Genomic DNA, 72089 nt, shown 5'->3' with positions numbered 1-72089 from the left:
TTAGGATCCGTGTATTTTTCTATATATAGCATGCCAATACATATACTATACACAGTAATACTACCAATAAAATGAAATGAATCAACTTTCCAAGGCCTGGAATCAATTGGATTATATTCAGACATTTTTTTCTTACAATCAAATGGTAGGAATTTCCTAATATTTAAGGCAAAACCTACATCCAGACTGCATACAATATTAATGGCATTTCCATTTTTAACCCTCTTTAGCTATTATGACCCATATCCGCCTGTCCTCTCTCCATAGGCACTGTGTTAAGTAGTAAAGAACATCCCAATCGTCGGCCCATAGAGCCGCCCCCCAAAAGCTAGAACAGTGGTTCTTACCAGGTGGTACTTTGCAATCACCTTAAACTCACGTGCATCTAGGTGAGTGTGAGCTAGGTTGTTATTAATTGTACATTGCCGAGATGCTATGGATTGCCACCTAGATTCTGCCTCAGGGCTGGGGCACTCATCTCCCAGCTCCAGGGAGGGTTACTTCTTCAGGACTCAGGAGAGTCCCTGCCCAGAAATTGTTCTTGGTAGAATGAAGCTGCCCGCTTGGTTTATGCTTCTTCCTGGGGCAGCTCACATTCAGTGACTGGTGTGGACAGAATAAAAAGGCTGGCCCGTGCCTCGGTGGGGGATGACTCCGAAGGCCCACCCCAGCTCCAGGGTGCCCCACAATTTGGCTAAAGCCTCTGTTCAAACTGCATCACAGTTCAAAGTTTCCCTTTATCCAATCTTGCTTTCCTTATTTCCTCCCAGATGTTATGTCTGAGAATATCTCCTGTAAACTTCCTGTACACAAATCTCCATTTCAACGTTTGTTTCCTAGGGGACCTGACCTGAGACGTTCACCTATGAGAAAGAATTCAAAATACATGTCACATCGTTGTAAACCAGCGTTGTCTAGGATAGGCTTTACGGAAAAGGCAAACCCTTAAGTCCACACAGAATTACAATTTGGGAGAAGCCAACTTAAAGCTTGCTGGATAACGAACCACCAGGAAGCCTCAGGTCAGAAGCATAGATGGGCAAAGTAGATTGGGGAACCATTGCTCATGTTGGCCTCACCAGAGCAGAATGGCTTTGTTGGGAAATAGAAACACGAGGTTTAATAGACCCGTGAGGCTGGTTGGGAAAAAAAACTTGGCTTGAAATTGGTCTTAAGAAAACAGGGACCTTGTGCTGATTTTCAACGAGTGATTGATAAAGGTAAAGCTGCTTTTGGATAAATCTAGCAACAAGGTACAAGACTAATTGCAGGTGAGATTGACAGCTTGAAGACCAGTATGGCAGATGGGGCCACCATCCCAGGGAAAGGCACCACTTGCCCAGACTGCAAATAGCTCACAGAGTGTTCATAAGATGAGAACCATCTTTCCTATCTGAAGGGCCGTCATGAGAAAAAGGAATCCGCCTTGTTCAGCGGGGCAACACCGAGGAAGCAAACATCAGTGAAATGCAAGGAAACACGTTAAACCAGAGAGCTATCCAACAGTGAATCGGACTTCTCTTTGGCAGAGGTGAGCTCATATCCCTGAAGATTTTTCAGAAGAGGCTGGTGGCTTACTCATTAAAGATAAGAGAAAGCCAGCAATGAGTAGAAGGTTAAACAAGAGTCCTTCCATCTTCCTTTTAAGTCCTCTGTAAAAATTCAAAGAAAAGCTTAACTCCACCAAGAAAAAACTGGCTACATTTTAGTGATTTATGGAGATGAGGGGTGAAGAAATATTTTCAATTGCCTTCAAGTTTTCAAACACAGAGGGTAAAATGCAATTGGTAAAATTGACCCCAATGTGAAAGTGTAATGATTGGCCCTTTTTTTAAACAATAAAGTAGGAAGTCTGATTCTACTTCCACTTGAAGTAGAAAGGATGCCTACGGTGCCTTACATCAACCACAAGATGGGAGCAACACGGTGGGGTTACATGCCTCACTTCCATCCAGAGCTCACTCCCGATTTTCAGAATGGAGCTTCCAACTGCCAACTGGCTCACAGAGGCTCCCTTTTCCTTCACAGCTCCTGCCCTATTAGAGGCGAAAAGGGATTCTGGGCAGCAGCAATCCAAGACTTCAAAGTCTCCTACTACTCCTTTCACCTCATTGCCACCTGAGCGGGGATGGAGAGTATCCAGAACTTCCATCATGAAAATGTGGGTATCTTCCTGCTTAGCTAGACAGCTTTCCTCTTAGCTGCTGGTTACAAGTGGGCTCACTCATCCTAGGTCTTTTAAAGAAGCCATTCATTTGCTGAGAGCTTCTCTGATGACTCAGATTTATTCTGGAGTTTGTCTCTTTGAAGATGTATCTTTATCCAGTTAGAAAAGGACTGCGTGGTATTTTATTATATTTATTATAATAAAGAGATTTTGCTTTCTCAAGTTTGATTTTATTATACTGATATGCCCCCTCTTCCCCAGCCACTTCTCTGAGGACTGGATTTCTTGGTTTCCCACTTAAGAAGTTGATATTTTTGGTTCATACTCAAAGGAGAATAAAAGCAGAAGGAATTTGGTTCACGCCTTCTTCACACTGTGCACCTCCAGCTTTTGCCATGTGTGACATTAGTTCCCAGAATGCCAATCCAGTTTACAGAATCCCTCACAATCACATGAGAGCACAGGTCATCTGGTCTACTACACATCAAAAGAGTTAAAAGGCACATGGGCACCATGGTGTGTTTTGGGGTTTCCTGCCTCAAGTTCGTGTGTCTGAGACCAGTTTTGCCCCTGTTGCGGTACTAACCACAGAGTTAGAAAGAGGAAATGTATTTTCAATGGAGAACTTCACATCGAAGAGGAGAGCACTCTTTCAGCAAAAACAGAATATGATCGCAAATGTTTTTCAACGAGTTGAGAAAGAAACGCCAAGAGACAATTTTAGAAATGCTTCAAGACAAGAGCAAGCTCTCCAAAATTGTCATTAGAGTCAACCTGGGTGGAACACCAATGGTGAGGTTTTCATCTCCGTTTGATTTCTGCAGGCTAAAGGACAGATATGATTGTGGTAGGGAGGGTTATGCTTTTCAAGGGCACCTACCACCCATCGCCTAGAGAACGGAGTTTAGCATAAGGTCCTTACTTGTAAAACAATGATGCTGTGTATTCATACACGTTTGTGTTCTTTCAGTGACAGATCTAAACAGCTTTTCCCTTTGGAATCCTTCCGTGTGATGTTGGCTCATTACTGTGTGAATGAGGTCAAGGTCATTAGTTCAGCATCCTGGGGACCAATCTGCTGCTCTGTTTCACTGCCACAGACCACAACTTTAACCTCATTCAGCATAGGCAGGAATAAGTCTCCCTCACTTGCCTATGCATCCAATGTCCACCTTCACTGCAGGAATCTACTGTTCTTGATTTTTATGAAAACTTAGAGCTTCTTTCTATGTATGTTAGGAATATGCACATAGATATTTATTCCAATTTTTCACACACAAAAAATATTCTGTTCTAAACCTTGTTTTTTCTCAATGCATAATATTTTTTGGAGAGCCTTCCACATTGGCACATAAAGAGCTTCCTTCATTCTTTTTCATGGCCTTGTAGTATTCCGTTTGTTCCACAATTTATTCAAGTCTCAATTGGTAGACATTTGGGCTATTCACAGTGCTTTGCATTTTTTAAAAAAGGGTCAATGAATAACCTTATACATCCATCCTTAGGGTGTTTCTGTAGGATAAAGTCCTAGAAGTAGAACTGGGAGGGATATACATTTGTAATAGATATTTTACCAAATTGTTTTTCATAGGAATTGCCTTATTTCTTTAACATATAACATGGAATTTTAAAAAAGGATGTGACCTTACCTCACGCTATAAAAAAAAAATTAACTCAAAATGGAACAAAGACCTGAATGTAAGAGCCGAACTATAGAACTCTTAGAAGAACACATGGGTAAATCTTCATGCTGTTATATTTGACAGTGGATTCCTAGATATGATACCAGAAACACAAGCCACAAAAGAAAAAATAGATAAACTGAACTTCATCAAAATTTAAAACTTCTCTGCATCAGAGAAAACTACCCAAAAAGTGAAAAGAAAACCTACCGAATGGGAGACAATATTTGCCAACCACTTATCTGATAAAGATCCATTATCCAGACTATATAAAGAATAGTTACAATTCAACAACACAAATAACACAATTAAAAAATAAGTAAAGAACTTGCATAGACCTTTCTCTAAAGAAGATATACAAATGGCCAAACAAGCACAGGGAAAGATGCTCAACGTCATCAGTCATCAGGGAAATGCAAATCAAAGCCACAGTAATGCACAATAATTGAATATACTTTATGCTCATGAACTGTACACTGAAAATGGTTCCAATGGTAAATTTTATGTTATACATGTTTTGCCACAATTAAAAAAAATTAAAACATAGACCCTAAAAACAAAACAAACAAGCAAACAAAAAAAAAACCACACACACAATGAGATACCAGTTCAAACTACCAGTATGGCTATAATGGAAAATAAAAAGAAAGAAAAACACGTGGTATTGAGAATGTGGAGAAATTGGAACACTTGTACATTGCTGGTCAAAATGTAAAATGGTGCAGCCACTCTAGAAAACAGTCCTCAAGTTACCATTTGACCCAACAATTCTACTTCCAAGCCTATACCCGAGAGAAATGAAAACATATGTCCACACAAAAACTTATGTGCAAATATTCATAGTAGTATTATCCATAATAACCAAAAGGTGGAAACAACCCAAATGTCCATCAACTGCTGAATGGATAAACACAATGTAGTGTATCTATACAATGGAATGTCATTTGGCCATAGAAAGGAAAGAAGTACAGATACACACTGGAACATGGATGAATCTTGAAAACATTGTATGAAGTGAAAGAAGCCAGTCACAAACTACCACATATTATATGATTCCATTTATATGAAATGTCCTGAATAGGCAAACATATAGAGATAAAAAGTAGATTAGTGATTGCTTAGGGCTGGGGTGGTCGGGGGAGTGGGAAGTAACAGCAAAGAGGTGGATGAAAAATTCTGAAATTGACTGTGGTGCTGGTTGCACAACTCTGTGAATTAAATAAAAACCATTGAATTGCATACTTCAAATGGGTGAATTGGGTGGTATATGAATTATATCTCAAGCTGCTACCAAACAAACGTCATCTAATTACTAAGGAATCTGGTTACCTGATAGTGGTGGGATATCAAAGGTCAGGTTTTCACGATTATCCTCACTTGAGCCTATTGATCTTGACAGTCATCACCGGTCCAGCACATCCAGGACATTCCCTGCAAATGCTCCATTTGAAGCACTGGGATCTGAGAGCACCACCTGACATTTGGTAATTTTCAACCAGTAAAAATGTGCTAACCACCACTTTCACCTGATTCGTCATCATTTAACTCTTGGCTTTTCTCCATATTGAAATGAACTATAAAATGAAATAAATGGGGCACTTTTTAGGAAAATAATTCTACAGACTACCCAAAGGTGCTTTAAAACAGTAGTTTTAGGGAATTCCCTGGCAGTCCAGTGGTTAGTACTCCATGCTTTCACTGCCGAGGGCCTGGCTGCACAACGTGGCCAGAAGTTTAAAAAAACAAAAAAAACCCCACAGTAGTTTCAGAGACGGGTCAACAAGTTATGTGATTACTGAATCAAGTGAGCAGATAGGGGCAGGGAATGCTTTGAAAGCCATTCATCATTCATCTATGGAAGAGCACAATTTATTTATTCTATTGTCAACTAAATCTTTTGACTGACCTCATAAAGAGCTTCTACAAGTCAATAAGTGGAAGGCCAGTAATATACTGGGGAAAGGACATGAAAACACAGTGCATTAAAAAAATGTAAAAATAAGATTTAGATGTGAAAAAGTGTCTTTCCTCCCACAGGAGAAAAATGCAAGTTAAAACTACCCATAGTTCCTCTGTTAGAGTGGCAAATACTAAAAAGCTTACGCATACAGTGGGTTTTCACAGAGAGTAATAAGATCCTTGCATTATTGGTGAAAAAATAAATTGCCACAGTCCCTGGAAGGCAATCCGATAGCATCTAACAAAACGTACAAAGCCCATATCCTGTGATCCAGAGATTCCCCTTCTAGGAGTGATGCTACGAATGCACTTTTCTTTTTCCTTTGTCTTTTCTCCTCTTCTAATCTCCATTCTATGCCTCAAGTGAAGCCAATAAATGGGTAATAATGCCCTTAAACTCTACAGAATTAATTTCTTTTTGACTGTAGGAATTGGCAGCTCAAAAAAAAAAAAAAAAAACCCAAACACTAGATGCCTTAATAATTAAAGAGAAACCTTAAAAGTTCTTTTTATGAAGGTTCACAGCTATAAAAGTAATAAATGAAGCTCCCAAAATACTGCACTGTAGGTCGGGTTAAGAATCCTATTCAGTAAGAGCTGGCATTGCTGGGCCTAGGAAGCTGAGCCCAATTATCAGCATATGTGCTACCATAGCGCCCCCTGCTGGCCCGATGCAAAACCAAATTTACGTGGTGGGTTTTAGTCAACAGTTTTCTTCAATAGCTGCTCTAAAAACAGGGCGTCTCCTGCGACTTGCTGATTATTACCTCTGCTCTCCTCTAGCTCTCAACTCTTTCTTGCATCAGATAGGCTTGCCTCCTACCTCTCAGTGAAGAGCAAGATCCCTTGAAATCTCACCTCCTAAAGAGATTTGCTCCTTTCACTACTCTTTCCTGGCTGTTTCCTCTTGGGTAGTTCTAGTTCTACCTGTTCTCCTCTTTCAGTGTGTCTGTCTGCCTCTGTACTGGCCACATACCATGTGCCCCCAGGGCACGGCGGCCTCGCACCCACCAACAACCTGCCATCCCCTCACTCACTGCCCCACCTTATCTGCACCTGGCCACTCCCCACTCATTCCTCAATCCAGGGTTTCTTACAAGGAGGTCTGTGGACCATCTACATACTATTCCCAGACTGCTTGCTTAAAATGCAGATTCCTGGGCCCCTGAATCCAACCTTCTAGAATCCTGAGGCCTACATTTATAACAAGCAAGTACCCCAGTGCATTCTTACGTGTTCGCACACACACACACACACACACACGCACACGCAATATAAAAACCATCTTTTTTTTTTTTTTTTTTTACCAAACCATACACTCTTATCCAGAAACTTGCCACACCCCCTAACCATTTAAAGAATTAATTGCAAATGACCCATTCTTGGCTTTCAAGCCTTTCGGTAAATTGTTCAAAATATCTACTTCCTGTCCCTTCCTGTAAGTGGATTATATATCCCTACCCTAGTGATGGCAGGTTTGGCCATATGAGGTGCTTTGGCCAATCAATGTGAGAAGTAACACATGCCTCTTTCAAGCAGTCACTGGGAGAACTATTGCAGAGTTCCCTCAGCGAGAACTGATACCCTCCGCATAGGGGCTGCTTCTTCAGCCGGGGCCCAGAACAAAGATGCAAGGAGCAGAGCTACAGGCAACCCATAATGGAAACCTGATATAAGTGAAAAATAAGCTTATTGTATTGCTGTGATTTGGAGTCCTTTGTTACTACTGCTTTGCCTAAGCTGACTGATACGAATACTTTACAGGCTGCTTTCCTAACTCTATTTCCCATTACTCTCTAATACTTATTCCATCTAAACTCCAGCCAAACTGGATGACTTGCTTTTCCTCATTCACAAATTACTCCAATTCTATGCAGCCATTTGTTATCTCCTGCCTACGAACCTACCCCTCAAAATCTGACTTCAATCTTCAAAGTCCATCTCAATTGCCACTTTCTGTGTAAAGCCTTTCCTCATCCCTTGATGGGCCTCCTTTCAACCCTATATAATGGCGACTATTATAACCTGTTTATTTTTTTTGGTTTTTTTTTGATACTTTTCTTATCATGTCCCCTCAAAACACCATAAGTTCCTTAAAGATTAAAGATTATCTTATTCATAATGTGTTCAATGAAGCTTTGCAAATAGTAGGAATCCACACAAGTATTTGTTTAATTAAATTAGCACTTTCAACTAAAGAACTGCTGTTTAGTATATTTATGATGTTTTTAAAGGTAGACTTTATGAAACACTTAACATACTCATTGAGTAAGCAAAAGTAAGATGCAAGTAGAATTATTTCTAATAGCAAACATTACTGCTGAATGAAATATAGGTCAAAGTTTAATGAACTTGTGTGCGTGTGTGTGTGTGTGTGTGTGTGTGTGTGTGTGTGTGTGTACGTGTGTTATCTGCAAAAAATGACCAGGTCTTGACCTTCATCCCTTGCTAAATCCAACAGGTTTTAAACCAAAACTTTATCAAAGAAAAACAATGTATCATAAAGTTAGTATTCCTATGATTACATGCTAAAGGCAATTTTTACATTTATGGCCCAAATTAGCTAATGTATTTTCTTACATTCAGGAAGATGTATTTCCCTGCTTATGATTAAAATTCAACAAATATAATTCCAATTTCAAAACAAATACCCAATAACAAAGTGCTGCCCCTACAAATCCTCGTAACAAATAGAGTCGTATCTCTGGTGATGAGCATCTATCTTCCTTTCCACTCCTCTCCTAGGAGAGAAGGCATTAACCTAATGCCCTCTGAAACATTTTGGCAGTAATTGCAATGGTTCTTCAGGTTTTTCTGAATCTAATTTCGTTTTTTGAATCTAATTTTAAAAGTACAGGAGACAGTGATGGGAACCATGCCGCCTCCCAGCCACGGTGATACGCGTGAAGCGCGGACCTTTCAACACGAACTTTATTAATTCTCATGTTAGGACCCTGGAAGGCGATGGAGGTGGCCGCTAATTGCTCCCTGTGGGTGAAGAGACCTCTGCTGGATCCCCGCTTCGAGGGTTATAAGCTGTCCCTCGAGCTGCTGCCCTGTTACCAGCTGGAGCTTGACGCAGGCTTGTCTGGAGCGATGCTCAGTCTATGTCTGATTATTCCTCACCACTGAGATAAGACTTTTCTGTGTACTCTGCCTATGAATTAGGAGTTTTCTCTGGTCTGCCTAGTGGGAACAGTGACAGCTCCTAGCCTTGTCTGTGGCAGAAGTAAAACTTCAAGATGATCAGTATACACTGGAACACATGCATGCTTTTGGAATGTATAATTACCTACATTGTGATTCATGGTATCAAGACAGTGTCTACTACGTTCATAACATTGGAAGAGTTATGAATTTAACAGTGATGCTTGGGCTTCCCTGGTGGCGCAGTGGTTAAGAATCTGCCTGCCAATGTAGGGGACACGGGTTCGAGCCCTGGTCTGGGAAGATCCCACATGCCGCGGAGCAACTAAGCCCGTGAGCCACAACTACTGGGCCTGCGCATCTGGAGCCTGTGCTCCGTAACAAGAGAGGCCACGACAGTGAGAGGCCCGCGCACCGCGAGGAAGAGTGGTCCCCACTAGCCGCAACTGGAGAAAGCCCTCGCACAGAAACGAAGACCCAACACAGCTAAATAAATAAATAAATAAAACAAAACCCAAAAAACAGTGATGCTGGACACTGCCTTAGGAAAACCACGAGAGGTGTTTTCGACTTCCTACAGATTTGACAGCATATGATAAGCGCTTTTGCACATCCATCCATTTCACATCTTCTACTTGGGTTACCTTGTCAGATGGAACTGGAAGATTGTGTCTCATTGGAACAGGTGAACGTGGAAATAGTGCTTCTGAAAAATGGGAGATTATGTTTAATGAAGAGCTTGGCAGTCCTTTTATCATAATTCACAGTATCTCGTTGCTGAAAGCTGAAGAACATTCGATAACTATGCTGCTTCTTCGAACACAGAAAGAGGAATTGGATATGGAAGGAAGTGGTTTCTATGTCTCCTTGGAGTGGGTCACTATTAATAAGAAAAATAAAGATAATAAAGAATATGAAATTACTAAGCATAATATTCTCTGTGGAAAGTCAGTGCCCCATTATGTCGCTTTTGAGCCCGATGGGAATGGTCTAATGATTGTCTCCTACAAATCCTTTACATTTGTTCAAGTTGGTCAAGAGCTTGAAGAAAGTAAGGATGAAGACATGTCAGAGATAATCAAAGAACCTCTGTACTACTGGCAACAGACTGAAGATGATTTGACAGTAACAATACCGCTTCCAGAAGACTGTACTAAGGAAGACATTCAAATACAGTTTTTGCCTGATCATGTCAACGTTGTGCTGAAGGGTCAGAGGTTTCTGGAAGGAAATCTCTATTCATCTATGGATCATGAAGAAAGCACTATATGGATAATTAAAGAGAACAATAGCTTGGAGATTTCCTTGATTAAGAAGAATGAAGGACTGACATAGCCAGAACTAGTGGTCGGTGATAAACGGGGAATTTATAAGAGACTCAGCTCAATGTGCTGCAATAGCTGAACGTCTGATGCACTTGACCTCTGATGAACTGAAGCCAAATCCAGATAGGCCTCCTTGTAATGCTCAAGAGTTGGTGAGAATAATGTGGTACTTTCTTTGAAGAGAGCTCCAGTTCATGCAGATTTGATGGCAGTACATTTAAAAACTACTCATGTGAGATCTGAGGTTACAGGGCAATCAACTAGCTTGAAAATCCAAGGAAAAACAGGTACCACCAAGGAGAGATTGGATAGGAGAGCTGGTTCATCTGAACATGGGGAGAAGAAAGGATTGCCATATAAGTGAGTGAATCTTGGCAGCAACCAGTACCTTTTCTCTGTCATAGTGGATCCTAAAGAAATGCCCTGCTTCTGTTTGCACCATGATGTTGATGCTCTACACTGGCAACCACACTCCAGCAACCAAGACGATACGTGGGAGCATATCGCAATTTTCAATGCTTTAGGCTACGTCCAAGTATGAAAGAGACACAAAAATTTTTTTGCCTGTGCTCCAAATTATTCTTATGCAGCCCTTTGCGAGTGCCTTCAACGAGTTTTCATCTATCGTCAGCCCACACCCATGTCCACTGTACTTTACAATAATAGGAAGGAAGGCAGGCAAGTAGGGCAGGTTGCTAAGCAGCAAGTAGCAAGCCTAGAAACCAGTGATCCTATTTTAGGCTTTCAAGCAACAAATGAGAGATTATTTGTTCTCACTACCAAAAAGCTCTTTTTAATAAAGGTAAATACAGAGAATTAATTACTCCAACATGTTGGCTTCTCTGTACTGGAAAAGTATTCAGTGGTAGCTGGAAGGCTAGGCAGTTGTGCTGTAACCTGTTAAGTTTTATTGTGTTAAAATTATCTTGTACGAATTTATTTTTTAAAGGATATGGGAAATATATTCGAGACTATGAGTCTATAAAAGCTATGGAATGAAGCTGCAAATTTAGAGAAAATTAGCTTCTGTAAAAAATGTAAAGATAGTATTAGCAAGTATAATTTTTTAAAAACAGAGGCTAGAATCTCATCTTTTATATGAAAGATGTACAATTCATTGTTTAAAAATAAAAATATTGGGGCTTCCCTGGTGGCGCAGTGGTTGAGAGTCTGCCTGCCGATGCAGGGGACACGGGTTCGTGCCCCAGTCCGGGAAGATCCCACATGCCGTGGAGTGGCTGGGCCCATGAGCCATGGCCGCTAAGCCTGCGCTCCGCAATGGGAGAGGCCACAACAGTGAGAGGCCCACGTACCGCCAAAAAATAAAATAAATTAAAAACAATAATAAATAAAATAAATAAATAAATAAAAATATTTATCATGTAAAAAAAAAGTATAGGAGACATTATTTTTGAACTGCTTATCTATTTCACGCTGTATGAGGTTTTACTCTAAGCGGAAGGTAAAAATACTTTGTACTTGTTAGGGACACCACGTTGTTTGCCAGAGCACCTCAAATTGGCCACCTGTGCTAGGAAAATACGCCATGTATTCAGCCCCTTCATTATCACAGGAGGGGAAACATTTCTTCTACCAAAAACTCAAACGACACAAAAATGCGTAAAGATTCCTGACCTCTTTTCAGTCATTTGCTATCTTCAATAGCAGCAATTTCTAAACCATATTCCATGGAACAGAAACATCTCTACACGCACGGATAAATGTTTAGCCCAAAAAGCAAGGGTTGGGTGGTTAGTGGTTAAGAATCCGCCTGCCGATGCAGGGGACACGGGTTCGAGCTCTGGTCCGGGAAGATCCCACATGCCACGGAGCAACTAAGCCCGTGCGCTACACTACTGAACCTGCGCTCTAGGGCCCGCGAGCCACAGCTACTGAGCCCGCAAGCCACAACTACTGAGCCCGCGCACCACAACTACTAAAGCCCGTGCGCCAAGAGTCTGTGTTCTGCAACAAGAGAAGCCACCGCAATGAGAAGCCTGCGCACCCCAAGGAAGAGTAGCCCCCACTCACCGCAACTAAAGAAAGCCCGCGTGCAGCAACAAAGACCCAACGCAGCCAAAAATAAATAAATAAATTTATTAAAAAAAAAAAAAAAGCAAGAGTTTACAGGGGGGATCCTTGATCAAATAAGTTTGAAGAAGACTGCAAATTGGACCCCAACCTTTCTAGGAAGTCATTATTTACAAAGGATATTAAATCTTTCACGTGATCCTGCAGTGAAAGCAGGAACATGTAAGCATGTTTCCCAATTTATTCAACCATGGAATCAGCTTTTGGTTTTATGTTTTGTTTTGTTTCGGAACGCCCATTGAGTTAATCTCATGGGACACTGGTATTCAGCAGGACTTGAATTAAGAAATAGTTTCATGCAGGTATGCTTAAGTAATCCATCTAAAATAAGTGTCAGGAAAGAAAAAGATCTGAGTTGAAAATTCAGGTTTACACAAGTACATCCAAGATTGAGTGGTTTCTCAACACTGTCCAAGAATAGGGTTAATAGTCCTGAATTAGCACCCAAAAGAAAAGGTCGCATAGTTATGTCCTTAATTTGATGGTTGAAATACTTCAATGCATTCTTGGTTGAACTTCTGGGATTATTTTTTCAGATTGGGTTTAGTGCAGCTCAGACGAATGCTGATGGTCAAGGCCAGGCTTCTTTTTCTCTCCATTATATTTATAGAAGTTTCATAATTGATGTTCTTTAAAGCACCTGATCACATTCTCCACACTGCTCACCAAATAAATTACTTGTAAGGCTCTTTGCCTACATAGGCATAGAGCATATCACTCTGCATTAGGCTTAACTATTTGCATTCTTTTGGGGTATATACCAGAAATGTTTCCTGGAGCAGGAAGTGATAACTGCTCTCTCATTAAAGCAATTTTTAAATGCACCCACGAAAGTCATATTTTTTTAAAGGACTCGTCATCTTGATTAGGGTCCAGGTCATTCTGGAATAGTACAGACACTTAGAGATGATGTAGTAGTTGATCATTTAACTAAAGCATGATTACCTGCTATTTTTTGGTTTGAAGGTATAGTTACTTACCTGTTAAGGTTTTTTCTTAATCTTTACGAAAGCAGTACCTGTTGCATATTTTATATTCCCTTAGCTCTTGGGGTGATTTGGGTCTATGTGGCTAGATTTGATTCCAGATGTTTCTCCTCAATGCCAATTTAAAACTAAATGTGTGTGGCAAGATTCAAGTGGAGATGCTCAAACAAGAGGAAGGTGTGAGCAGCCCAAAGGCCCCTTAAGAATGTCACATGGAGAACATCACTGAGAAGGCTAGATAAGAGGCTCCTGACTTCCCCTCCACAGAAGTGCACCACAACAGAGTAGCACCCACTCACTGCAACTAGAGAAAGCCTGCACACAGCAATAAAGACCCAACGCAGCAAAAAACAAAACAAAAAAACCAACAAAGAAAACAGGCCATTCTATATAGATGCACAAGCACTACCAGTGACGTTCCCCTTTGGCTTGGCACAGAGTAAGCAAAAACACCCAGCTCTTGGTTTCTCCCCGATAGGGGCTAGACCACATAGCTAACGTCCTGACTTTCCCAGCTGCTGCCTGAAGGTCAGGCTTCCAGTTAGCCTGCATCAGGGAGCTGAAGAACCTCCATAAGACTATCATTGGATTTTTCAGCAGAAACCTTGTAGACCAGAAGAGAGTGGGATGACATATTTAAGATGCTAAAAGAAAAAAACTGCCAACCAAGAATATTCTAGCCAACTTATCCTTCAGAATTAAAGAAGAGATAAAGATTTCCCAGACAAACACAAGCTGAAGGAGTCCATTACCACTAGAATGGCCTTATAAGAAATGTTTAAGGGAGTTCTTCAAGCTGAAACAAAAGGATGCTAATTAGTAACATGAAAATATATGAAAGCATAAAACTCACTGGTAGAGGTAAATATATACGTGAATTCAGAATACTCTAATATTGCAATGAGGATGCATAAATCACTTATAACTCTAGTATAAAGGATAAGAGAAAAAAGCATTAAAAATAACTACAGCTACAATAATTTGTTAATAGACACATAATTTAAAGAGATGCAATTTGTAACATCAAAAACATAAAATGTGGGAGGGAGAGTAAGCATATGTAGAGCCTTTGTATGCATATGAAGTTGTTATGATAACCACAAAGTGAAAACCTACAGCAGATACAAAAAAAGATAAGAAGAAAGGAAGCAAAGCATACAATTACAGAAAATCATCAAATCATGAAAGAAGAGAGCAAGAAAGGAACAAAGGAACTACAAAAAAAGCCAGAAAACAATTAACAACATAGCAATAGTAAGTCCATACATATCAAAAAGTAAATGTAAGTAAACTAAATTCTCCAGTCAAAAGATATAGAGTGGGTGAATGGATTTTAAAATTATAATAATGATAAGACCCACATAAATGCTGAAAAGAGACTCACTTCAGTTTTAAAGATACACATAGACTGAAAGTGAATGGATGGGAAAAAAGCTATTCCATGCAGATGGGAACCAAAAGAGCAGGGTAGCTATATTTACATCAGACAAAATAGACTTTAAGTGAAAAGCTGTAAAAAGAGGCAAAGAAGGTCATTATATAATGATTAGGTGACCAATTCATCAAGAAGGATATAACAATTATAAATATTAATGTGCCCAACATCCAATTGAATAGATAACAACACAGTAGTTGCAGGGGACTTCAATATCCCCCTTTTGACAATGGAGAGATCATTCAAACAGAAAGTCAGTAACCAAACTGGACTTGAACTACATGTTAAAGATGAACATAACAGACATATACAGAACATTTCATCCAAAAGCAGAAGAATACATACTCTTCTCAAGCACACACAGAATATCCTCCAGGATTGGTCACATGTTAGGCCATAAAACAAGTGTTAACAAATTTAAGTACACTGAAATTTTAGCAATATTTTGTGACCACAGTGGTTTAAAACTAGAAATCAATAACAAGAGGAAAATTGAAAAATTCACAAATATGTGAAGATTAAGAAACATGCTCCTGAATGGATCAAGGAAGAAATCAAAAGGGCAATCAAAAAATATCTTTAAACAAAAACAAAAACACAACATACCAAAACTTATGGGGTGCAAGAGCAGTTCTAAATATGAATTTTATAGCGTTAAATGCCTACATTAAGAAAAAAGAAAGATCTTAAATAAACAAGTTAATTTTACACTTGAAGGAAACTAAATAAAGAACAAACTAAACCCAAAGTTAGTAGAAGGAAGGAAATAACAAAGTTCAGAGCCAAAATAAATAGATTAGAAACATAACAGAAAAGATCAATGAAACTAAGACAAACAAAATTGACAAACCTTTAGCCGGACTAAAAAAAAAGAGAGAAGACTCAAATGATTAAAATCAGAAACAAGAGGAGACATTACAACTGATACCACAGAACTACTAAGGATCAAAAGAGACTTCTACGAACAATTACTTGCCAACAAACTGGACAGTCTAGAAGAAATGGATCCATTCCTACTAAGACTGATTCATGAAGAAACAGAAAATCTGAACAGACCAATTACTAATAAGAAGACTGAATCAGTAATCAAAACCTCCCAATAAAGAAAAGTGCAGGACCAGAAGGCTTTGCTGGTGAATTTTGCCAAAGAGTTAAAAAGAAATACTACTTATCCTTCTTAAACTCTTCCAAAAGATAGAAGAGAAGGGAACACTTCTAAACTCATTTTAAGAGGCCAGCATTACCCTGACACCAAAGCCAGAAAAGGCCACTACAAGAAAATTTCCTTGGCCAATATCTTTGATAAACAAAGATGCAAAAATCCTCAACAAAATATTAGCAAACTAAATTCAACAGCACATTAAAAGAATCAAACACCACGATCAAGTGGGATTTATCTCTGAGATGCAAGGATGGTACAACATATGCCAGTCAATAAATATGATACACCACATTAACAGAATGAAGGATAAAAATTATATGATTGTCTAAATAGATGCAGAAAAAGCATTTGACAAAATCCAACACCCATTCATGATTAAAAACTCTCAACAAATTAGGTATAGAAGGAATGTACCCCACATGACAACCCCACAGCTAACTCCATACTCAACAATGAAAAGCTAAAGGCTTTTCTTCTAAGATCAGGAACAAGACAAGGATGCCTACTCTTAGCACTTCTATTTAACATAGTACCAGAAGTCCTAGTCAGATAAATCAAGGAAGAAAAAGAAATAAAATGACATCCAAATCAGAAAGGAAGAAGTAAAACTGTCTATGTTTGTAGACGACATGATCTCATATATATTAAAAAAAAAAACCTAAAGATTCCATCAAAAAACTGTTAGAACTGATAAATGCATTCAGTAAAGTCGCTGAGTACAAAAATTAATACATAAAAATCAATATATAAAAATCAGTTGTATTTCTACTCAGTAACAATGAACCATCAGAGAGAGAAACTAAGGAAAAAAATCCCATTTACAATAACATCAAATAACGTAAAAATACTTAGGAATAAATTTAACCAAGGAGGTGAATGATCTATATGCTGAAAACTATAAAAGACTGATGAAAGAAATTGAAGATACAAATAACTGAAAAGATAGTCCATATTCATGGATTGGAAAAATTAATTGTCCATACTTATCCATCCATGGATGCAATGCAATCTCTACCAAAATTCCAATGTCATTTTTCACAGAAACAGAAAAATCAATGCTAAATTCATCTGGAACCACAAAAGACCCTGAATAGCTAAAGCAATCTTGAGCAAAAAGATCAAAGCTGGAGGCATCGTATTTCTTGATTTCAAACTATATTACAAAGCAACAGTAATCAAAACAGTATGTCATTGGCATAAAAACAGACACATAGATCAATGAAACAGAATAGAGTGCCCAGAAGAGAAACAAACCCATACACATCTAGTCAATTATTTTTATTTATTTATTTATTTTTTGCGGTACACGGGCGTCTCACTGTTGTGGCCTCTCCCATTGCGGAGCACAGGCTCTGGACGCGCAGGCTCAGTGGCCATGGCTCACGGGCCCAGCCACTCCGCGGCATGTGGGATCTTCCCGGACCAGGGCACGAACCTGTGTCCCCTGCATTGGCAGGTGGACTCTCAACCACTGCGCCACCAGGGAAGCCCTAGTCAATTAATTTTTGACAAAGGCACCAAGAATACAAAATGAGGAAAGGATAGTCTCTTCAATAAGTGGTGTTGGGGAAATTGGATATCCATAAGCAAAAGAATGAAATTTTTGGATTTGACACCAAAAGCAAAAGCAACAAAAGCAAAAATAAACAACTGGGACCAAATCAAACTAAAAGGTCTTGCACAGCAAAGGAAAACATCAACAAAATGTAAAGGTAACCTATAGAATGGGAGAAAATATTTGCAAACCACATATCAATAAGGAGTTAATATCCAAAATATATAAGGAACTCATACAACTCAATAGCAAAAGAAACCAAATAATCTAATTTAAAAATTAAGAATAGACATTTCTCCAAAGAAGACATACAAGTGTCCAATTGGTATATGAAAAGAAATTCAGCATCCCTAATCATCAGGGAAATACAGATCGAAACTGCAATATCACCTCACAGCCTGATGACTTTATAAAAAAGACAAGAGATAACAAAAGCTGGTAAATATGTGGAAAAAAGGAAACCCTTGTACACTGTTAGCAGGAATGTAAAATGGTATAGCAGCCACTATGGAAAATAGTAAACAGGTTCCCCAATAAATTAAAAAACAAAGCTACCATATAGTTCAACAATCCCACTTCTGGCTATATATCCTAAGAAAACAAAATCACTATCTCAAATCGATATCTGTACTCCCATGTTCATTGCAGCATTATTCACAATAGCCAAGGTAAACCTAAAAGTCTGTTGACATACAAATGGATAAAGAAGATCATATATATATATATGATATATATAATATATATAATATACATTTATAATATATAATATTATTCAGACTTTAAGAAAAAGGAAATCCTGCCCTTTGCAACATGGATGAACTTGGAAGGCATTATGCTAAGTGAAATAAGACGTACTGCATGGTACCACTTACATGTGGAATCTAAAAAGGAAAAAGTCAAACTTCTAGAAACAGAGAGTAGAACCGAAGTTGCCATGGGCTGGGGGTTGGGGGAGATGAGGAGTGGTTGGTAAAAGGGCACAAACTTTCAGGTATAAAGTGAGCAAACTTCTAAGGATCTAATGTATAGCATGGTGACTATAGTTGAGAATACTTTATGGTATAACTGAAATTTGCTGAGAGTAGATCTTAAGCTTTTTGACCAAAAAATAAATAAAGTAAGTATGTGAGGTGATGGATGTGTTAATTAAATTTATAGTGGAAATCCTTTCATAATGTATACGTGTATCAAATCATCATATTACATATTACAACTTATTTTGTCAATTATACCTCAATAAACCTGAAAAATAAAAATTTGCTTGTTAATTTGTTTCTTAATAATAATAACTGGTTTATGGCCCCAGGAAGGAAAATTTGGGCCAACAGAGCAAACCGGATAATCTGGCTCTTCACTTACCTCTGTGAAGTATCCTAGCGTTCTACTCCAGGAGGAAAATTGATTCAAGGTAGGAGTTAACATCCTGATCAAAAGACCCAAGATTGTTGGCTCATATGGCTTCCTTTATGCAAGCACACAGGTCTAGAGTAAAAAACGCTAGATTGGGAATCAAAGAATGTGAAATTTGTCAGCAGCCTAGTTGTCAGGAAACTTGGAGTACGTTAGGGTGGCCATATAATTGAATGAATATAAATTACATTCTTTATTGGAGCACTATTAATGATTATACTAGGACAACAAGATGTAAACTGGGACTGTCCTCCACAAACTGGGACACATGGCCATCCTAATTCTGTCACTAGAAACTCTCTAGAGACCCTTCCAACTGTAAAATGATGAACCTATGATTAATGAACCAGTTTAAAATTTTATCTCTAATGGTTAGAATTGACAAATGCTTAATGACTTTTCAAAATAATTAAGATGAAGAGTTTTAAATAATTAGAGCAAAGTTTTGAGAACACTATCTCCTTAAGATTCTATTTTCAGTCTTTCATGAGTCTTCCAAGATATTAAGAAACTATTGTTCTTAGTTCCTCTTTTTCAACACTTCTGTGAATACACTATCCTGAATGCTTTAGCTCTCATCCTCTCAGTCACTAAAAAATATTTTTCATGTTCTATTTTTATGTTTGGCTTTAAAGCAGCCACATTTTTGAGGAGCAGAGGAAAAGGGAAAGGATGGCGGTGGGAAGTAGAGGAGGAGGGCTGGGAATGATAACAGAAGTCCAGGGCAGGCATTTCCCCCCAAATCCTCTTTCTGGAGTGGACCTGAGATGGACAAAACCAATCCTGGCTTCAGAGTGTTTGTTTCTTTTTTTTTTGGCGGTACGCGGGCCTCTCACTGCTGTGGCCTCTCCCGTTGTGGATGGAGCACAGGCTCCGGACGCGCTGGCTCAGCGGCCATGGCTCACGGGCCCAGCCGCTCCGCGGCATGTGGGATCCTCCCGGACCGGGGCACGAACCCATTTCTCCTGCATCGGTAGGCGGACTCTCAACCACTGCCCCACCAGGGAAGCCCCAGAGTATTTCTTGTACTGTGACATCTTCACGTACTGTGATTCTGCTGTTTAAAGATAACGTGTTTTCCACACAATCGGGCCTCCAAACGCAAGCCAGTGCCTATGCCAGCTCTGGGCCTGCTTGACCTCTGCTCTCTAGCTCAGAAGAGTTGACATCCGGAGGCTCCAAGTCCCAAGCTCCCGGTTACGCCCTGCAATGGGAGTCAACGGCAGGAAGAAAAGGAAAAGCAGGGCCCTTCTTTGTCGTCCTCGTCTCCGGCTGCATCGTGTGCGTGGCTCTGCTCTTCTCGTTGTTCTACAGGAAGATCTGCTTTATCAAATACCTGAGATACATCTTGGAGACTCAGGCATGAAAGAATGAGTGCAAATGTTTGAATAAAAGGAAACTTTAGAAATCAAATACTTGTTGGGACTTCCCTGGCGGTCCAGTGGTTAAGATTCAGCACTTCCATCACAGGGGGCGTGGGTCTGACCCCTGGTCAGGGAACTAAGATCCCGCATGCTGCGCGGTGTGGCCGGAAAAAAAAGAACCACCAAATACTTGTTTGCACAAGGACAGATCTGAATTTTTCATGTATTTTTACTGAAATAGAAGTACGTACTATAAGTAGAATATACATATGGTTTTACACAAATGCATTAAAATAAATCATACATACTTTACATTAGGTTATTCATAGTCTATAAAATAATCTTTCCCAAATCATATAGTATAAAAATAAGCAGTTTCCCTGGCTTCCCTGGTGGTGCAGTGGTTGAGAGTCCGCCTGCCGATGCAGGGGACACGGGTTCGTGCCCCAGTCTGGGAGGATCCCACATGCCGCGGAGCAGCTAGACCTGTGAGCCATGGCCGCTGTGCCTGCGCGTCTGGAGCCTGTGCTCTGCAACAGGAGAGGCCACAACAGTGAAAGGCCCGCATACAGCAAAAAAAAAAAAAAAAAAAAAAGCAGTTTCAAATTGCCTCCAAAACTGGGATAGTTCTGGCCCCAAATTAGAATAGAATTTGTACCATAAGTAGTAATTAGAATTAATTTTATAACTGTGTTTAAAATTTAAATATGCCAGGTTCTGAAAATCAGAAAATATTCATTTTATTAAACAGATGGAAGAATAAAATTATCAAGTTTAAAAACAAATCTGAGGTAAATATCTGCATTAAATTACACTTAGGCAAATCTATCTCAGATTGTTTCCTTAATTTGTTTATTTATTTAACATTTCATCTTTCTAAAGTACTCTTTCATCACCTCTGGCCTTCTGGGTCTAGTAATTAAGGTGACTTTTACATAAAATGATCTCTACTACAGGGATGGGAGTATTTGCACTTAGCTAATTACTCAACATAGACCCATCAGATAAAATTAAAATGTTGCAACTTGATCAAAATGATGCACTCTTGTCTTATGTTAAAATACAAATCACAGTATGTTGACACTTGATAATTTCAGCTTTAATTTACTAGCCAAAGGGGATTAAGAATATACTATAAAATTTTAGTACAGTTGACCCTTGAACAGCTGTTCAGATTGAACTGCACAGGTCCACTAATATGCAGATATTGTTCAACAGTAAATATTACAGGACTATAAAGGTCTGTGGTTGAATATACGGATATGGAGGAACCATGGGAGATGGAGGGTCGACTATAAATTATACTCAGATTAACCCCCGTGTTGTTCAAGGGTCAACCATATAGAAAATATCTTGGATGCAAAACCAACCTTCCCAAGAATTTACCAGTATGACTATAAAGAAAGGCAAAATAAATATATATGCCTGGTTCCACAAAAATATTGCTGCCTAACCTCTAACATGAATCTGAATATTAAGACCCACTTCAGATTATACTAGTTGAACTTTACCCTACATTGTATCCTGGCATTGACTTTTTTTTTTTTTGGCCACTATCAGGTATTTCATGTTCTACTAACAAAGGGAATTAGCATTTTCAATGTCCTGTCTGCATTCTTTCTAGCCTCCTTCTGCTCAAGTTTTTACAAATAGGTATTTCAAATGCAGTCAGAGCCTCCAGCGTGTGGGAAAAGCTCTCCCACCCATGTTTCCAGTGCACATCCTGCAGGCCCCCGGCAGTCAGTAGTTTAAGGAGATCATCCTGGATGGCTGCAAATGCTTTATTCAAGTTCCACATATGTCGCCAAACCCCCAATCACTTAGCTGCATGTGCTTTTTGTTGTACATACTCATCCCCAAATTTACTGTATAGATTTATTTTTTTAAATATCTTTATTGCAGTATAATTGCTTTACAATGGTGTGTTAGTTTCTGCTGTATAACAAAGTGAATCAGCTATATGTATATATATATCCCCATATCCCCTCCCTCTTGTGTCTCCCTCCCACCCTCCCTATCACACCCCTCTAGGTGGTCACAAAGCACCAAGCTGATCTCCCTGTGCTATGCGGCTGCTTCCCACTAGCTATCTATTTTACATTTGGGAGTGTATATATGTATATATGTCCATGCCACTCTCTCACTTTGTCCCACCTTCCCCCTCCCCACCAGAGTCCTCAAGTCTCTGTTCTCTATGTCTGCGTCTTGATTCCTGCCCTGCCACTAGGTTCTTCAGTACCGTTTTCTTAGATTCCATATATGTGCGTTAGCATACATACTGTATAGATTTAGATGGCGGGGTAAAGAAAAAGGACCCTGGTTGTGATTATTTTCTTTAACAAGATGAAGTTAAACAAAAAAAATCTAATAGTATTTTAGCCCAGTACTTTTAGCATCCCCAGTTTTTTAGATTATAAATTCACAAGAGTAAATACACTAATGACTATTTTTAAATAAAACACTGAATAACTTCATGCTATAAAAATTATATGCTCACAGGCTTCCCTGATGGCACAGTGGTTAAGAATCCGCCTGCCAGTGCAGGGGACACGGGTTCGAGCCCTGGTCTGGGAAGATCCCACATGCCATGGAGCAACTAAGCCCGTGCGCCACAACTACTGAGCCTGCACTCTAGAACCTGCGAGCCACAACTACTGAGCCCGTGTGCCACAACTACTGAAGCCCGTGTGCCTAGAGCCCATGCTCTGCAACAAGAGAAGCCACCACAACGAGAAGCCCGTGCACCACAACGAAGAGCAGCCCCCGCTCGCCGCAACTAGAGAAAGCCTGCACGCAGCAACAAAGACCCAACGCAGCCAATAAATAAATAAAATTTTAAAAAATTATATGCTCACAATTTTAGCTTGGATTTGTTTTGCAGCTTATTTAATGCTGTCTGAAAATCACGCAGGTAATGAAAACTACACATTTGAGCATGCATTATAGGAGGCAACATAGTGGAGACTCTAATAAGGCCAGTCGTTGAGAAAAGCATGCCGATTTATCTGATACACTCAGCCTCCAGAAACTGTCATGAATTCAAATATAATTTCTTCAATGCTGCTTTAAAATCTCACTGAAAACTTCTTTACAGAGTCTGGATGCTAAGCTGTAATGAAAGCAGAAGCGAAACTATGGTCTATGCAATCTCACTGTTACCACCACACCACTCTCTGTAAAGCACCAAACACACATACAGTGTTTGGCATTCTCTCTTGAACTAGAGAACTTTTGGAATCACAGAATTTGAGAGGTGACAGGAACTTAGAAGGCGTTAAGTTTAGTTCCTCCCTTTCCATTTGAGAATAGGAAGGGGAGGATGGAACAAGGGAATCAGCATTTATCAAGGCCCCCAGGCATGTAGGACTGGGCACTTCCAACTTTACTACCTCAATTCTCACAGTCCCAGGTAGGTAGCATTAACCTCCATTTTACAGCTAAGGAAATGTAGGCCTACCTGGATTAAATACCTGCCCCCCCTCCTGCCCCCCAGTAAATCCACTAATGGAGAACAGGGGAATTCCAACTTCGAAGTCACTGCTCTTCCTGAGGGTAATGATTCACAAAGCGCAGTCCTAGGACCAGCAGCAGGGGCATTACCTGGAAACTTGTTAGGAATGCAGATTCGCAGGCGTTGCCCAGCCCTTCTGAATGAGAAACTCTGGGGTGGGCCCAGCAAGCCCTCCAAATGATGCTGGTGGGCCCTCAAGTTTGAGAGCCACTGCTCTTTAGCATGTTGCCTCTTGGAAGCCTTACCTGGAGCGTACGTATTAAAATACATATAATTCTACACTGAGCTACTGCAGAGGTCAGAAGAACTTAGTGTATTACCCCTTATCCCTGAATATTATGACAGGGATGGCCTTCAACAAAATTTTGCTTTTGATGTTACGGTCTAACTGCTTGACATTGAATTTTTTCATAAGAAAAAAAAAAGTGAGAGCTATTCTGAATAAACAAATATTGCCAGTAAGATTCTGAAGAACTGTTTTCATCTTATGTCCCAAATAAATAAGACTTGAAACAAAAATCTTCTGCCTGCCTTATAGAGATCCACTGAAATTGACAAATACCCTTGCCTGACTGACTTTAGTATTACTTGCCATAATTAAAACTAGGTATAGGAAAACTAAGTAGGGATATACTGAATGTTTAGCATACAAGGATCTAAGTTAAAGTTAATAAAAGTAGCTCTTAAGAAAGAAACCACATGTAAAATTAAATTAAAAACTAAGAATTTAATGAAGTACCTTGTTAAAAGTTTCCATTTGGAAGGTTTTCTTTTCCAACTTTAAAATATCAAGAAGGAAATGCTGTCTTCATCTGAGTGCTTCTCCACTCCAAACCCCCAAATGAAAAATAAAATAATTCATGTTACCAAAAATTCAAAATGTTCTCATTGGATATTTTGCTGTTTCACTTTAGCATTTCGGCAAGTATGCCTAACCGGAGAATACTAATTCCTTTTCATATGTAATTTTTCCTTAAATTTTTGTCAATGATTTCATTAGTTGCCATTCTAGTATGTATAGTTATCATATAGGAAGTTTTATAGGAAAGTCTTGTTTTTTAAATGCAATGACATTAAAAATGATGCTTAGTTCCTAAGATATATAAAACACAATTTTTTTTAGAAAATCAAAAAATCAGAATGAAAATAAGGTAATCATTATAATAAGAGTTAAAGTTAAAATAAAGATTTCAATTATCATGTCCTCTTGACGCCTAATGGCAAAACAAAAAAGCTTCATGTTACTATAACAATAAATTCCCAATGGTCATTATTTGCTTTGGATTTATAATGAACTCCTTTTCTGTCCCCAGTTTTTAAAAGGCTCTTAATATTTAAAGGGAAGTTTCCTATGTACATATACAGGACAGACTACGAAATACTGTACTATTAGTTTTTCTACAGATGGATGAGGCTGATAGTATAAAAAAGCAAATGTGGGGCATCTAAAAATTGCAAGTCTATGTAAAAAAATGTACCTCAATTTAGCCAAATGGAATTTTTGGTACATGATGTAATAAAATAGAACCCTACCTTCAAACTCTATAGACTGAGAATCTCATATATGCCCTGTCACCATCGAAGAAACAAAATCAGCACACAATTATGTTAGCTGTGGAGGTTAAATTTGCAGATGTCAGAGGTAACAGTTATCTCTTAATTCTTTGAATTCTTCCTATAATATTATTTAGTAATAGAGAATATTTCAGAAGGAAAGTAGGGAGAAATGAGGCAGGATTCTAACAACTAGAATTGCTTAAAATAAAAATGACATTTCATTTATTTGCTGATATGATTCTGGGAAATATATTTTAAAATTACTTCCTACTTTATCTTTCTTTAGAGATATTTTGTTTCTTCAACCAGCACACTGAGGATTAGTGCTACAGATCTTACCAAACTGCCTTATGAAAACCCTTGGCTTCCAGAGAAGTCACACCTTGCAACCCCAAATTGGTTCTGCATGATTTATTGTGAAGCGGGCATGAGCATTCTTCCAGAAATAAGACTGTATACCTTTGAGAACATTCATTTAACCTTGTGAGCTCACTTCTATAGAAACAATTAATTTTATTCGCTGGCTGCCAGTGGGAAAATCAGTTTAATTTAAGGAATTAATTAAGTCAGGCTGACAGAAGTCAATATATCAACTTTTTAAAAATCAAAATTTATTTAACGGAATGTCTTACGTATATCTAATGGCTTTTCTGAGCTTCAAAAAGCGTTCATCTAAGCACTTTTAAGGCTGCCTCATTTTTCAGTTTTGTTTTAGTAGAGATTCTGATGTTCATCTAACTGAAAGTGTTTCTGACAAAACAGCAGACTCCCTTTCATCAAGGTCATAATTTGAAACGTTATACAATAATGGAATTTAAATTATGTATGGGAAGAAAAGTAGAAGACTGAAACAAGGTTTCAGAAATCCCTATTTGGGTCTTTAGATTCAGAAAAATATAATCACAGGCCAACACTGTTCCAACAGAGATGAAGGACATTAGCAGTTACTTGAGTGTAACCTCTCCCAACATTTCCAAAGGCCTGCAGTGTGGTTGCTGTGACCCTAGGGCCCTGATACTTAGACTTCTAGGTAATCACAGAATGAAAGTAATCTACCATAACTTAATTTTCTGAGAAGGTGAACCCTTAACTACAAGGTGCAGAAAAGAAGTCTTCAACTGCTCACTTGCTGTGGCTACAGTATTCAAATACCAAAATCATTTAGATAAATATAACCTGGGAGAAAAAACAATATGTAAGTTGGCAAAGCAGCAGTAATCCCTACTTTCAGCTAACCAATGTAATTTTGCTTCCTTCTAAAGAGGTTCTTTGACAAAAAGCATAGCCTAGTGGAAGACCTCCTCAAGATTTATCCAGTATGTTAACAAGGCTGACTACTTCTGGAATCCTGAGTGACAACACATGATCTGTATGACATGTGAACATAGAGCACATGGACAATCAAAAAATTCTAAGTTCAACCTCTTTTCCTACCGTATTTACAGAAAAATTTAAAGCTTGAATTTCACTGACACTGTTTCAACTATTTCATCCCGTAAACTGCGGAAAGGTACTGGCGAACTGTCAAAACAGCAAAAACATGAAGTAGAGGGGTATACAGATAGGGAACGTCAACCAAACTTAGTCTTTGAGTAACTGAAATGTACTTCATTAGTTCTTTTCAAGAGAAAATTTCTTCGAAGTCCACATTCTTTACATGCCTTTAACCTGTGCCAAGCTCACAAAATCAGGATTCTTTTCGGTTTAAGATTTATTGGTGGCACCAAATAGGATAACATCTATTTTTAAAATTTAATGTTATCAACAATCTTTTAAATTAATATAATATAAAATTTCAGGACAAGCAGAAAGATGGCTAAACTTCATTTTAGACTTACGGTAACATCGAAGCAATTTTAAGAACGTGAATAAGACGAACTGAAGCTAAATATTGCAAAGGGAATTTTTAAAAAACAGAAGTGTTAAGAAATTTTGAAGAGAAAGGAACTAATCTCACAAAACTTGAGAAGGAAATACGTTCTGATTAATCAAAAGCCTGGATGAATCCTGAGACATACATTCATCCTCTGAGGGCTACAGTGAGTAGAGTCCAGGAGCTGCTGCACAATAAGGACATATAAGACCTAAGTTTAAAAGTTAAAATCAGGAGTATTTATATTTAATTTAAACTTGGTAAAGGAAATCTCCAAATGTAATTTTTAAAGTAGAATTTCTTCTTGACTTCCTTCTTTGGTTTTTAACCATAAAAATTTATTTAGGAAAACTAAAATTATTTAAAGAAGAGGCATCCAGTTCTAGGATAATTTGGCACATTTATATGTGAAAAAAATCAGAAACCAATTGATAGATCTATAATACACACACATATATATAAACATTTTATTTTAATAATACTCTTTGTCACTTCAATTTACATCATTCCATTATGAAAATGTTTAATTGAAGAGAGGATATTTCTTCAAAACTCTAAATAAGCAGAGCTTTATCAATTAAACTTACAGCAATACAGTCTTTAGAAGTACATGATTCTTCATTTTACAATAATACTTCTCCTTTAAAAATTTGTCATGGTTTGTCACAGATTTAAAGTAGAAGGCACCTAATGCTATGAAAGGATAATACAGTATATGTAGTGTAAGTGAACGAGATCTTTTCTCAAATATCGATTCTTTCTAAAGTCCTACCAAATTTGTGTGAATATATTTGCTGCATAAATTAAACATTTTTCGTGTTGTTAATTTGTAATATTCTACAAAACTCAAAAATATAATCCGTACCTATTATAGGCAGCTGATTTTAGCATTTTACCTGTAAGAAACACCAATCTATATATTTAAAATGATTTCTTGAAAACATTTTCATAATATAGTCCAGCATTTAACAAATAATATGTGAAAATAAAGTCTCCAGAACATTAAAATTTTATCCCTTGATTAGTCCAAATTATTTCATCAGCTGAATTCCTTGAGATGTGTAAGGCAGGTTGGTCCTTTAGATGGACTGTAGACTGAAACTTCCTATAACTGTAGTGATATGTACACAGCTACATAGCAAAGTACTTCATTATGAAAATGAAGAAAACGGACAAGAGGAAAATATGTTTTAGAGTTCCAAAGAACTGAAACTGTTATTTTTCAGACTAGGCACTGAAACATTTTTCTACAAAAACTTGCCAGAGATTGTCTCTTCACCGTATATTGTTCCATTATCAAGCTAAAAATAAAAACAAACACGGGATCATCATTAGATTACAACTGTCATAGCTTTAATTTCTATAGTTTATATTTTAAAAAGAAAATTATTTTACCATTGGAATATATATCAAACACAGCCTACATACTTAATAACTGGATACCAGAACTTGAGGTGAGTTCTAAGAACTCATGAAAGTGAGTTCTACAGCAATGTCAAAGGCTGACATCCAATACTACTTTAAGATCACATAATAACAGTTTTATTCAAGGTACATTCCACCATTACCCCTGTCAAGACAAAGACTGCTGCCCAACCTGCCCTACTTTATTCTACTCTATTGTAGTCCATCTTCTTCAGTCTTCACTATCTCCTCTTTATCCAGCTCTCACTTCCAAAAATATCTGGGTGAGGGTGGGTATGAGTGTGAGTATGGGAATAATGCACAGCATACTAGGGGGGGAAAATGTATAAATTATAGCATTAAAAAGCTTTAAAGAATAACTATTTGCATTTTTTTAATTTTAAAAATTAAAACAATTTTAAAAGAGCAAAATATACATAGTTCTACTCTGTCCCCAAAACCTCAGTAAAAAGATAATAAAGGGATTTTTTTTAAAAAAGTATAAACCACATGGACATAGAGAAGAACAGAGACAAGAAAAGAGCAGCCAACTCTTAGCTAGCAATGAAGAAATACAACCAGATGCCTCTGTAAGGAGGGGTGAAGAAACAACTAAAAGTAGGCAGATTGGTACAAAGTTTATAGAAAAAGCAGTCAGACACTCAGATGCCTGCCCCTCACGTTTCACAGCTGGTCAAGTGCCTCTTCTCTATCCCAGGAGAAGATCTGAGGTTTATTCTCCAAAAAGAGTAGTAACAGAGGGTCTCTGGACTGGGGAAATGCCAGGCACAATCCTACATGGCTCAGGTAAAAGTAACATTTATATAGGCATAACAATGTAAACACTGATTACACATCTATTCAAAATCACAGGATAAATATCCTGGGATGATGAGGAGGTAGGAATGATACAGGGCTGGAAGGCAGGCAAGTGCGGTGGGAGCAGAGGAGGGGGAAACTGAAAGTAACCTGTCCTCATGTGCCATAGTGGGAAAACCAGCTGAAGAGGCCTGAAACTGAGAAATCAAGAAATAGAAGTATAAGCATGGTACTTAGATGGAGAGGAAAATACGAAACAAATCAATGAAGAGTTTAAAGAGACTCCTCAGGGTGGGAAAAGAATGAAAGCAGGATAGGCAGTGCAGGGCAGGGGATAGCTGCATTGTACAATAAGAATTGTAGAACTCTAATTCTTCAAACTATGTGCATATATAACCATCCTAAGAGGAAAAACTAGAATAAAAAAAGACCAATCAAAGAAAAACATAAAACCAAGACAAATAGCCTTGGGTTAGAGGTGAATTTACCATGAAGATAAACTTAAGTTTCATAGCCAATGTGAGTGCAAGGAGTTGACAGGAGTTGTTCAATGTTCTAGGTGAAGAGGGGAAGCCCAGGTGTAATCAAGAAACATTTCAATATAAATCGTCTAAAGTTATCTCAGAAGAAAGGGACAAGAATTTCCAGAATTTCAGTAATTTATTGTGATCTCTTGCTCTAAATAAATAATTGCTTTCCTACCTACCAAAGATATACGGTGGATATATTTCAAGGACTCATTAAGAGAAACATAAACTATCACGTACTCTTTCTGTCATGTAAGAAATATACAAGATACTATTTCTTAAAATTAAAAAAAAATGTGGAAATGTTCTCAAAACATTGTTAAGTGAAAAGCATAGTCAGAGAATCAGGATATATATTGTGCGAGTTGTGGTAAACACACACACATACATGGAGAAGAGACTGGATATACGCTGAAGTATTACATTTTTTCTTAATTTTATACTCAGAAAAAAATATTTTTCTAAAGTGTATCATTAAGTAAAATGATGACCATTAGCATGAATATAAGTAATAGTTAAAACTTGGAATCACAGGCTTCCCCGATGGCGCAGTGGTTGAGAGTCCGTCTGCTGATGCAGGGGACGCGGGTTCGTGCCCCAGTCCGGGAAGATCCCACATGCCATGGAGCGGCTGGGCCCGTGAGCCGTGGCCACTGGGCCTGCGCATCCGGAGCCTGTGCTCCGCGACGGGAGAGGCCACAGCAGTGAGAGGCCCGCGTACCGCAAAAAAAACCCAAAAAAACTTGGAATCACTTGTGATTATTTTGTAGAATATAGAAATAGCAAATCACAATGTTTTGTACCTGGATCTAACAGCGTTGTAGTTCAAGTATAATTTAATTTTAAAAAATAGATAAAAAATTTTTAATTGCCTTATTTTAGGACCATCTTGGCAATTTCCACAAGAAAGCTCGTTAGAATATTGACTGGGATTGCACTCAATCTATAGATCAGTTTAGGGATAACTGGCTTTTTAATAGTACATCTTAATGGGTTGAGTCATTCAACCCATGAACACATTATTATATCTCTCCATTTACTCATATCTCTAATTTTTCTCTGAATTATTTTTTAGTTTTCCATCTACAAGTCTTGTACAATGTTTGTTAAATGTACTTGTAGGTATTTTTAAAAGTTCATTGTTTATGGAATTTTTCTTAATTTCATTTAATTATTGTTCATTGCTACATATAGAAATAATAGGAAGATTTTTTTATATTGACACTGTATATGTGATCTTGCTAAACTCAATTATTCTAGTAACTTTTTTTGCTAATTCCTTAGAATTTCTAAATATAATCATGCAATCTACAACTGAATACAATTTTACTTCTTCCTTTTCAAAAAGCAAACAAACAAACAAAACTTGGGAATCACTTAATTTGACTCAGGTACTGTATTGTATGTGTTTTAAACTTACCAAGTATTTAATTCTTCTAACAACTTTGTGAGGGAGGTTCTACTGCAACCCCATTTTATAGATAAGAAAGCTGAGGCACAGTGAGGTTAAGAACGTTGCATAAAGTCACAGAGCTAGTACATAGAGAAGCTGGAATTGGAACCCATGAAGTTTGACTCCAGAATTGGACTCCCTTAGCCTCTAAGCTGTATTGCCTCTCAAACAACTAATAATGGAAAATCGATTCTGTATTTGAGCAATACAAGAATAAGAACCTTATTCAATACTACTGTCAGCTAACATACAAACCTGGACTACAGCTAACTAGCTCCATCCTCCTGAGAAACACCGTGCATAGGAATGAGACTCTCACACTGTTCGCTGTCTTCTGGAACCCTTAAAAAAAGACAATAGTTAGGAAAGCTTTAGACCTAAGGAACCCTTAAAAATGATCTACTCCACTGGCTGAGGCTTGAGGTCAGACCTAAGACAAGGTCAAGATTCCCCAACAAATTGTCCCAAATTCTTTTTAGAGTAGAATGTATAAAGGTTTCTCTCTCTTAAAAAGAAAGAAATTGAAAAAAAATGGAGGCAATGTTATCATATTTTATTATGAATTTTTTTCAAACAAACAAATGTTTTCTACATTTAAATTTGTTTTAGCAAAGCAGTAAGCACTTTGGTTGTACCTGTGAATGAAAACATTTTTTTTTTTTTTAAAAAAAGCAGTTGGGAAGAAACTTATCACCTGAAGGGTCTGAAAAATTCTTTTATCTGGCACTGTACATATAAATTTATAATCTTTTAAAAATTCTTCACAGAATCTCTAAAAAGCTAGGCCAGCATGATATGATTCCTAATTTACTTAGTAAACATTATTTTTAAAAAATCTGTATTAGAACTTAACCTACCTCTGAATTCGATGTTTTCTGCATATAAAGGCAAAAATTCTTCTGATTCCCACCATCACAGGATCCCAATTATTATAATGGCACAGGAGAGTTACAATAAAAAATGAAAAAAATACAGGGATAGCGCCTGCAAAAAATAACCAAGAAAACTGCACCTAAAAATAAGAGACAGAAGAAAAACAAAACACCCACAATTACCATTAAGACAATTTTCCCTTTAACGTAAGTTTTCCACTTATGATAACTTGCAGGAATAAAGTAAAACACCAAGAAAATAATACTAATCTTTGACAACATTTTAAGTATGTTATTATTAAATATAAGGATTCAGGACTTCAACATATTAACCACTTGCTTAAATTACCAACAAAAATACTTCTTGCTTGGAAAATAGCCTAAAGGAAAGCATGCTTTTCACTAATAAGTACAGGCATAGTACATAAGAAACAGAATTATGAAATTTTAAGCATTTGCCTTACACATCACATTGCCCATATTTTCTTTACTGATTACTGCCTGTTCTCAAGTTGATTCTTCCCCTTTAGTTCCTGAAGTCATTTTTAAAAACTCCCACTTTTGAAAAACTAGGTTATGCTATTGCTATGATATGTTGTGTTATGTTATGGTTCTTAAGACAGTACTAAAAACAGATGAAACTCAAGTAAAACTTCTGCAAACATTTTATTGATGAAATATAGCTTGATTATCTAGTAACAAATGAAACAGAAATTTTCAAAAGGAAATCATAACTAAGTAAAATAAAGATTACAAAGAGAAATACTTTCAGGGGTGAGGAGCCCTCAGATTGCCAAGCCTGACCCTCCAATCCATCATTTTATCAGGGTCGTCAAGAAAATTAAAAATGAGACACCATAAAGTTACCAAAACAAAAAAAAAAATCATTCTTTCCTTTACCATCTAGATTCAACTAAGGATCAAAAACAATTGCTAAAAAGAGCCTGCACTGATTAACTATTGAGACTCAGCTGCAACACACTGGTGGTTTGCTTTCAAAATAATGACAAAAACAGTAACTCCTATCTTCAAAATAGGGAAGAAAAATTGCTTGCCCTCTCTAAGCATTAAAAAAATGAGGCTGAGAATCAAAGGCAAGACTCCCTCTTGTGGAAAACATATACTATTCCATTTCATACCACCCATTACTCAGGGGTTTTGTGAGAATAATGGTTTCTTTTATGAGGGACTCATAATGCGTAACACAAGAAAAACCACTGACAACTTTTAACATGCACGTCCTGCTTGTGTGGTACACACACACAGGCTGAGTCAGGATAAGAACACCCAGCAGTAAGTACTAAAAAGCCTTCACACTGTTATCAAAGTATTGGTATAACATATTCTTGGAATATTTGCCAGAATATTTAATAATCTAGAAAAACCATGATGAACTTAAATGACCGAAGAAAGGAAAAAGTATAAAGAACTTCTGACTAATGAGAGTTAAAAATGCAGATATAGTTGATAGAATGATTTCATGAATATTCAACTAAAAACCCTATTTTAGAACTGAAAAAAGCAAACTTTATAAAGGTAAGTAAAACTCTAGATGACTTTTAAAGGCAAAGTTCACTTTTAACAATGCAGCTATTTATATGCTGCTGAATAATTGAAAAAAACTTTTAATTTGATTTCCAACAAGCTATGAAGACAATTTTTTTTAATGAAGACATTTATTAACAATGAAAACTGCCTAAGTAAACAAAAAGAGTCTAACTCCTGAATATATCTGAATATAAACCTGAAAATAATCAGGGATGCTTCCTATTATACCAAATACCAATAGGTTAAAAAAATATACATTTTAAGCTCAATAAATAAAGTTGATAAATGCTAAAATTTCAGAAATTATATATAAATATGCTTGGATATTAGAACAAAAAAAAACCCAGGAAAGTAGGTTTCTCCTACCATGTTTCTATTACAGGTCTGGGGCATACCCTGCTACTTTTACCAGAAGGTATCTTCCTGCCCTCAATTCCCACCAAAGGCCCAGCCTACTCATTTAACTGATTCCCTAATCTTGATGCAAAGACAATCAAGAAATGACTGTTGGTATGTTTTTCTAATCTATTATATATACATACATTTTTCCCTTGTGTTTTGCCTTCATCTTAAAATATTTGAACAAATGACATAATCATTTAATCAAATCCGCTGTTACAGTTCTTTTTAAAAAATTCAAAAGTAAAATTAACCTTCAATTTTTATTTTTCAAATCCGCAAAAAAGCCGATGTTTTCAAAGTATCAGTATGGTAAAGTTCATTTACACAGCAATCTACCAAAATCCTCTAATAAGCAGCACTTCCCTAGTTTCACTAGAATAATTTTGGTTGATATTCAAGATTATGACCCTGAGATATGGAAAGACCTGGATATTATTTAAATCTATAAAAGGATTTAATGATGCATGACTTTAGTGTTACATATATTTTATAATATTCACATTTTTTGAAAATGCATGGTATATGTAAGATAAGTAATTCTCAATTACAAAAATTTCCATTCTTAACCATGACAGATAAATTAGAATTTATTGAACCATAAAACAAAATTAAATACCACAGAATTGTTTTTTTAAATAAAGAGGATACATATCACTGAGAGTATTTTGCCTTTATCCTAAAAACTGCATGAAGATCTAAAGAAAAATAAAAATCTGATTTTAACTTCTACGCATTATAAGTCTTTGGGCTTTCAAGCATTTCTTCTTCGAACTATATTAAACCAAACCACACACACACATTGTTTTGTTACTTAATATTGTCATTAAAAGCTTACAAATATTAAACTGAGTGATAAAAGGCTCCACATCTTTTAGTGTGAGCCAGTGGCACATCTTTTTCTCCCTAGTACCCCTAGAAGCACTAAAGAAACTTCTCCCTTTGGGCTGCTGGGAGGGACTCTCCACCCCAATTCTCTTTTCTGCAATGTTATCACGGCCAGCATTTATCAAAAGAACCTTCACATTCAGACCAGGACTTCACAGACGAGGAAAGGAGCACCCGCCTTGGTGAGTCCAGACAGAAATGAGCAATCACTGAGAAACGACGTTATTCCTGTGCCGCTCACATCTATGGGAGTATTAACATAGTGTTAAGAAACCTTTGGAGTCTATGTTAGAAATCAAAACACTACTATTTATATGATTAAACTATATCCCCTATTCCATACCACTGACTCACCAAAGAACATCTGGAACATAATCAGCTCCAAAACTGGAGAACTATATATAAAGACACTGCCCTTAATTTAGAAATTAAGGAAAAATATTGAAAGGCTAAAAAATGCAACACATTACCCATTTCTTTGGTACTTTTTATATCTCTTTGTAGTAAAACAGCTTGGAAGAGAAGGCATCAAGTATTATTCATGGTCGTCTTTATAATTTAGTCACATTCCTTACCTTTCATTAGCTCTGTTTTAATAATACACTTAAAATATCTAATAAATAGTTTGCCTTACCTTTTGCATACACATGTCAGCTATTATGGACAGAGGTATTGTAAGGCTTAGTGCAAGTGTGCCTATCAGTGATGAGGTAAGAAAGCAGCCCCTAAAAAGAAAAAAGAAAATATACATTTCCATATCAAAAAAGTAAAAGAACCAAAGAAAAACAATGATCAGAAACTATCTATCTTACAACATAGGCAAGAGAGATCAGGAGCAAAAATAAAAGCTCAGGATGGACTAAGACATAATGAAAAATAAAGTTACTAAGATCATTCTTACAGTTTATCTTCAAATATTAAAAATCCAATATATAAGTATACAAATTTCAAAAGACTTTATGCTATTTTCTAGATCTGCTTACAGACGTTATTCAACTTTTGATGTATAGCTTATATTTTATTAACATTTTTAATAAAACTGTCAAAAGAGTTGTTATAGTTTTGTGATAATGATACTCAGCTAACAAAGGAAACAGCTATATTAAAATTTCAGGACAATACCTCATAACACAGACTTTAACAAAGTGATAAGCCAACAGGTGGGTCTGTCATTAAAGCAAAAATATCTCACCCTCATTAAAAACTAAAGTAGTCTTTAGATGTGTGCTGCTCTTTTGATTTGGCTTAATATCGGAAAAAAAGAACTTGAGTATTTTTCAGGGATATTTCCTTGTTGTTTTTCATTTTTCTAACAATTGTCCTAACAAAACCTAAGCTCTTCATTTTATTTTCACCTTGAACTATCAATGTTGGTATCAAATTTTGACAGATCAATTGCATATAATTTTATATAGTTGAAGGAAAAAAATGAAGGAAAGCATTATATTGAATAGATATTTGGGTATATAAGAAGAAAATGAATTATAGGCCAAGATAAAACCATAATGTATATAATTAGGACTACAGACCCATGGAAATTATAGGCAAGTAAATTCTAGCTCAGTATATGTTAAGATTAACAATGCTGTCCTACAATAAAAGAGGCTATCTCTTGATAAAGTGTCACTTGAAGTATTCACCAGAGGCTGGACAATTGCTGGACAATTAGTTCTTATTGATGTGGTAAAGAAAACTCAAGCGCTAGTCCACTATTCATGAGCTGATCTGTGAAAAGAGGGTTCAGGGATCAAATATCATTTTTTTAAATTAAAAAATTTTTAAATTAATTAATTTATTTATTGGCCACACTGCAAGACTTGCAGGCGGGATCTTAGTTCCAGGACCAGGAATCAAACCGGGGCCCCCACAGGGAAAGCGCTGAGTCCTAACCACTGGACCACCAGGGAATTCTCTTGTTTTTTTTTTTAATGCAGTATATGTTCTTAGAGATTTATAATGCAAAGTAGAATCACACTGAGTCTGAGATGAAGTATTAAAAACCCTGTTTGACTTATACCAGCTTTTCCCAATTTAGCTGATGGCTGAATACATCTGATTTATTTTTTTAATTAATTAATTTACTTATTTATTTTTTGGCCGAGGCACGCGGCACGCAGGATCTTAGTTCCATAACCAGGGATCGAACCTGTGCCCCCTGCAGTGGAAGCGCAGAGTCCTAACCACCAGACCACCAGGGAATTCCCCATTTGATCTATTATTCATTCAACATGCTCCAGGAAATGCTAAGACAGAGGACTAGGTGGATAATCTCACATCTATACTAGCAGTACAATATATGGAGTTAACAGTGCACTTAAAAAATTTTTTTTCCAATGAACAATGAGTGACAAGTACACATCTTTAATTTCCAAAAAATTCACAACTGCACTTCTAAATCTTTAGTATACTACTCAGCACCTGATTATATATGCTGAAGTTTGTTGTCTATTTATAGTTAAACATACAATAATCTTGCCTTCCTAGAAAGAAATCATCATACACGCAAAGATTATGACTTCCGATTTAACTATTTTTAATGATCTAAAAAGGTATAAAATACATAGATATGCTCCTTATAACTGTTTTGAATTACCAACAACACCTAGAATTGAAGGGATATGAAGTTTGTTTCATTAATGATTAACTTACTGCTTTTGAATTGTAACCATAAGTACTCTTAAATGCTTGAGTGTAGAAGTATATCTGAAAAATAAACTTTTGAGGTCCTGCAAAATCCACCCCAGGTAAGGATAAACATAGCTTTGATCATAATATATGATCTTGAGTGTCCAGTTTAGTCAACAATAAACACTCATATACACAGTTGGAAATATACATTGTGTTCCTTCTGTAGAGAATAACTTTGCAATTCTCTCAAAATCAAAAGTCTACACGTTTGGGGCTTTCCTGGTGGCGCAGTGGTTGAGAGTCTGCCTGCCGATGCAGGGGACACGGGTTTGTGCCCCGGTCCGGGAGGATCCCACGTGCCGCGGAGCGGCTGGGCCTGTGAGCCATGGCCGCTGGGCCTCCGTGTCCGGAGCCTGTGCTGCGCAGCGGGAGAACCCACAACAGTGAAAGGCCTGCGTACCGCAAAAAAAAAAAAGTCTACACGTTTGATTCAGTCTTTTCAGTATTTATCCTATAGAATACTTACATGTATATGCAAAAACATATATGAGGATGTTCAATGCCATATTATTTACAAAGCAGAAGACTACAAACTAAAATGTCTCTCAAGAAGGAACTGGTAAAACACATTATGTTCTATGCATTACGTTACATAATAGATTGGAGCATAACAGATTAGAGTACTACATAGGCTTTAAAAAAATGAATCTAGTGGCTGATATGTAAAGATTTACAAGACAGTAATTTGTGTATAGAATGATATCCATAGTTTGCATGTTAAAAATAAAACAAATTGGAGTGGGGAGGATTAAGAGACTGATAACACACTTCTGTATATACAGACAATTTTGCAGAAGGCTTAGAAGTTAATAGTGGTTGCCTCTGGGGAAAAGAAATGAAAATGTGGGGCAGAAGGGAGATTACCTTTTCATTGTAATCCATTTTGTACACTTTTGTATGGATTACTCTCTTAATTTAAAAAAAGTTAAATACAAAAAGAATAAAAATATTTCAAAACATGTTATTTATTATTTAACTATAAAATTTTCCAAGGGAGCAAACTCAGGAAAGCTCACATAACAGAGAGATTACATATGACACAACTCATATTCATTCAACCCCAAAGCCTACATTAAAATCTGCTGACATAATGAAACTCTAGTGTATATATTTATTAAAAATAACTCTCTCGATAAAGAATGAGAATTTTAGTATTTGTAAATTTGTGGTATAGTCCATGTTCATTATGAGTCTCAATGTAATACGAACCATACTAAACCTTTCTCTTGTCTAATATCCAAAAATTTTTAAAAATTACTTCTTTCAAATATGTAAAAACTCCTTGCTTTGAAATTTTCTAATCTAAGCTAAACTTAGAAAAGTAGGGAATACAAACTTCTGTTAAAATACAGTGAGTGCATAATTGTTTAAAGCATATGGTTCACCGGGTTGAACCCTATGAAACTGCCATCAAAAATGGTTTAAGATCAACAATTCCTTATGGCGCAACTAAGTTCAATCAAAACACTACCAGTAAGCAGTTTCATCTGCCCAGAACCAAGAGTGGAAAGAGGCAAGAGAAATGATAGAACAAAAGAATGAGACATATGGTATATATTAATATATAAAATAAAATATATAATTCTTTTTGGTTAAAAAAAAACGAGCACCTCAAATAATTTGTACAAAATGAGCAGATTTTGATATCAAAGAGTTTTAGATCAGCAAAGGAATTTAATTACACAAATTACTACATACAAAGTAAATCTTTAAGTACTACACGAAAGGGAGTGAGTACAGAGGATATCAAGAAAATAGAGATATTTCCTTAATTGGAGAGGGGAGAGAAATGTAGGCAGAGCATTAAGGAAGACTTGATGGAAAAGGCTATTTTTGTTGCAGTCTTTTGCAAGGGAAAACTAGTCAGTAGTCTTAAATGGTATATAATAAAATACATTTAGGAGTTTAGGTACAATTTGTGTTTCTTTTTAAGTTCGTATTAGATGGAAACAGGAGTAAGTATTAAGCTCTCTATTTGAAGTTTTCTTAAACTCCATATATGATACTGCTGTCAAACTATTTTAAGATTATTATCATATATCAACATAGTTGATATTACAACATATCAAACTACGTTAAAATCTCAAGTTAATCGGAGCTTAGGGTTTATATATCTGCCTCACTCATATGAAAAGTCCTGAGAATAAACAAAACAAAAAAGTCTATGAGCAACCAAACAGACATTCCAAAGTCTCCTGAATAAGCAAAGTCCCCAGATTCTCACTTAGAATTCATGTATTCATACCTGGGATACACATCTCCTAAGTGTGACTGTCCATTAGATAATGATGCCTTTAATTAGCATAACACTCTACTTTCTAAAACATTCTATAAATTCAGATCATTCATATTCATTTATTCGTTCAGCAATATTCACGAGCTCCTTCTATGTGCAAGCCACTACTCTATGCAATGGGTACACAGAAATTAAAAAAACAAAACACAGTTCCTGCTCTAATGGGGTTACTGTATTAAGCTATAAGTGTGTGGGGTGGGAAGGTGCACAGGAGGGGCCATCAGAAGACAGAAGAAATAGAAATGCTTAAACTAGCCAAAAGTCAGTAAACTCATAACTAATAAATCATAGGGTAATAAACAGTACATACCACAACCACAGGAACTCTGAGAGCACTGTTCCAATAAGGCCATTAATGATAATGCACATTAATACTACTTTATTGGGAAACTCAAAGTCCTCAAATCCAGTATAATGAAGTAAAAAGAAACCTGGCCATAAGAGCAGCAGATTAAAGAGACCTACAAAACCTAAACATGTACAGAAGAGAGAAAAGTTAGTAACTGTGATTTATTTCAATTTTCCAAACTTATAACTCTACAATAAGAAAACGTTAGATTTTGCACAAAGGGCTTCAACAGGTTTCCTTAACTGAAATTTGTTACTTTTTTTTTTTTTCCTGTTACTTTTGTTTTTAAGTAAGTCTTATGGAGAGATCAACACAAGAAAAAACTTTATCAAGCAACTGGTGATCACTGAGTCTTCAAGGTTCAACTATCCCACTGCATGGAGCAACTACTGCAGAACAAACCACTTAGAACAATTCAGAAAGAAGGGTTGCTAATCTTAGATTATAATAATGTAGTGTCCTAGAACTTAAAGGAATAACTGGTGCGTGTATGTGTGTGTGTATTCAGCCTAAATTATTAAGAGGAACTAGACGGTTTACTCTCTGATTCGAATCATATTTATGTTTAAAGCACCCGTGCTATGCTAGGAATAATGGAGGAGGGTCCCCTAAAAAGATAAAATTTTTGCTTCCCGCCTTCCCAAGAGCTCATAAGCTAGTCTGTGAGATTACACACATACGCCAATAGCTATTCAAGTATGAACTAAGCATGGACTATGTGTAAAGGAAGGCTATAATATTTAGTGGTTAAGTGTGTGCTCTGCCGTCTGATTGCCCTGGGTTCCAATCCCAGCTCTACCATTCACTAGTACTGTAATCTTTAGGCAAACTTTAGGCAAGATGCTCAACCTCTTATAAACCTCAGTTTTCCAATCTATAAGTGTAAAACAATATTTAATTAGGTTACTAGGAAGATTAGACAAACATAAAATACAACACAGTACATGGCATGGAGTAAATAGTTAATAAAGGCTAGCTATTATTATTATAGAAACGTAAGCTTATATAAGACTACAACATGTGAATGTAAAGAAAAAAATATTATAATCTTATAGTAGTTTTTATTGGACTTTGTATATAGTTTAACACCACAATTCCACTATGAGATCCAGAGGTAACTATAGAGCTTTCCTAAAAGAAAATTAAATTACAGTAGGTATGTATTTTATATCTGCTGCTAAATAATAAACTAGTATTTAGGATGCCTAGTTAAATCTTAATAGGGCTGGAGCACCTACTCTCATCTGCTGCTGAAGACTCACAAGACCTGCCTTCTCTGAAGGACTGTCTTGGACAGCGACCAAGTCTGCCTTTCCCCAGAAGTTCCCACCCCTCCCCACTCCACACCCTGCGCAGCCAAATCCTAATGGCTCTAGGCCAGGACAGCTCTGAGGAGTGCCTAGACACATTACCTGCTCCCACTGTGCTCCCTGCCCAGGGACCTGCAATGAGCTGGGCCACGCCTCAACTGTACCAGAGATCGCGTGGGTCTCTCCCCTTCTCTATTCTGCTCCTCTCACGCCCTTGCCAGTCTTTCCTGCAGAGCACCCCTTCAATGGATCTCCCGCACCAAATCCCCGTCTCATACCCTGCTTCTAGGAAACCCAACTTAAGACACCTAGTGATAAAAATAAAAAGGAACAAAACAACACACGTACAGAAGGCTTGTATAGTATTAAAAAGCTGTTCTAATTAAAACAGCAAAATTTGGCATTATCAAGAACCAAATCTCTTTTCTGTTCCCTGAACTATGAAACCTATGAAAACCCATATTTAGTAACAACTTTTGGATCTAGAGGTAAAAGATCCAAATCACTTCACCTGTTCTCTAGACCCTCCAGAAGGCAGCCACATGCACTTCTGCTCTTCCCTAAAGTGAACACTCCAGCACAATGGATCTACTCACTGTTCCCTGCTATGCTCTGCTCACATCCCAGTGCCGAAAGAACCCTCCACGTCCCAACCCTAACGACTACTTCTCCAATCCTATCTATTCTAAAGCCCATGTCAAATTCATATTGCTTTCCATATCATGGCACATATGAAGATTAACCAAGTTATATGTCTGTTACTACTCTCCAATAAGAGTAAATAAGCAATTTTTCTTGAAAGCTGCCAATCTTAAAAAAGAACACTGTAAAACATTAACATTTTAATGCATTCCAGATGGAATTTTCTATGACTTTAAAATAAGACATCATTAAAATTATCTTCATATTTAAAGTATACTTATTGAATTCTCTACTTGAAAGGAACTTGAGTGATCACCCAGTCTAGCGGCTTTTCAAAGGTTTTATTTTTGTTCATTTTTAGGTGAAGATATACAAACTATTTTTAGCAGAAAAATCATTTCTACAAATTAAATTATAATGCTAAAAAACCAACAAAGCAGAATTGCTCCAGCAGAAGCAGCAAAGGAGTCTGAGAACCAGACTCACACATGCAACGCCACCTCCTTCCAACCTTCCCAGGATCCTCCGTAAATCAGCTACTAACCTAGTCCAATCTTCTCATTTTCAGATGAGTATGAGATAAATGAAGTTATAACAGCTAGAGTCCATGTCTCCTGGTTCCCTGTAAGCTGCACTTTGAATTCTCATCACCATGCTTCTTTATCTATTGATATTCAGATATCTTTTGTAAGATATCTTGTCAATGTGTTCTTCTTTTGCAATCCTAGATATCACAAGTTCTTTACTGAGCTGATTTCAGGCAAAGGAGAATTTATAAATCATATTAGGCATTTACCAAAATTAAGAATTGATGCCAGAAACTATAACTGGATAACTTGAAAATCTATGTCATAAAAGAATCTGAGTCTTAAAGTGTAAATGGAAAACCTTCAAAAGACCTACAAGTTTTAGTAAAAACAAGTACATAGACTGAAACAGTATTATACGTATCATTTTGGGGCAGTTTCCCCAATCTTACACTTCAAAAAAGGCAAAATGTATAATACAACAGGTATACACTCACATACTTATAACAGCATAACCTGTCATATCAGTGAGGAAAATATCTGATTCACAGGCTGAAGACATTAATTTGAAAAAGGTGTTAGAAGGAATTTCTTTACCTCACACTGAGGGAACGAGCGTTTCCTCACAGGTGCACAACTATGCAGAACAAGGTAAGAGAAAAACATTGAGATTGGACTTCATAATCTTTAAAATCTAATGGTTTTAAAGAATCATATGGGGGAGTGGGGAGGAAGACTTCCCTATTCCCTCCAAAAAACAAAAATGAAAACCCTAAGTTAATCATTCAGAGTAAATAGCCTCACAAGTTAAACATAGTCTTACCAAAGAACATTGGAATATCCAATTTATCTTCTCTGTCTACTTTTCTCTTGATCATAACAATATAGACAGCATAGAGCATGGCTCCAACAAGAGACCAAATGGAACCTGTAAAAATCAAGATAATAATTTAAAGCATCTGTTCATTAACTCATTTATCACACACTTATTTAAAATCTGACACAGTCAGCTCCTATTTCAAGAAATTAGTATTCAAATATGAAAAGATACAGTATAACCCACCTTATCCATGGCCTCCAGGAATATAGGAAGGAGTTTAAAGTATAAACAAATAAATGCAAAAACATTCACCTCAATGATCTAACCAATGTTATACATGTTATATTACCAACTTTTTGGTATTTAATTTTGAAATGCATACTTCATATTGTCCCCTACATAAGCAATTATGACACAGCCAACTTAACAATGCTTCCTTCCCTCTCTAAGCTGTTGTTTATATTGTTCTCCCCACTATGTATAATTTTTAATATACATTCTACCACCATTTTCAAGACCCTATTAAAGTCCCACCACTGCCACCAAGCATCCTCTTTCTACTCCACTGAATTTCCATCCTTGTCTTCTATTTTAGATAATGTAATACTTACTATAGTTAAATATAGTGTTATTTTATTCTCTAGGGGCTTCATTTTGTTAATCATATATTATTGATTAAAATCAAAAACTCCTTGACAACTGCAAACACATAATGTATACTTTTTAATGTTCTAAAATATCTAACATAATGTAGGGCTCACAGTACCTGCATAATAAATATGGATTCTCTTTAATATATTAACTCGCAAGAACATTTAAGTAAGCCTTTAAAAACAGCTATATAAGGCTTCCCTGGTGGCGCAGTGGTTGAGAGTCTGCCTGCCGAGGCAGGGGACACGGGTTCGTGCCCCGGTCCGGGAAGATCCCACATGCCGCGGAGCGGCTGGGCCCATGAGCCATGGCCGCTGAGCCTGCGTGTCCGGAGCCTGTGCTCCGCAACGGGAGAGGCCACAGCAGTGAGAGGCCCGCGTACCGCAAAAAAACAAAACAAACAAACAATAGAAACAGCTGTTAAAGGTGCTATCTGCCAGGTGACCATATTCAATACTTTAATCAATTATCCAAAAGTCCAGTGTTTCATTAAATCTATTTATTATTACTATTACTACTAAACTATTTTTAAAAAGCAAAGGGAAAGCCTGTCAACAAAATCTCTCACACACACACAACAAATATATATATTGTTTTACACATACAGATCTGCTCTGGGTGAGAAAGAGGTAAGGCAGTTCAAGACACAGCTCCCTGGGCAGTAACCAGGAATAGTTTAGAAAGCACTGTTGTATTTAATAAACTTCAAATGTCTAAAGAAAGTATCCAGAAGGAGGGACTTCCCTGGTGGTCCAGCAGTTAAGACTCCACGCTCCCAATGCAGGGGGCCCAGGTTCAATACCTGGTCAGGGAGCTAGATCCTGCATGCTGCAACTAAAGATCCCACATGCCACAACTAAAGATTCCACATGCCGCAACTAAGATCCTGCATGCTTCAACTAATAGCCAGCGCAGCCAAGTAAATAAATAAATGAATATTTTTAAAAATAAATAAAAAATAAAGAAAGTATCCAGAAGGAAACCAGTTAAGCTAGATTTTGGTTACCCTTCTTTTGTTAAATCTAAACAATGGATCAAAACCGACGTGTTTACTGTAGTAGTAACTGTTTCAGGCAAGAATCAAAAGTGAATGACAAAATTAGCAGGCAGGTACAAGCATGATGGATAGGATATATGTATAGCCTCAGTATCTCTTACAAGATGATTATGACTTACAAAGGGAAAAATCAGTAACCACACTGGAGCAACCTGACACACCACTTTAAAATTAATGTCACCAGTAATGGGACAAATCAACATCATATGCCTTCTGATATGATATACTTATCAGGACACAATATCACTTCCATGGTATTCTTGCCAAAAATGCACAACATAAATTTAACCATAAGGAAATATCAGACAAACTCAGATTGAAGGACATTCTACGAAACAAGTGTACAGTATCCTCCAAAAATATTAAAGTTATGAAAGACAAGAAAAGACTGAGGGATAGTTCCAGAGTAAAGAAAACTAAGGAAACATGACAACTAAATGCAACAAATGATGTTGGACCAGGAAAAGAACATTAGTGGAAAAAATGGTGAAATCTGAAAAGGATCTACAGACTAAATAAAAATTATTGTAATCACTGTTAATTCCTGATTTTTAAACCTGTACTGTAGTTATGTACATTGTAAATAGTTAAGAGAATCGGGGGGAGTGCTATATGAGAGTTCTGTGAAATATTTTTTAATTTTTTTACATTATTTCCAAAGGAAAAGTTAAAGAAAAAAAGGCCTTGTTAGTGCTCACCCTGTGTGTGTGTGTGTGTGTGTGTGTGTGTGTGTGTGTGCACGCATGTGTGTGGACATGCACATGCATGATGACATGCACAGAACTTTTCTTGTATACTCTAACAGAAAGAATGCAGAATCAGATACTTACCTATTGGGTCTCTTCCAGCAGATTTTTCAGACTCTGACAGGTTTACCAGCACAACACCTCCGATGCTATGAGAATAACAGTCATTACTGACAAGTAAAATAATAAATTCCTTCAAAAGACTAACCTCAAAGATCAAAATTATTTACAAGTAATAAAGACTAATCTCAACTTTGGGTAAAACTATCAAAGAATTAATGATTTAGTTAATAATATCTAACAATATTATCAGTATAGTATAAGTGCTATACTTATATTAACTCATTTAATCCACATAAAATGCCCAATATTACCTTATAAGGAAGGGATTATTATTATTATCATTCCCATTGTACACATGAGAAAATTATACATAACGCACAAAGAAATGAAGTAACTTGACCAAAATCACACAGCTGGGATTGAAACGCAGGCAGTCTACTTCCAGAGTTCAGTGTTCTTACCTGCTATGCTATCTTCTGCCTTTCAATTAGGAAAAAATTAACCAACTTGTCATTCCTCTTCCAATCTTTTTTGGCAATGTACAAATATCAAAACCCATATAAACCTAGCAATGGCACTAACTCTCACTGGTAAAACCAAAATTAATGGTAAAACTATCCTTAAATATTTAAATAATTAAATTAATCCCATTATTTTAATGTAAAAATAAGACCAAATTAAGGATGTAGAGAAATCAAGAGGTTATTCCTTCATTCAACTGTTGCTTATTGAGCTAAACTTCAGGTTAAGCAATGAACAAGAGAGATGTGGTTCCTGTCCTCATGCAGCCTTATACTGTCTTTCTATTTCTATGTATCTTTCTACTTTTATTAAGACAATGAAAAGTTAGAAATAGGCATGAATTTTGAACAAAGTTGGATAAACCTCATCACTTCCCTATGACAAATATACTGTATTTCCCTAATGCAAAAATATGTTTGGCTAAAACATGGGCCAATCATGCAAAAAGAATAAATTCCTAGCGTCCATAGTCTAAATGGTAAACTACCATGGTCAAGTTACCCTTATATCTAAAAGAGAGAAACACCACTTATGTGACTGCCAAGTGCCAGTCTCTACGATAATCACTTTCTATATACATCCCTCCAAACTTTAAAACAAGACTGCAAAGTAGTAGATGATATTATCATCATTTTGTCATCTAGGAAATCCTCTCAGAGAGTTTAGGGCAAGTGCCCAGGGGCAAAAAGCAGAGCTCTGATTCAAACCCAGCTCTGACAGTTCAGAAACACTAATCTTTCTGGTAAATTATTCTGCTACCTTCTCTGATTTCTAATTTTCTCTCACAAAAACAACAGCTTCATCAAACCAACATGTCTTTTTTGAGTATTGACTGTGAGCAAAGCTTTATGCTAGGCCTTTGATGACACACAGAAGTAGAAAACAAGGTTCTGACCTTCAAGGGTTTATAATCTCGTAGGGATACAAAGTTAAATAAAGTAAAAGATTTAAGTTAGTCATTAATGATACTTATGTATTGTGTTACAAACAGTAATACAAAATTGCCAGATAATTTATACAGAAATAATTGAAAGATTGAGGCTGAGACAATCAGAGAAGACTGCAGGTTAGATTTCTAGAAGTGGGAGAAGTGAAAACTAAAAACTAAACAAAAAGGGGAACTTGTTTTAGGAAAAGGAAACAGAAACTTGGGAGCTTATGAGGATTAACATGCAGTTAAACGTGAATGTCAGTACAATACTTAGCAGTCCACAGTCGCATGAACGGGAACCAAAGCTGCTCTGGGGTCCTCCCTCCAGTTACCCTCCCCAGGAAGGTTTCAAAAACTAGCCAAGGATGTAATGCAGAGCTGAGTAGCATAATGTCCCCTTAAAACCTTTTATCCTCATCTATCTTTGCCTATACAGTATATTATAATATAAACTATCGTCTATCATTACCAGAAATGCTTTAAACATTGCATTTTTAAGCAGAATAAACTAGCTATTACACTATATTCTTACCTTAAAATTACAGCTAATAGTTTAGAAAGAGTAAATCTATCTCCACTGTTACTTGGAAACATTGCAGCAAGGATTAAGGTAAAAAGTCCTATGGAGAGAAAAGGATAAAAAAAAAGATACATTAGCTTAAATACTGATTACCAACTTGACTGTTTAAATAAGTTAATTAGACACCTAACTTTTAAACTAATTTTTGTCATTTTTAAATGACTAAGAATAAGACTGCAGTTACCTAGGCTGAAATGTTCAGAGATCACACATAAAAACAGCCTCCAAATGAAACCATGTTTATTTCAACAGTACAGATCAAGTACAGTCCTATTTATTTTAAAACTAATAAGAGAGTTAAACTGAGCATTCAGAGTAACATTCTGACCTCATCATAATCAAGCATGTGAACTAAAGTTATTTTTACAGCTTCAAAAATACTTTTTTTATCTTCCAGATTTGGAAGGTGATTCAATTTTAAAAATAAAACACCTTTCATAGGGCAAATTATAGTTATGAAATAAGCAATTACATTTAGCCAAAGGGTTGAAAAAAAGATCTTTAGAAAGAATATGTGAAAGGAAAGATAGCTACAATACAGAGTCAGCCTATAAAACTTTAATATATTGTTGTATAAAAAATACTGTAAAGTATTGGAAGGAATATAAATAGCACAAGGCTATGGCACAAAATTTAAAGATTAAATAGTAGTTATACCAATATACATTAGAAAGAATGAAATAATTTAAAACAAGATAAAAATATATGTATATGTACACATATATATCAGAAATAGGTCTTGAGTTATAATACAGATTTTGAAGACAAATTTCTTACCAGAAGTTGAGGACAAAATATTAACTATAGCAACTTTTGTGTCTGAAAGTGCTTCTTGATATGACAAATTTGCCAAAAACCACTAAAGAAATAGAAAATAAAGTGAAACCTAATAAATGACTTTTTATATTTGTCATTATAATTTATAGTCCCCTCCTTTTTTTCTCCCTCTAAATACTGCTATCATAAGTTTTAAAATCTGCTTTGTACTGAAAAGTCACAGGCCCAAAAAGAAGACAAACATTTATATCAGACCTAATATCTTTGCTATCCAATTTCCCTTAAGAAATTAACAACAGTTGGTTAAAAATTAGCACTTGTCAGGCTTTTTTAAAAATTAGGGTAAATTTAATATCAAATCAACATTGAAATTTGCTTTATCCAAGCACTGATAGTACTCTATTAAGTTTATCTAAATCAAATTTAGGTTGGGGGGAATTCTCAAACATTAAAATACGTACAGATGAATATAACATGATGAGAAATCGATTGAACAAGGTGATGCCTAAGGGGATGGATGGAACTAGCCAGATCGATAGACAAAAGGTTATACTCACTTTGGAAATTTTTAAATGTCCAAGAAATTGTGAATTTACTGGCTAACTGTGATTGTTTCTCTGATTCTCAGTTTTGAGACATAATATAAAGAGGTCTCATAACTTTGAATATAATGAAGGAAGTTTTCCAGCTATGAGGATTTTTTTTTTCTTTTTTCCCTTTTGCTTGTCTAGGCTAGGTTATTCTTATATTCCCAACCCTGTGCCTACTTTGATTTACAGAATAAGAAATAGGACCTCTTTTGATGTAGCCTGGTGTGTGTGTGTGTGTGTGCGTGTGTGTGTGTGTGCGCGTGCGTGCATCCAAAGTTCATTTATTTTTACTGCTATCAGATAATCTAATACAGTTTACCACAACTCATCCATTTTTCTGTTGATGAACACTTTTTGACTATTTCAAACAATGTTACCAAGAATATTCTAGCATATGCCGCCTGGGGCATATGTGCATGAGTGCCCCTAATGTAGTATATACTAAGAAGCAGATTGCTGGGTCAAAGTAAATTAACTGCTTGTCTAACTGTTTTCTGTTACTTAAACAGACTGACTGGATAATCATATTCTACTGGAGAATGACTTGTCTCTATTAAGGGAGGGACATCTCTTGATATCTCTCAGAACTTGTAGTTAAGTGAGAAGTACAGTTATTAGCATTTATATTTCAAAGAAGCAGTAGAGACACATGATCTTAGAGCTAGATCTTACTGCTAGGAGGCAGCAGATGGCTGAGTGTCTAGAAGTCTTCATTCAGTATACACTGTACTCAAAGCTAAAGCCAGACTCTGATTCCATCTGTAGTCCTTTGACTTCCTAATTTCACTTGACTATCTAAATAAGAAAATGAGGTTAGCAACTGGTAAGATGGGCAATATAAAATATATATGACAATAGGGGCCACAATCTGCTTGCAGTTGAAGTGCTAAAAAAGAAGCAGAGGGCTTCCCTGGTGGCGCAGTGGTTGAGAGTCCATCTGCCGATGCAGGGGACACGGGTTTGTGCCCCGGTCCGGGAAGATCCCACATGCCGCGGAGCGGCTGGGCCCGTGAGCCATGGCCGCTGGGCCTGTGCATCCGGAGCCTGTGCTCCGCAACGGGAGAGGCCACAACAGTGACGGGCCCGCGTACCGAAAAAAAAAAGCAGCAGAAGATTCTGCCCTTAATTATCTTTTGGAGATTCTCTACAAGAATAGGCCATGCTTGTGGGGTGATAATTAGCTTTCTTGACCCACTTTCCTTACCACTTTAATACTTAAATACTGTGCTCATTTTCCAAACAATCTTACTGGTCTCTGCTAATGTGAGATAAAGAAATAAAAACAGACAACTTAGATTGCAGGAATTCAAAGAGTATAACTACTCATCATTAGCTATGAACTCTTTCCAGAAAGATCTTCCCATTCTCCAGCTCTCCCCAAACTCCATTCTTTGGCTTTCAAACCCAAGGCAGCCTCATCACAAAAGAAGACCATCTCAACTGCCCTCTGGTAAAAATTATCTTTACAATGTTTCCTTTCATTATTCCAGAGTTGAGGACAACCACTTACTAATAATTAAGCTGTCACAAATAATTTATATAGTATTTCATTATTTCATGAGTGATAATTCATTTTAAAATTAGCATAAAAGCCTGTATGACCTAAATTACATCTTACAGAAAAAATTAAAACACCATAAGTCCTAACGAGACAAGAATTAAAGGACTGGCAAATACAGTAATCATTAACTCCTTTTGACCTACAATGTACTATACATTAGCCACTAGCCACATGTGACTACTAAGCAAATGAAATATGGCTACATTGAATTGAAATGTTTAGCAATTGAAATAAAAACTGAAATTGAAATGAAACACAAAAAGAAATTGAAATGAAATAGAAATTGAAATGCTTAAAAATTGAAATGTTTAGAAGATTTTAGTACAAAGAATGTAAACTATCTCATCAATAATTTTTATAATGATAATATTTTGAAGTGTTTTACATATAGTGGGTTAAATAAAAATATAGTATTAAGGGACTTCCCTGGTGGCACAGTAGTTAAGAATCTGCCTGCTAATACAGGGGACATGGGTTCTAGCCCTGGTCTGGGAAGATCCCACATGCCCCGGATCAACTAACCCGTGTGCCACAACTACTGAGTCGGCGCTCTAGAGCCCGCGAGACACAACTACTGAGCCTGCATGCCAGAACTACTGAAGCCCACGTGCCTAGAGCCCGTGCTCCGCAACAGGAGAAGCCACCACAATGAGAAGCTCCGCACTGCAACGAAGAGTAACCCCCACTCGCCGCAACTAGAGAAAGCCTGCGCGTAGCAACGAAGACCCAACACAACCAAATAAATTAATCAAAAAATATATATATATATATAGTATTAAAAGTAACTTGTTTCTCTCTCTTTTTTTTAATGTGGCTACTAGAAAATTTAAAAATACCTATGTGACCTGCATTTGCACATTATATTTCTATTGAACAGCATTGCTCTAGAGCTCATCCAAGCTTATCACTCTATTAAGTCAGGTTTCCAAAAAGACCTGGACTATATTACTCTGACTTTCTACAGAAATGCCTTTACTTAAGATTAACACAGCTCCCCTCCCTGCTCTTATAACTTACTTAAGGTTGATTTTTCAAAAAAGACTATTAAAGGTGGAAGCAACGTAAGTGTACATCAATGGATGAATGGATAAACAAAATGTGGTATATACACACAGTGGAATATTACATAGCCTTAAAAAGGAAAAATATTCTGACACATGCTACAAAGATGAACCTTAAAGACACTGTGCTAAGTGAAATAAGCCAGTCACCAAAGGAAAAATACTGTATAATTCCATTCATATGAGGTGCACAGAGCAGTCAAATTCACAGAGACAGAAAGTAGAACGGTGGCTGTCAAGAGCTAGGGAGGTGGGAAAGAGAAGTTGTCATTTAATGGGTATAGTTTTAGTTTTGCAAGATGAAAAAGTTCTGATAGACAGTGGTGATGGTTGCAAAACAGTGTGAATGTATTTAATGCCAATGAACTGTACACTTAAAAACAGTCAAAACAGTAAGTTTTATGGTAGGTATATTTTACCACAATTTTTCTAAAAGGCTGTTATCTGTACGTATCTACCTGTAAATCTGCTATACGGAATAGTGCCTTTCTACATAAGAACCTATGAAATATATTCTCTCAGTTTTGAGTTAGGAAAAGTTTATTTTATCAATAGATGACAAACTGTGTAACTCAGGAAGTTTTCCTTTTTTCCTTTTGCCCATTTGTCTAGAGATGAATTGTGTGCTTTCTTTCTTTCTTTCAATGGAAGTTCCTGATATAATCAACCCATTCCACAGCCAGTTTGCACCCTACACAGACATTATCTGTTTAGTCTGGCTCTTATCCACCGTTCCTTTTTAAACTTTTACTTTATAGATCCTTTTATCGTGTTTCCCCTCAAGTCTCCTTTAAAAATTAGGAGATATAATTAATAAATCTTAGTCTTGCCTTATTTAAAACAAGCAAACTGAAATCACAATAGCATAATCCAAATATATGAGCCTTTAAATTAACTTTATTACATATGTAATTATCATATTACAACTCCCAAAGATTCTTTTATTTGTACTCCTGAATATATTAATCAAGGTATCACTAAAACAGAGGTTATTCAGTTAGAGGATGGTGAAAAATTGGCTATGCAGTAAATATGAGAGGCAAAACTGTAAAGTAAAAAAATCTTATAATCAGGCTAATAATATTGACATTAGCATTGTATCACCTAGTGGTTTAAAATGCTCAGTATAAATTTGAACCTTAAAGGCCCATACTAAACCACCTTGGAATAGTCTACTTCCAATGATACATATAGAAAAGAGCACTGAAATTCATTTTTTTAATTGTAAATCAGAGTTTACTAACTCAGACAAGTTATCTAATCCCAGATTAGCCCAAAATAATATTTTATTTGCTATATGAATATTTTATTGAAACATTAAGCATATTTTTGTTTCTATATTAAAATAATTAAGAAGCCATAAACAAAATTATAAGAAACAATGAAAAAATGTTTACTATGAGTACTTATAAAATATTTGACCACATTTATATGAATTTAAAATAAAACCTCAAAAGGACTTATTTGAAGAAATTAATGCAATCAATGCAAACTCTTATCTGGACATTTACTAGTGCTTGTATATATCATAGTGTGAAATAACTCTATTCGTTATTCTGACCATAAGGCAATGTCAAATTCTAAATATACATGAGTGGTTGTAGTGTTTAGTATTTATTGAATTCTTTTACGTATGCCTAGTATTTATTACTTTTAACACTCTAATTTCCCTATGATAGCAGATAACAGAGTTTAAAGTCATGACTAAAGCAACCTAATAGTCTTAAACTTTAATACTATATTGTTGGTATGTCTACTGTCTTAAAAGTCAAATTCCAAACATATAACAAAGAGAAGACTTACCACAAAGCAAAAAAAAAAGCTAATTTTTGCTACTTGAGTTGCAGTTAGTTTCCCCACAGTTTTGAGTAAGGATTCTTGTTCTTTCACGGTAGGATATGACATGCGAGACAACTTAGCTTCCAATGCATGGCTTGATGGAAGCTGTCGAATCTCCATGATATTACTAAACCTTACACGAGACTTTTTGGGAGCTTGAAAGGAAAAGTAAAGTATAAAATCATTAAATGTTTCCCCTCGCATCCAAAAAATGTCACAAGTTTTAATTTACTTATAAATGCATATTATTTAACCCATCTATAATCATATTTGAACAGTCAAAAAAAACAGTTAAATTATTACATGGGACAGCTCTGCTCATTCAAAAGAGTTGGTGGGAAAAATGTTTCCATCTATAAAAAATTTTGAAGGTTTTAAAATGAGACCAATATTCAACAAAGTTTCAAACAACTGCCTGGTTCAGGATTATAGTATGATTATTATTTTAGCATTTACAGTAAAAGTTTATTTGGATTTTTCCTCATAGATATCCAATTTATGAGAATTATTTTCCTGGTCAAGCACACAGAACATTCTTCTGTAGTTCCATTCCTTGAAAGAGAATATCATGGATGAATACTGTGCGTTACATTGAAGCTGGCATTCTTTACCATGTTCAAAGAACCAGCAAAACTCCTGTAATTTGCTATCAAGGTCTTTGATGGCCTGGTTGAAGAGGATACTGTTCATTAATAAATATATCTATATATACATAATAACACCATAGAGATTTCTGGTATTTGGAAGTTATTTCCATTGAATTAATAAAAACGTCCAGTCAACTGGACAACTACAGGCTGAGCCAACACCACATGGAACAGAAGAACAGCCAGGTGATCCAAGGCAACCCACAGAACCACTAAGTTTTGGGATGGCTTAAATGAAGCTAAAACTTCCACCCACTTCTAAGTTTTGCTTACATTTTTCAGTATCAGTGTTTGTGTTCTCAGGTTTTTCACTTGGAAGATCATGAAATTTCACAGGAACATAAAGAGGTTCACTCTGGAATGCAGCAAAAACAGGAACAAATATAAACAAGTATAATAGCTGATATACTGGCTAAATTTAAGTGGATGGTATATAGACACAGATACCACCCAAAACAGGACTGTTCACCACCATGTTTATACAGCATAATTTTCCCAAAATGCATTTTCAAGACTTATATAGGAAACTCAAATGATCCACCCAGGTACAATGACAGAAAGAATCAATTTAAAGCTTAGAAATGTAATCACACAGCACTGGCACATTATGATATTTAATTTTTAAATGTCATAAAAACAGACCTCTCTCAGCTAACAGATTATCTGCCATTCCTTTTCATTCATTCTTTTAACATATACATATTGAGCTCCTACTATGTCAGGTGCTGTTCTAGGTCCTAGGGATATAAGAGCGAATAGAGACAAAGTCTCTGTCCTCAGTGATATAAAATAATCTAGTGGTAGACAACAGAATTAAAGCCAGGTTTGTCTAACCATGCTCTAAAAGTCTACATTTTTAAGTGGTTCTAAATCCCCCAAATGTTTTTGTAAATGTTCTTCAGATGATCTGTATTTAAGGCATAATTCTGTTAATTTAAGAAACAAGGCTGTTTCTTAAATTAACATAAAGTATTTTTTATTTCTTTAATTTATCTCTAACTCCTGATACAGACTCTGCCAATGAAAAATATTCAGTAAATGAAGAGACAATAGGATTTGGAAATAGATGGAGTCTCATTGTTGCATTGAACTTTTTCATCATAGCATTTGGCCTAGAATAATTTGACATGTCCATTTTACAGATAATAGAAAAAAATAGTAGAAGAGTAGGCTGCCATCTCAACTCTGTCTTCTACACTGATAGAGACAACTGATATTAGTCTTGTTTTTGTTTTTTTCTGTTTTTTGTTTGTTTGTTTTTTTGGCCGCACAGCGAGGCTTGCAGGATCTTAGTCCCCCAACCAGGGATCAAACCCGCGCTCTCTGTAGTGAAAGCGCAGAGTCCTAACCACTGAACCACCAGGGAATTAGTCTTGTTGATCCTTAGGATCCCAGAGAAAAGAAATGAAATTTTTTCTAGGCTTCACAAACCATTCACAGCACCTGGTAAGCTACCTTGCAAGCAACTGTAGTTCTAAAAGTCAGAGAAACAAAAAACTGTACTGTCAGTAAGGTCACCAAGCTAGTGCTTCATAAATTGGTTATTAAATTTTAGAGTTGACTTTAAAATTTTTCCCAGATAGAATGCCACATTTGGAATAATATATTTTAAAGAGACGCCTTAGTAATGGTGTAAAAAGAATAGATTTTTACATATTCTCTCTCCAACAAGATAATAAATGCTTAAATAGAGCGACTGATAATAATTCCTTCATATGCTTGCTTATTATCTATCTCCCTCCCTTCCCCGAACACACACTCTCACACACTAGAACATAAGCTGTATTTTGAGAGTCTAGAACAAGTGTTTAACATACATTAAGTGCTCTTAAAAATTTGTGAAATGAATAAGCAAACTGCTTATAGAGTCTCAGTGTCAAGTAAATGTATTTGTTTCTAAGTGGTAATAATATAATAACAAACATGAAGTGACAAAGTTGGTAAGAAACAAAGGACAAAGGACTTCCTTTACTATTTTCAGTCCTTAACTAATTTCCTATTCCCTTCTCTCCCCAGATGTGGCTGAATTGCTTACTTTTAGGTCTCAGGTATCTCTAAGAAAGTACCAAATTACAACTCTCATGGAGAGCAGCCAACATTGAGATATATTTTTATTTTAATATAGCTGTGGTGCTATCAACGCTATTTCAGTCCTTCCCGCCATGGTCAACTCCACCCGCTCTCTTCCTGAGGAGAAAAGAAACACTTACCAAAGAACTATTCATAGTTGTATCTGTTGTACAAGCAGCAAAGTAACCTTCAGCATCTGCAAACTACAAATAATGAGACATGAAATTCAATTAACCTCATGAAATAAAGTAGAACTAATGTGAGTCACAGCTCAAAGGAACAAAACCAAAAATCCAGAGCAGACCTATAAGGGTATAATCATTATTTTTTTTTTAAAGACACCAATTGTACTTGAACATTTGTTACTTTTTTTAAAAATTAATTAATTTATTTATTTATTTTGGGCTGTGTTGGGTCTTCGTTTCTGTGCGAGGGCTTTCTCTAGTTGTGGCAAGCAGGGGCCACTCTTCATCGTGGTGCGCAGGCCCCTCACTATCGCAGCCTTTGTTGTAGAGCACAGGCTCCAGACACACACGCTCAGTAGTTGTGGCTCACGGGCCCAGCCGCTCCGCGGCATGTGGGATCCTCCCAGACCAGGGCTTGAACCCACGTCCCCTGCACTAGCAGGCAGACTCTCAACCACTGCGCCACCAGGGAAGCCCTATAATCATTATTAATAATAACAGCAGCTAATGCCAAGTACTCAACCATGTAAGGTGAGTATTATCATCTTTATTTTATTGATGAAGAAATTGAGGATAAGAAATTTCATCTAAGTAACAGAACTAGGATTAAAGCCCAGTTTAGTCTAACTCTGAACTTAAGCCCTTTTCACAGTATTATAATAACATTTCAGATCACCAGGTAGAGGATGGGTGGGTTAGTGAAGAAGACAAATAACATCTTAGCATTATCATGATAACAGTGTTAACCTCAATAATCCCCTAAATGGATTCAGACACTGGACCACTTTGAGAACCACTGTGCTAGTGCTGTAAAAGTATGCTTTTATTCACACCCACAACTACCCTATCATTTATCCCTGCTTAAAGTTTGAAGAGGTTAAATAACTTGCTAAAGATCACACAATCAGCAAGTGACAGAACAAGATTCAAACACCAGAAGCCCATGCCCTTAAAAAACCCTTATAAATCAGTAAGAAAGAGTCAATGTAGAAAAATGGACAAGATATGGACAACTCACAAGAGAATTCTACTGTGCAACAAATATATGAAAAACTAACCAAAAACACACAGATTAAACAAGATACCACTGTCTACCTATCATATTGGCAAAGCATTAGGGTTTTGCTAACAGTTCAATCTCATGCACTGCTAACAGACATGAATCAGGTGCAATTACTGTAGATGATAATTTAGCAAAAGGAATCAAAAGCTATATAATGACATTACTGTTTTATCCAGCAATTATACTTTTAGGAATTTATCCTAAGTAAATAACTACAGATGTGTACAAAGACATTCCTATTGAATTACAACAAAAGAGAAAGTGAAGGGACTTCCCTGGTGGCGTAGTGGTTAAGAATCCGCCTGCCAATGCAGGGGACACGGGTTCAAGCCCTGGTCCGGGAAGATCCCACATGCCGTGGAGCAACGAAGCCCGTGTGCCACAACTACTGAGCGTGTGCTCTAGAGCCCGTAAGTCACAACTACTGAGCCTGTATGCCACAACTACTGAAGCCCACGTACCTAGAGCCTGTGCTCCACAACAAGAGAAGCCACCGCAATGAGAAGCCCGTGCACTGCAATGAAGAGTAGACCCCGCTCGCTGCAACTAGAGAAAGCCTGCGTGCAGCAACAAAGACCCAACGCATCCAAAAATAAAAATAAATAAATTTATTTAAAAAATAATTGGGGAAAAGAAAAAAATGGTTAAAATGGTAAATTTGATGTTATGTGTATTTTACCACAATTTTAAAAAGAGAGAGAAGGATAGAGAATTAAAAAAGAAAAAAAAAAGGAAAAGGATTAATGTAAAAAAGAGTTTTATGGGCTTCCCTGGTGGTAGCACAGTGGTTAGGAATCCACCTGCCAATGCAGGGGACACAGGTTAGAGCCCTGATCTGGGAAGATCCCACATGCTGCAGAGCAACTAAGCCCATGCGCCACAACTACTAAGCCTGCGTTCTAGAGCCTGCAAGCCACAACTACTGAGCCCGCATACCACAACTACTGAAGCCCGTGTGCCTAGAGCCCATGCTCCTCAACAAGAACAAGAGAAGCCACCGCAATGAGAAGCCCGCGCACTGCAACAAAGAGGAGCCCCCGCTCACCGCAACTAGAGAAAGCCCGCGCGCAGCAACGAAGACCCAATGCAGGCAAAAATAAATAAATGTGTAAAAAATTTAAAAAAAAAGAGTTTTATATTCTTTATTATCAAAAATTCAGTTTCTACTACACGGAAGATACATTACTACATAAACTGCCATTTCTTTCAACACTTAAAAACAAGCATTTTATGTGACATTAATGATGGAATATAATTTGATTAGCTAAACATCTGAAATATGCCCTGAAATATGTTATTTTCATTTTAACATATAAACTTTGAATTAGTTTGCTTCTACAATCAACTTTACAACTAATTAGATGATATTTATTTGATCTGCAAATGACCATAGACTCTAGATATTCTTCTTATCCTTTATCTTCCATCAACTTCTCCACATTAATTGATTCGGACTAGTTAAGTAAGTCTTAACAACTCAGAGCGTGTCATGAGGTAAGGGAAAGAAAGTGATTATGTTCCTCTGACTTCTCACAAAACATTCTGATGTCAAGCTGATTAGAAGAGTAAATTTAAAAGTATGGACAAAAGCAAGTTTTTCTTATATCATGCTATCTTCACTCATTTAAAGAACAAGTTAAAATCTGTTTTTCAAGAAACTAATAGTTTGAAAAAATTTACCCCCACTCCAACAAACACTTAAAATTTTAAACTTACAAAAGCAGCATGCTTTCCTCGAAATCCTCTTGTACACTGTTGTCTCCACGGCTTCCAAATTATAAAGCCCAAAAGGTACAGAACAAACATAGATGTTTTTGCAAAGGTGCTGAAGAATGGTTTGTTGTACTGAGTAAAAACATACTGTGGAGGAAAAAGTTACAGAAACTATGAGACAAACCTTATTACTCATTTCCAATAAAATACAGTTATTACATGATTTTTAACTCTAGAAGTTCATTTGGAAGGGAAAGATCAAAAGGGATTATAAAAATAACTTGAATTCATTTCTGAATATTGTATTTGCCTTGCATACAAAGGATAATATTTCCAAAACAAAGCAGCAACAACTTGCAAAACAACTTTTGTTCAATATTCACTGAAAACCTACTATGCAACAGTATCTATACTAGCAGCTAAGGAAAAATAAGACAGGATTTCCTGAGAGGAGATCTATAGATACAGATACAGATTAATAGACATAAATATAGATATGAAGAATACACAGTGTAATGTGCTAATACCATGATAGGGGGATACAGGGTACCATGGGAGTACCAAAGAAAGACAGAGCATTTTGAACGTTACAGAAGTTTCCCAAAAGAAGCTATTCTTGATCTGTACCTGAAGGCCCAAACAGAGGAAATAGCATAAAGGGAGGCAATGAAACAGTATGGGGTATGAAGAAAACTGCATGAAGTTTAATGTTATTAGGAAGTTATACAACAACCTGTAATCATTGTTTTTTTCTGTTTGATTTTTAAAAATTGAACTATAGTTGATTTACAGTGTTGTGTTACTTTCAGGTGTACAGCCAAGTGATTCAGTTTTTTATGTATATATATATATATATATATATATATATTCTTTTTCAGATTCTTTTCCATTATAAGTTATTACAAAATATTGAATATAGTTCCCTGTGCTATATAGTAGATCCTTGTAATCCTCATTTAAATTGAAAATATCAGAATGAACTCATAATTTTTGTTTCCAAAAAAACCTAGTTATGTGCATTGAAAAGGCCTAGAAAAAAATGATAACCCAGAGAGGGCAGACAGCAGAAGGAAGAAGAACTATAATTCTGCAGCCTGTGGAAGGAAAACTACATTCACAGAAAGACAGACAAAATGGAAAGGCAGAGAACTTTGTACCAGATGAAGGAGCAAGATAAAACCCCACAAAAACAACTAAATGACGTGGAGATAGGCAACCTTCCAGAAAAAGAATTCAGAATAATGACAGTGGAGATGATCCAGGACCTCGGAAAAAGAATGGAGGCAAAGATTGAGAAGATGCAAGAAATGTTTAACAAAGACCTAAGAGAATTAAAGAACAAACAGAGATGAACAATACAATAACTGAAATGAAAACTGCACTAGAAGGAATCGATAGCAGAATAAATGAGGCAGAAGAACGGATAAGTGACCTGGAAGACAGAATGATGGAATTCACTGCTGTGGAACAGAATAAAGAAAAAAGAATAAAAAGAAATGAAGACAGCCTTAAGAGACCTCTGGGACAACATTAAACACAACAACATTCGCATTATAGGGGTCCCAGAAGGAGAAGAGAGAGCGAAAGGACCCGAGAAAATATTTAAAGAGATTATAGTCGAAAACTTCCCTAACATGGGAAAGGAAATAGAAGCCAGAAGGGAGTGGCATGATACACTTAAACTGATGAAAGGGAAGAACCTACAACCAAGATTACTCCACCTGGCAAGGATCTCATTCAGATTTGATGGAGAGATCAAAAGCTTTACAGACAAGCAAAAGCTAAGAGAATTCAGCACCACGAAACCAGCTCTACAACAAGTGCTAAAGGAACTTCTCTAAGTGGGAAACACAAAAGAAGAAAAGGACCTACAAAAACAAACCCAAAACAATTAAGAAAATGGTCATAGGAACATACATATCGATAATTACCTTAAATGTGAATGGATTAAATGCTCCAACCAAAAGACACAGGCTTGCTGAATGGATACAAAAACAAGACCCATATATATGCTGTCTACAAGAGACCCACTTCAGACCTAGGGACACATACATACTGAAAGTGAGGGGATGGAAAAAGATATTCCATGTAAATGGAAATCAAAAGAAAGCTGGAGTAGCAATACTCATATCAGATAAAATAGACTTTAAAATAAAGAATGTTACAAGAGATAAGGAAGGAAGTACATAATGATCAAGGGATCGATCCAAGAAAAAGATATAACAATTATAGATACATATGTACCCACCAAAGGAGCAACACAATACATAAGGGAACTGCTAACAGCTATAAAAGAGGAAATTGGGCTTCCCTAGTGGCGCAGTGGTTGAGAGTACGCCTGCCAATGCAGGGGACATGGGTTCATGCCCCGGTCCGGGAAGATCCCACGTGCCGCAGAGCGGCTGGGCCCGTGAGCCATGGCCGCTGAGCCTGCGCGTCCGGAGCCTGTGCTCCACAACGGGAGAGGCCACCACAGTGAGAGGCCCGCGTACCGCAAAAATAGTAATAATAATAATAATAATAATCTTCTAACGAACAAAAGCCCAGGACCAGATGGCTTCACAGGTGAATTCTATCAAACATTTAAAGAAGAGCTAACACCCATACTTCTCAAACTCTTCCAAAAAATTGCAGAGGAAGGAACACTCCCAAACTCATTCTACGAGGTCACCATCACCCTGATCCAAAACCAGATACTACCAGAAAACAAAGATACCACAGAAAAAGAAAATTACAGACCAATATCACTGATGAATATAGATGCAAAAATCCTCAACAAAATACTAGCAAACAGAATCCAGACAGCAATCAGTGAAAAAAAAGAAATAAAAGGAATCCAAATTGGAAAAGAAGTAAAGCTGTCACTGTTTGCAGATGACATGATACTGTACATAGAGAATACTAAAGACTCTACCAAAAAACTACTAGAGCTAATCAATGAATTTGGTAAAGTAGCAGGATACAAAATTAATGCACAGAAATCTCTTGCATTCCTATACACTAATGATGAAAAATCTGAAAGAGAAATTAAGGAAACACTCCCATTTACCACTGCAACAAAAAGAATAAAATACCTAGGAATAAACCTACCTAAGGAGACAAAAGACCTGTATGCAGAACAGAATAAGACACTGATGAAAGAAATTAAAGATGATACAAACAGGTGGAGAGATATACCATGTTCTTGGATTGGAAGAATCAACATTGTGAAAATGACTATACTACCCAACGCAATCTACAGATTCAATGCAATCCCTATCAAACTACCAATGGCATTTTTCACAGACATAGAACAAAAAATTTCACAGTTTGTACAGAAACACAAAAGACCCCGGATAGCCAAAGCAAACCTGAGAAAGAAAAATGGAGCTGGAGGACTCAGACTCCCTGACTTTAGACTATATTACAAAGCTACAGTAATTGAGACAGTATGGTACTGGCACAAAAACAGAAATATAGATCAATGGAACAGGATAGAAAGCCCAGAGATGAACCCATGCACATATGGTCACCTTATTTTTGATAAGGATGCAAGAATATACAATGAAGAAAAGACAGCCTCTTCAATAAGTGGTGCTGGGAAAACTGGACAGCTACATGTAAAAGAATGAAATTAGAACACTCCCTAACACTATACACAAAAATAAACTCAAAATGGATTAAAGACCTAAATGTAAGGCCAGACACTATAAAACTCTTAGAGGAAAACATAGGCAGGACACTCCATGACATAAATGACAGCAAGATCCTTTTTGACACACCTCCTAGAGAAATGGAAATAAAAACAAAAATAAACAAATGGGACCTAATGAAACTTAAAAGCTTTTGCACAGCAAAGGGAACCATAAACAAGATGAAAAGACAGCCCTCAGAATGGGAGAAAATATTTGCAAATGGGAGAAAATATGTGCAAATGAAGCAACTGACTAAGGATTAATCTCCAAAATTTACAAGCAGCTCATGCAGCTCAATATGAAAAAACAAACAACCCAATCCAAAAATTAGCAGAAGACCTAAATAGACATTTCTCCAAAGAAGATATACAGACTGCCAACAACCACATGAAAGAATGCTCAACATCACTAATCATTAGAGAAATGCAAATCAAAACTACAATGAGGTATCACCTCACACCAGTCAGAATGGCCATCATCAAAAAATCTACAAACAATAAATGCTGGAGAGGGTGTGGAGAAAAGGGAACCCTCTTGCATTGTTGGTGGGAATGTAAATTGATACAGACACTATGGAGAACAGTACGGAGGTTCCTTAAAAAACTAAAAATAGAACTACCATACGTCCCAGCAATCCCACTACTGGGCATATACCCAGAGAAAACCATAATTCAATAAGAGTCACGTACCACAATGTTCACTGCAGCTCTATTTACAATAGCCAGGACATGGAAGCAACCTAAGTGTCCATCGACATATGAATGGATAAAGATGTGGCACAGATATACGATGGAATATTACTCAGCCATAAAAAGAAACGAAATTGGGTCATTGGTAGAGAGGTGGATGGATCTAGAGAATGTCATACAGAGTGAAGTAAGTCAGAAAGAGAAAAACAAATACCCTATGCTAACACATGTATGTGGAACCTAGAAAAATGGTACAGATGAACCGGTTTGCAGGGCAGAAATAGAGACACAGATGTAGAGAACAAATGTATGGACACCAAGTGGGGAAAGTGGCGGGGTGGTGGTGGTGGTGGTGTGATGAATTGGGAGATTGGGATTGACATGTATACACTGATGTGTATAAAATAGATAACTAATAAGAACGTGCTGTATAAAAAAATAAATAAAATTCAATTAAAAAAAAAAAAGATAACCCAGAAGCAATGAACACCTCTAGAATCCAGTTGATGATCTGTACCATCTTGCACACACAAAAAAACACAGGACCTTGAAGAAAGGGTTAAATCCAAGTATGGGACAGGAATGTATGAGATGAGTCTGGGGCATCTTGTGCCAGAAGGCAAACAGGATGTTAAAGATTAATGGGGTAATATTGAAAGGACACTGGAGAGAATTTAAAAGGGCTCCCACCGGCCTCAGATAGGGCAGTTTAAGCATCAAAAGGGATAATAACTGGGCTTCCCTGGTGGCGCAGTGGTTGAGAGTCCGCCTGCCGAGGCAGGGTACATGGGTTCGTGCCCCGGTCCAGGAAGATCCCACATGCCGCGGAGCGGCTGGGCCCGTGAGCCATGGCCGCTGAGCCTGCGCGTCCGGAGCCTGTGCTCCGCAACGGGAGAGGCCACAACAGTGAGAGGCCTGTGTACCGCAAAAAAAAAAAAAAAAAAAAGGGATAATAACCACAATTGCTTAAAACACATCAAATATACAGAAGTCCATAAATGTATAATGATATGCAAAAAATCCTCAATGGTTACTTCCGGAAGTTGCTAGGCAACATTAGTTTAAAATGAATAAAGGGGAAAAAAATGAATAAAGGGAAAGAATCAAGATTTATCCAACCTTTCCTACGTGACCCGTGTATCAGGATAACCAAAGAGTAGTTGTGGAAAAGTTCTCCTTAAAGAATTCTAGCTAATAAACGCAGAAGGACTGACCCTTAGAAAAATCACCATTTTACAACCCTAGTGAAATACTCTATCTGGGCAATAATTATATGGATATTCAACCATTACCTAAAGATTGATGAGGAACTTACAGTGCTCAAATTGGCAATCATCCAAAGTAAGACTTGCAGACATTATGGGCCTCATGTTGTGATGTCCAAGGAAGTACCCAATACCACCAAGGCATTTTTTCCTAAAAACTGAACCTAAATCAAATCAAGACTTTACATCTACCATTTTACAGGAAATAAGAGAGACAAAGGAGCAAGCTAAATGAAATCTCAAGGAAGTAATTAGCCAAATCCAGAACATGTGTGCTGTGGACTGAATGTTTGTATCCCCTTAGGTGAAAATCTTAACCCCCAATGTGATGGTATGAGGAAGCAGGAGCCTGTGGGATGTGATTAGGTCAGGAGGCTAAGTCATGAATGAGATTAGTTCCACATAAAAGAGACTCCCGAGAGCTCTCCTGCCCCTTATGCTTTGTGAGGACACAGTGAGAAGACTGCCATCTAAGAACCAGGAAGCGGTTCACAACAGACATCAAAACTGCTGGCGCCTTGATCTTGGGTTTTTCACTCGCCAGAACTGTAAGAAATGTTGTTTGAACCACCCGGTCTACGGTTGTCTGTTACGGTAGCAGCCCAAATGGACTACGACAGTGTGATATATTCTACAGGAAGAATGATCCAATTTCTCCAACAAATCAAAAAAAAAAAAAGAAAGGGAGGGAATACGGTTAAGGACTAAAAGTGACTTAAAAGTTCCAACAAGTATAATGTGTGATCTTTGACTAGATCGTAACCTAAAAAGACGTCCTTGACAACCAGGGAAATTTGAATATCAAATGATTTTAATGAATTATAATTGATTTTGTGAGATATATTAATGGCATGGTAATTATATTTACAAAATTAGAAGTCCTTTTGAGATGAATATGAAAGAATTTATAGGTGAAATGTCAGGTAGCTAGAATTTGCTTTAAACACTGGAAGAAAAAATGTTTGGGAAGGGGTTGATAAGATTGGCAAAATTTGGGGCTTCCCTGGTGGCATAGTGGTTAAGAATCCGCCTGCCAAGGCAGGGCACAAGAGTTCGAGCCCTGGTCTGGGAAGATCCCACATGCCGCGGAGCAGCTAAGCCTGTGCACCACAACTACTGAGCCTGTGCTCCAGAGCCCACGAGCCACAACAACTGACCCCACGAGCCACAACTACTGAGCCCGCGAGCCACAACTACTAAATCCTGCGCGCCTAGAGCCCGTGCTCCGCAACAAGAGAAGCCACCGCAATAAGAAGCCCGCGCACCGCATCGAAGAGTAGCCCCCGCTCGCAGCAACTAGAGAAAAGCCCGCGTGCAGCAACAAAGACCCAACACAGCCAAAAATAAATAAATAGAATAAATAAATCTATTAAAAAAACTGTTGGCAAAATTTGATAACTGTTAAAGGTAAGTGATGGGTACGTGAAGATCCATTACACCATTCTCTCTACTTTGTATATGTCAGAAAATTTCCACAATAAGAAGACTGATTTTCAATTTTGAAATACACAGTATATCTTAAGTTTGAAGAGCATATGTGGCTGAGGAATTAGACACATTACATATGCTCCTGGATAACCAAATTATAAAATATCCTCTTATCAACAGGTTTTACTTTTTTCAAAAATAGGGACAAGTTTGTTGTTGGGTTTTTTGTTTTTCCTTTTTCCTTTGCTTAGATATGGATTGTTAAATTATAATTTAATCAGGTGCTCTTTTGTCCTAAATTTTATTATGTGATAAATAAAAACCAAACTATTTATTTAAAATTAAAATAAAAATTTAAAGATAGGCTTATTTCCCTGTCATCATTAAAGAGGGTTCTTTGTAGTTAAACTACAGAGTGTTAATCTAAAAACTAAAAAGGCTGTAGAAAAGTGAAAAATAAATGGCCTATTGTATTCCAGAGTCTAAGTCCCAAAAGGCTAAACATTTATTCATTCATCGGATACAATGTCAATGTCAACTATTTACTTAGCTACCATGTGAGATGACCAGCAGTATCACACTGCTTCTTTTGAGATTTAAGCTCATTGCATAAATGCTAGTCTTCCTTTTGCCTTAAGATAGCAACATGTAAGTTGAAATGCAGTAAATTCTGAAAATAGGTTTTTACAGAGATCATTAGCCAAACAGAATAAAGTACCTGTACAAGCTGTACAAGTTGAAAGAAAAACTAGCTTGTGAACTCAAAATACCACATTACTACCGACAGGTCATCAATAAAAACAACATAAAATTTAACTAAAGGCAATCACTGTATACATATACTTCATAATAATGTTTGAATCGGCAAACATATAAATGTCCATGCACGCATGTATGTGTACGATAGTGCCCTGTACATGAAAACTCAGATCACTTTCACTCATCTGTCCTAAAGCATTCTCACTTTCTACTAAATGGTGACAAATGGATTCGCATCCTAGATGGCTGTTCCACTAGAAGATAGTATTTCTAAAGAAAGAAATTAATTTAGGAAAAAAAACAACAAAAACACCCACAAATATTAAGAAAATATGCATGTACCTCATTTTCTAAATAACCTCCCTAAAAGATATAAGAGAACTGTATGAAGCAACAAAAAGAGTATCCTTTCAGTTTCAACTTGAATTGATACTAATTCATTATCAAAGAAAAGATAAATAATTCAACAATCTTCAAAATACTGCTTTAAGATGAGAGATAGTAATGACGAGAGATACTATAACAATAATAATATTTCTATAACGCAACATCATTCCTAGACAAGAATTACATACCGAAGTAAGTTCTGAGGATGCGACCCATATCACATCAACAAGTAGGAGAATAACAATCCCAAGAGCCATTCGCCTGCGCTGAGTGAAACCACTGCTCTGGGAATTCATTCGGTTCATGATAAATACACACACCATTTGCAGTCTGTTTCGTGAAAATACAGATCACATTAGAGGAGATATTTTTTAAATAACCATAAAAAAATGAGAAAATTAGTATAACAGAAATATCTTACATTTGTTAAGCTAACGTTCAGGTTGAAAGTCATACAGGTTAAAAAAAAAAAAGGCGTGCAATTTACCTTATTTTAAAGGCCTTTCTGAGGTCTTCAAGAGCAGCGCCTGAAAACTGGTCAGATCTGAGCCTAAACGGAGGTGAAAAACTCAGCGCACCTAAAAACCACCACAAAACAATGCTTATGAAAACATCAACCACTCAACATAAGATTCCTAAGCTCTTTTTCACTCTTCACCTTCCAAATGAAAGAATATCAAAGTGTGTGAAATATAACTGACACTTTCCTCTAGACTTTCATGTTATCCGTTGTGTATTTCTAATTATACTCAGAAAAGAACACGGTACAGGAAAAAAAAAAAAAAAGCAGTATTCAACAAACGGCATATTTAAGAATAGTTAGCTACTGAAAAATAGCTTCTCCGAGTTTCATAAATACAGAACTGCATTCGCCTCCCGTGCCTCTCTCCGGAGGTACCCACTCCCGGGACAGCGTCTAGACACGCGCCTGTTCCTAAGTGTCTTTTCCGTCCCCGATCTCGAGCGGAGTTGGGTGATGTGAGAGGAAGGGATTTGTTGTGAGTCTCGACGGCACGTTTCCAAGCACCTCACGTGGTAAAGGGAAAGGATCCTCCAGGCTTCCCCACCCACCCCTGTCCACTTATTTTAGCTCTAAATAGTCATTCACGAGATGGGTGGGGAAAACAGCTGTTAAAGGGAATCTTCCTTTTTCGGAGGAAAAAAAAAAAGTTAAGCCGGTGACGCCTCCCCTGGGAAGGCGAGTAAAGCCCTGAAGCGGCGGCGCCCAGGCAGCTTCCCCAGACACCGTTGCCGTTTCGGTCAAAGCACGTCGGCTGCTACCAAAGGCTGGAGGTGGGGCTGTTGGTGGACCCTCAATCCCGGCTTCGGTGCCGGGTGATTTCGCGGGCCTCCCGTGCCTACCTACCTGGCCTTCTTGCCCCGCGATGGTGTCGTGGCGGCACCATGAGCGGACCCGGCCCGGACCCGCCGCCGCCCAGGGCCACGGCCGCGGCCTCGGACTCACAGGGCTGTTGCGGCGCCTGACATTGCGCTGCGCTGGAGGCCCAGCCCCTGAAGCCGCGGTGCCCCTCGGGGCTAGGCTGCCGACGCCACCCGGCTCCACTCGGCCCGGGAGGGCGGGGAGCGGGTGAGAGTGAGGAACCGCGCAGGCAGCGATGGCCGCGGAGGCCTGGAGCTGGATCCAGGCCCCGCCCTGGGCCCGCCCCCGGCCCCGCCCCCGGGCCCGGCCAGCCAGCCTGGCCTGCGGCCCTGCCCCACGGCCTGAGGGCGGTGGCGCGCGGGTTACGTCACGGAAGCGCAAAGGCGGCCGCGGGAGGGTCCGCCTCTAGGGTGGTTTGGCGGCGCTGGGCACCGAGCGCGGAGAAGGTGCGGCTGGGGCGGCAGGGAGGAGCGGAGGTGGGAAGAAGGGAAGTGGGGCGCGGTGGAAGGAGAAGAGGGAAGCGGGCGTGGGTGGCTGGGTTGGAGCGAAGGTCAAGGGAGGTGGCCGAGCCTCCAGATGGCCCCGCACTAAAAGAAGAGATAGCAACTCCAGGCAACTCTCGATATTCCTTTCTCGAGAAGAGGCCGGAAAAGCAAAATGGCTTGGGAGAACTTTTGCTTTCTGGAAACTTTTTGTATGTAAAGTAGATCCCAGCTCTGGGAATTAGAAGCTGTGTCCCTAGGGCAAGCTACTTCACCTCCCTGACCCTCAGTTTCCTCATCTGAAAACTGGGCATAATAATAGTACCAGCCTCATCTGTTAGTTTGTACATATGCCAGGATTACATGAGCGTACAAATGTGAAGGGCTTAGATAATTCATGGCAGGTAGAACACAAATGTTAATAATTATTACATTGTACAGACTTTTTCTTAATCATCTTCAGTATCCCATAAGAAAAATGGCTTGCCATTGTGCTGGTTTGCATTTAGAAAACAAAAACAATACTACGAGGTTCTGTATGGAGTTGTCTACCACCAGCACATTTGTAACATCTTTATGAGATGGTGTGAAGAAATGAAATTTTCTTCTATAGTCAAATGTAGTGCATTTCTTACCTTTTTAATCTCTCGTTTTATTGAAATTGAATGTATTGAATTTTTTCAGTTGACTAATAAAACAATACCAATGGACATTTTTTGTGTTAATCTAGTCAATTTCTAATAAACTATCAGCATCAAGCTCCTCTAATAAATTATTCAGAAACGTACCATGCAGAATAGAAAAACCTTAACCATTTACTTAAAATTACTACTTAGGGGAAATTTGTTTGCAGACATTAATCAAATTATTTCAGTACCTGCTTTATTTATCCTTTCTTGAGGGTGTCAGGCTCATAATATGCTTAAGAAGTTTTAAGCTACATTTCTGATACACAGACTGAAAAAAACAGTAGCATTATGAATACCTCCCAGGATCTAAGAGTCAGGAAAATTAGGTTCTAATTCTTAATCTGACCACAATTTATTGTGTAATCTTGAGGACTATTATTCTCTCTACCTCAGTTCTCCACCTATAAATATGCTGATACTCTTATCTGTTTCTTAAATAAATAATGCAAATGTAAGTACTTTGTAAATGTATATAAATTACCATTATTACCACTTATTTCCAGAGCATCTGCTAAAGGACGGTGCCTCTAATCCTAGGTTAATCTTCCCTTAACGTTTTTTTCCCAGCACACTCTGAGGGAAATTCCACTGGACTACTCTGAGTCAACAGGCCCTGGTGTGGTTACTGTGCTGTGGCATCCTGACCTCAGGCATTTCTTTCTTTTGTCCCCATATGTCTTGTCCAAGGCCGAGTCCTCAGAAACTTCAAAGTCTTAGAAAGCTGCTTTCTGATATGTTTAACTCATCTGTGTGTGATTAAGTCTTAAAGGCAGGTATCTTTACATTTCCCTTCCTACCAAATCCCAGCTGTCTACATTTTCAAATATAAATTACACAAGAGCAAGGACTTTTGCCTATATGGTCCTCCACTATCTCCTCAGCACCTAGAATAGTGCCTAACACAGAACTGCAGCCAATATTTGTTGAATGAGCTTGAACATCCTGCTGTCTCTTGACCTTTTGAAGCCAATTTTCTTCCTCATATATTCATTTCTGTTGGTAGTACTATTTTCGTAGTCTCACAGGCTTAAAAAGATTGATCTTTCATTTTTATTAATTTCCTTTTTTCTCTTCAAAGTCGATCACTCTTCAAGTCCTTTTGAAATCTCTCAATAGTAGACCCTTAAGATTCATCAGTTAAGTCTTAAAAAAAAAAAATCCCCCGAAATATAAAGAATATAATTTCTTCAGTAAGTACCTATGTTACAATATGAATATGAAAGCAAAGTTGTATGTGAGTGTACAGGGCAGTCACTAGTTAACTAACTCCTGTACACCGGTATCAAAGATTACATTTTAAATTCAAGCCTCAGTAAAATTACAAATGGCTATGGCATGAGCCTTTGGAGCCCCCAGTTAATAGTTGAAACCACTTATAATAGTTCTGTGAATTCCAAGTGCGGAAATAAATAACACTCAAAGGAGAACAAGCAAAAGACATTTATTCAGAGCTTGTGATAGGAAGGCAGGCAGCTCCCATCACTTGTATTTGGCAGAGACTCAAAGACAGGCA

At 37.2% G+C, this 72089-nt stretch overlaps 1 protein-coding gene and 1 pseudogene across 6 annotated transcripts; one reads left to right on the top strand and one right to left on the bottom strand.

Annotated features, from left to right (window-relative positions):
• Positions 1–7959: 7959 nt before the first annotated feature.
• Positions 7960–11362, top strand: LOC113607259 (nudC domain-containing protein 1-like; annotated as a pseudogene).
• Positions 11363–25952: 14590 nt separating this feature from the next.
• SLC35F5 (solute carrier family 35 member F5) lies at positions 25953–69824 on the bottom strand. 6 transcript variants are annotated; one of them, XM_027082611.1, is made up of 16 exons: positions 69391–69824; positions 68512–68602; positions 68213–68354; positions 59826–59969; positions 57002–57064; positions 55065–55146; positions 54109–54299; positions 49094–49175; positions 48269–48356; positions 46305–46369; positions 43770–43874; positions 40429–40588; positions 35769–35859; positions 32285–32439; positions 31683–31769; positions 25953–28525 (listed from the first exon to the last, which is right to left on the bottom strand). In XM_027082611.1, exons 1-15 carry the CDS (start codon positions 69428–69430, stop codon positions 31694–31696), a joined length of 1575 nt encoding a protein of 524 aa, XP_026938412.1. In that variant the 5' UTR covers positions 69431–69824; the 3' UTR covers positions 25953–28525; positions 31683–31693. The 6 variants fall into 6 exon arrangements, 3 of the variants coding, with proteins under 3 accessions (XP_026938412.1, XP_026938413.1, XP_026938414.1); XM_027082612.1 differs by lacking the exon at positions 59826–59969 and having other exon boundaries at positions 27731–28525; positions 69391–69644; XM_027082613.1 differs by lacking the exons at positions 68213–68354; positions 68512–68602 and having other exon boundaries at positions 27731–28525; positions 69391–69642.
• Positions 69825–72089: the final 2265 nt, after the last annotated feature.

This window comes from Aethalodelphis obliquidens, unplaced genomic scaffold, assembly GCF_003676395.1.
Source record: "Aethalodelphis obliquidens isolate GAN/ISIS:26980383/991018 unplaced genomic scaffold, ASM367639v1 scaffold47, whole genome shotgun sequence".
In the NCBI taxonomy this organism is placed as follows: domain Eukaryota; kingdom Metazoa; phylum Chordata; class Mammalia; order Artiodactyla; family Delphinidae; genus Aethalodelphis; species Aethalodelphis obliquidens.
Note: the sequence above shows the minus strand (reverse complement) of the source record. Positions and strands in the feature narration are given on the sequence as shown.

What these genes read in the sequence shown, in the direction of transcription:
- SLC35F5 (XM_027082611.1), bottom strand. Translation starts at nt 69,430, where the DNA reads ATGGTGCCGCCACGACACCATCGCGGGGCAAGAAGGCCAG. An exon ending in AGAAAGGCCTTTAAAATAAG is followed by an intron (nt 68,355 to 68,511) that starts GTAAATTGCACG and finishes TTCACGAAACAG; the next exon opens with ACTGCAAATGGTGTGTGTAT. An exon ending in CAACTATGAATAGTTCTTTG is followed by an intron (nt 55,147 to 57,001) that starts GTAAGTGTTTCT and finishes GCTGCATTCCAG; the next exon opens with AGTGAACCTCTTTATGTTCC.